This window comes from Syngnathoides biaculeatus, chromosome 7 (assembly GCF_019802595.1).
Source record: "Syngnathoides biaculeatus isolate LvHL_M chromosome 7, ASM1980259v1, whole genome shotgun sequence".
NCBI lineage: Eukaryota > Metazoa > Chordata > Actinopteri > Syngnathiformes > Syngnathidae > Syngnathoides > Syngnathoides biaculeatus.
Window position 1 is genome coordinate 1,992,382 of NC_084646.1, and position 67,490 is coordinate 2,059,871.

Here is a 67,490-nt window from a genome sequence, read left to right on the forward strand (position 1 = left end):
CGTTCCAAGCCATGGTAAGACTCTAAATCCGGGATACTGAAAGTGCAGATCGGGGGCCATTTGCGGCCTGCCATCAATTTTATTTTGTGTATCAGTCTAAATATGAAACATTTGAAACAGCCCCAATTGTTTTCCTCCATTGTGCACCGCTCTTGTCCTGTGTAAATTGTTGAAAACCAGCGTGGGCCACCATTGCCTTCTGCTGGAAGCCATCAAGAATTACAATTGGCCAAAATCCTGTGCCTCCTAATTGTTCCTATTTTGGGGATAAGCAGCTTTGAAAATAAATGGATGGTATTTTGTCAGAGTACATGTATAATTTAATGACATCCAATGTCGGCCCTAATTACATATTGCATGTACTGTACAATGTTTATTAATAATGGGTGTGTACTTGGGTTTTGGTTTAGATGACAAAATAGAAAGCTCCTAGTGTGACAGTACAAGAATAACTCCACAATCACATATATTGCAATAGTTAATACTTCTATAAAAATGAGAATCATCTTGAAGACTTTTTAAAGGCAGTGAGTATGTATACAAATCATGGACTGAATGTAAATAACGCTATTGAGCTCGCGCACCGACGTCACGTGACTGGCCATAGCAAAGCATTCTTGGAGACGGGATGAAAATATGCCTTAAAGCACGACGCCGAGTTTTGTCCGATACCGTTAAACATTTCGAAGTTGATAACAACAGAAGGTACAAAGACAAATGAGGGACACTTGGCCTAGAGGACCCATATTTAATGCCGAAGTCGATGTCATCGCCGATAAGAAAGTGGACTGTTCACCCACTTCGGCTTGTCTTGTACAACTGGATCTTTACATGGATCTGGTGAGTACGACGTCAAGATTTACATGGAAGAGTTTGAAACTGTACAAAAGTCTGGACGCATCCAAATCGTTGGTTGCTGGATCTGCTCTCAATCAAGAATAAATCCCACATAGCGATGGAGTCACTCAGATTTTTTCAATACAAATACCAATATTTAAATAAATGATCCCTGGTTTTACACAAACTCCCATTCATTAACTGTGATTGGTGGGGAAAAAAAAAAGACAGCGAGTCATTTCCAACATACACAGAAGCGTGTTGCAAATCACACGTTAAACCTCAGTAAACTCTGACACTTTTTTTTTTTTTTAAAATATGCATTGTTCTCAAATGAGTCCAATGCACATTTAGAAAAAGAAAATAAATCGGCGGGATAGGCTTCAGCCCCCGTACACGGAAGCGTGTTGCAGCCACACGTTAACTTACGTAAACCTCTGTGTGACTGACAGCTTATTTTATTCTTTTAAATACGCATTGGACTCAATTGAGAACAATGCATATTAAAAAAAAAAAAACAACTGTTGGGGAGAGGTTTACCAAAGATTCATGTGTCCCCGCAACACGCTTCCGTGTATCTTGGAGATTACTTCGTCTTTTTTTTTTTTTTTTAAACATATTGTCCTCAAATGAGCCAACTTGGCATTATAAATACTTCTTGGTAATTTGAGATTGAGAAGAATAACTCCTACCTGAAGTGAAGTCGTGTGTATTCGATTGGGCACCATCCATCACGTTTAATTGCCGAAATCCATCGATCTTTTCTGCTTTTTTCAGCTGGTATTCCATAGAATGATCTCTTTGAATATCTGTCTCAACTGTTGTGACAACAAACAGCACAACAAGTCTCGGGCATTGTGTCGAGGAAACTCTTTTGGCGCTGTGAAAACGGCCACATCACTTGCACGAGTTCTATACCCCTATAAAGTGCTCGGTGAGTGACTGACAATAAAGACGACACAATCACAAAATTGTTGACCTTACATCGGAAATTTTTTTCAGCACTGTTTCAAACAGCATTTTGGAAACAATACAAATACAGTTCACAACAAATAATACAAAAGGATACGACAACATTCCGTGATCGAGTCGAAAGCATAAGTCATACGACATTTCAAATATCATAAAGAACGCCGCGTACATAAATGATCCCAGCCACCAATTCCACCTGGCATTACTTGTAAACTCATTATTACTGACAAAAGTAAGTAAGTAGAGATAGGAATAGTTTCTGCACACTTTAATGAATTCGCAAATGTGGTAGAGAAGAGGAGCAGCGCTCACTCCGACCAATGATGTGTTCAGGGCACTGCCCTTTCCAGACCTCGAGACGTCCTCACCCTCGACCCAGATGGCGCCGGATGCACGAGGCAACGCTTTGCCTGGAACTCGTCAGCCCGGTGCAGGAATGACTTGGGAGGCGGGAGAGGGTCTTACAACTTCTCGCTTAAAAACATAAACACACCTTTTTGGAGCGCTCGTCACATTCGGTGAGGTGGGGAACATATGAAACATTTATTTTTAATTCAACTTTTTTGTTATCTAGCTATTTGTGAAAACATGCATATAAGGAGAGCCGTTCTAAGATTTCTCCAAAATGTGCTTATGAACATGACTGAGTCCCGCCGGCCCATGTGGAAACGTTAGCATGTCGCAACTAAAAGCTACAGTACGAGATTAGAAAGTTAGCTCAGTGTAACTCGCGTTTGCTTCTCAGACGATGAACATAAATCAACCGTGTAGTACCTCAAATTGACCTTAAAAAATTAGATTCAGTGACAGTTCTCCACTCAAAATACTTGGGAATTAAGATTGTGTGGAGCGCTTCAGAATATATTTTGTGCGTGTCCACGTGTGCGGCAGTGAGAGACGAATTATCTACCTGTCCAGGTGAGAGAGGACGTCACAAAGCTGGGTGAGCAAGGCGCGGTGCTTGTGCGGGTTCCCTTCGAGCGCGCCGCTGAGACGACTGAGATACGAATCCAGGTTTCCGAGGGACGCCGTCTCCCCTGTGCCTGTTTTAAGATGCAGAGGGGTGAAAACCTGTTTCAGCTCGTGGCAATCTTGAGATTTTGCGTGCTTCTTTTGCAGTGTTTTCCCCAGACTTTCACCACAGCCAATTACAATGGACCTTTCCGACCGGTCAATCACTCGCATGATAATAGCCAATCAGATCGCCGCATTATCTTACCCCCTAGCTTGACACGCCCCTCTCGACACATTGTCCCACAAGCAATGCTGGTTGTCAGTAGTGTGCGCTTGGAAAAGTTAATGTTACAAAGAAAATGGTTCTCAGATGCGTTTGGGGAACGTGCAATTCTGATGAAAGATATCCTGCTCGCTTACAAGGGGATCGCTTGATTCATTTTCCAAAGCCTAAAACACAGCTGACTAACCCTAACCCAAGTCAAATGAATACATCCACTCACTTATAAAGACTACAATGATATTACTCGTGATCTTTCCAAGTAAAAAGTACTCACCCTGCTTTCCATGTGCAGTACGATTCCAGTATTTTATCTTTTTGGATTTCAATATGAAAAAGTTTGTGAGGCGTCAAATTTTTTATGCATCGATTGCCAACGTTTCGCTATAACTCTGACATTGCGTCCCGCTCCGTCCAAAATCTTAATTCCGTGTAAATATCCTTGGGTGAAATAGTTGAGACCTCTCTGTAGAACTTTCTTGGACGAATCTGACACATTTGGCAAAAAACATACCCCAATATGAGCTGGAATACGCGATAATCGACTTCAAACATATTCCTTTCAATCGCCTTTTTAGAAGCTTGTGGGACATAGGTAAGGGGGCGGAGCTTAAGATCGCCATCGGAAAGGTCCATTGCTGTTTGTCTTATTTTGAAGTTATTCCCTTCAGCCTGCTTTTGAACAGCAGTTTTCAACGTATGGTACCCATAACACTAGTGGAATGGGAGCTCCCGCTAGTTCAAAAGAATTGCTGAAACTGTCCATACTGTTACAGTGGCGGATTTTTTTTTTTTTTTTACTATATTTGCTAATTAGAGGTTAATTGTGGCGGCATGGTGGCACGACTGTTTGTCTTGATGGTTACCAAATATTAACATTGGTTTTCTCAGGTGTTCAAATACTTATTTGCAACTGTATCACACAAATAAATTGTTAAAAAAAAAAAAAAATCATACATTGTGATTTCTGGATTTTTCTTTTTAGATTATCTCTCACAGTGGACATGCACCTACGATGAAAATTTCAGACTCCTCCATGATTTCTAAGCGGGAAAACTTGCAATATAGCAGGGTGTTCAAATACTTATTTTCTTCACTGTATATGAGGCGACCAAGTGTCTTTGGCTGCTGACCTGGTAGCGGCACAGCAGACAGACTGTTGACCAGCGTATGTTTAATGGCCAGCAAGTGCTGGTGGAGCGCCTGTGTGCGCTTCTCGTCCTGGCTCAGCTCCGCCTCCAGACGCTCTTTGGCATTGTACATGTCTTTGATGTGCCTCTGGAGCACCGCGTTCTGCTCCTCAAACTCGACGTTGGCCTTGCGGAGTCGGCGCAACTCCGCCTCTCGGGCTGCGGAGAGGTGAGATGCGGAGTATGCGGTCAACTTGAGTGACTTCCTGATCACAAACACACCATTGTTGGCAGATACTTGGAAGTAGATATGTCAATAATCTTTGGCAATAATCCACATGCTGCTTCGTGAAGTTTTAAGAGACTAAGCCAGTACAGTAAACCCCCTATTCGCTGTTCTGCATTCGAACATTGGGGGATGGGGTTGTTACCTTTATTCTGATCAAGGAACTCCTCTGTGAAGATCGGGATGTCAAACCTGCTTGGGAGCTCGGATGTCTGTAAGGAGGAAGAACAAAAACCGGCTCAGAGGCAACACACGTAATGCAGTTTACGCGGCATTCTTTTTTAATCGCAGCTGCTGCTGCTACTACACGTGGGTCAAACTAAACAATGAGGAACCTCCTGATCCCAAACCAACCTTGTTTACGCTTACTTGGAAAACGGGGTACCTGATGACCTTAGGTGAACTACATGCAGCTTCATTACGTCTCAAGACAAATATATCATCATCAAATTATCGTATTTTCCACACTATAAGGCGCACCTTCAATGAATGGCCTATTTCAAAAAAACTTTCCATATATAAGGTGCACCGCATTATAAAGCGCACAGAAGAGATGCTACAGTAGAGGCTGGGGTTACGTTATGCATCCATTAGATGGAGCTGCACCAAAGGCTTCATATTGATCCACATATAAGGCGCACCGTCGGCTTTTGAGAAAATGAAAGGCTTTTAGGTGCGCCTTAGTGCGGAAAATACAGTACATGTAACAGTCGAAGTGAATTTCCACAGTGAGCAGCAATTATTACATAAACGACCAACATTTGTGCGGAAGGTTGCAATGCGGTAGAACTGCAGGTTATCACAATATTTATAACCCTGTACAACTGTTTTGATCCGGTCGTGTGGCTAAATGAGGTAACAAATACGCAGCGTGAAGCTGCCTCAATGTGCTGCAATGCAGTTCAACTCCGCTGCATATTTAATCATAAAAATGACTCTCGGGGTGTGTGAGGGTGTGCCACGCACCTTTGGCAAGCCCGAACTGGCACTGATAATTACAGAGGGATTGTCCTCTGAAAGAGAGAATGTTTATGAGTACAAGAGCACGTTTCATAACCAATATAGCGCTTTGAAGTGCGCGCACGAGGGTGGGACAACGCCAAAGTCACCTTTCTTAATCCTCTTGTCTTGTATCTTGGTGCTGGTGATCTGATACGCCTCCGTCTGGTGATATTCCTTCAGTTCCTGGGCGTACTGCATCTTCTCCCTCTCAGCCTCATCCAGGTAACGCTGGAAATGCACAATCAAGATGACTCCCAAACATAACATTACTATTAAATATTTTTTGTTGTTGACAAACCTCTGCTCCACAGAGCCCAGTACCATAAAGAGGACTGGAGTGTGCATTACAAAAGCGCAGTGAGTTTCCGAACGGTCCCAAATACAGCAGAGCCTGCTAGAGAGCTATTTCCGAACGCACCCTTGTAATGTGCCTGAGCCAGTTTTGAACTCCGGAAAAAGTCCCGGTGCCAGTTTATGGTGCTGTCAATGGGTTTGAATGAAAACTACACTTCCCAACACCTTCAAGTTTGTCCTGTTGTTTTTCGCATTTCTTTGGCTCTCAGGAAACATCTTACAATTCATGGCCGCGGTCATCCTCTCCTTAATACAGTGCAGTCGTCCTGTCCCATGTGCACAAAAACACCCCAAAGCATGATGTTAACACCCCCATCCTTCACAGGAGGGATGGTGTTCTTGAGACGCAACTCATCATTTGTCTTCGTCCAAACACGGTTAGTGGAATTATGACCAAAAAGGTCAATTTTGGTCTCATCTGACCGCGAAACTTTCTCCCATGACTCCTCTGTATCATCCAAATGGTCATTGGCAAACTTAAGACGGGACTTGACATGCTGGTTTAAGCAGGGGAACCTTCCTTGGCATGCATGATTTCAAACCATGACGTCTTAGTGTATTACCAACAGCGACCTAGGAAATGGTGGTCCCAGCTCTTTTCAGGTCATTGACCAAGTCCTGTCGTGTATTCCTGGGTTGATTCCTCATCTTTATAATCTGATCATTGGGACCCCACGAGGTGACATCTTGCATGGGGCTCCACTCCGATTGAGATTGACCGTCATGTTTAGCTTCTTCCATTTTCTAATAATTGATCCAACAGTGGACCTTTCTTCACTAAGCTGCTTGGCAATTTCTCCGTAGCCCTTTTCATCCGTGTGGAGTTGTACAATTTTGTCTCTGGTGTCTTCGGACACCTCTTTTGTCTTGGCCATGTTACAAGTTTGAGTCTTACTGATTGTATGGCGTGGACAGACGTCTTTATGCCGCTAAAGGACCTCACACACATGCATCTGATTCAGGATAATACATGGAGTGGAGGTGGACTTTTAAAGACGGACTAACAGGTCTTTGGGGGTCAGAATTCTAGCTGATAGACAGGTGTTCAAATACTTATTGGCAGCTGTATCACACAAATCGTTTAAAAAAAAAAAATCATAGTGATTTCTGGATTTTTCTTTTTATATTATCTCTCTCACAGTTGATATACTTATTTTCTTCACTCTATATGCTGCTGACAGATAAAACAGCAAATGTGTATTTATAATTAATTCCCCAAAAATATATAGATATGATAATCCAAAAATAAACATTTTTAATAATGCTGTGATGATATAATTTCTGTATATTTAAAAATAGTAAACGTATACTTATGGACACCAGATAATGTGACCATGCAATCAATAAAACTATTTTAAAAAAATAAAATCAAAAATACCCTCCGTAGGGGCCTTTAAATTAATTGTGATTTACCTGCTTGTCATTTGGCGCTAATCGCGTCCATTCTGCTCCGAGCCTCTTGGTGATTTCCGGGAAAGGTAGGTCAGGATACCGGGCCCGCATCACTTCCCGCCGCTCATTCAAGAAGCGGACGTAGCCGGTTACTGGTGCCTTGGGACCGTTGGGTAGCACTTTCTTCCTTTTCTTACCCTTCGGCCATCCTCGCTTTTTCGGCTGCGGTGAAAGTAAACAATACGAGAGTAGTCGTAGTAAAGCATCTTCGCCTAACTCATTTGTAGGAATGTGACAGGACAGCTTTAGTAATAAAATCTATTGAAACCTCCAAAGTAAAAAAATAAAATACAAAATAAAAATTGTGTGCAAAGTAGAGTTATACAAAATAGTTAGCAGTTATTATATTCATTAAAATCCAGAATATACATAGTTTAGGTAAGTATCCACGTGTATACCGTTCCATATTAACTTCACGTTTAAATGACTTTCAAGTTACAATATTAAGCATACACAATTTGATTATATTCACAACTTACTGGATAGTTACCACATACCAACATGTAAAATGTTACTCATTTTTTTGAGTTGTTTGAAGATTTCAAATCCTTTTAATGGCTCTTCAATTCTCTTATTTAATATTTGCCCAAGTCTGTACCTCCTCTAATGCAAATGCAGCACAAGATAGGCTTAGTAACACCATACGTACCGATTTGATTTGTTTAGGTTTATGAACTAGAATTATTTTTCAAACAATACTTCTACTTACACCGAGGGGTTTGGTTGATGTCGTAGGAACGGAACAACGACGTAAATCGAGGACCGGCTGGAACATTTTATAATGGCGGCTCTTAGAGCGCAGAGCTGTTCATTTGCATTATTATAAATAGGGAAAGGGGACAAACACAAACACGAAATGATCATTGGGGGTTCCATCTGATTTAAAACAAAGCACCCACCTCGTCTTGAGGCTGTTCTGTAGATTGCGATGCTCGAGCGTGCTGCGGAGCATCATTCTGCTCCTGTTTGACGCCACCCATGATCTCCGCCCGTCCTGCTCAACCGTAAACGGACCCCGTTCGGTTACGCCGTGCTGTGGCAGGAAAACAGTAGACGAAACGTGAAGACGGGGGGGGGGGGGGAAGAAGAAGAAAGACACGAAAGCAACGACGTCGTGTCGCCCGCATGGGCGCCCCTTCTCCATTGCTAACGCGCTTGCTAGCATCCAGTGGGACAATAATACAAGGGGGGGGGAATACCGTCGGGAGCAAATACACAAATCAGACGTGATTCCAACATAAGAACCTAAATGAAATGCAGTTGTACAAACCTTTTTTTGGAGGGGGTTAATTGTTTCTCCGTTCACCAGGAGAAAAAAAACCACTCAGCAAAACAGGAAGACGAGCCAGGCTCAAAAATGATTCGTCTAAAAAGTGACTTACGATTGGCCAACTGCTTTTATTCTGATTGGTCAACACGGGTCACTCCCCATTGGTTGATACGATCGTAGGCGTTTCTTTTGCGTCATCGGTGATCGGTTTTTGAAGTTGCTTACCTATTTCAACATAATCAACCAAAAGGTACACATCACAAATTTGCTTGGACTCGTGAGCCTCGACAATTAGAGCTGTCCTGTTTACAAAAAAAAGTGCAGGTCGATAGAGCAATTAAAGGATGCAAGAAACCATTTTTAAAAAGGCAACCTTTCATTCATTCCTATACACACACACAAAATAAATGAACATAAACAATCTTCTTAATATAAATCCATTATCTTGGGAATGTACTGTCAACAAACTGACTGAGCTGGCCATTTATGTCACATGGCTTTGAATATACCGTCATGACTCAAGTTTGAAAAGAAGAAAAAAAAAAAAAAAGATCAGGTCAGGTTTTATTTCCTTTTATTTTGTTTACATTTTTTGTTAAATTTATCCATTTATAATGTCAATCCTTTTGGCAACCCTTAGTGCTCACTGTGTTCTGTACAGTCCGGTCCCACAGTGTACATGTGTGGGGTGGAATGAGGCAATAAGCAAATAGTGGTCCAGGCTTTTACAATTTGTCCAGGTAGTTATCCAAGGCTGGGACACCTTCCTTGAGACCCTTGCGTTTACGCGTTTCAGTGACCACAATCCCGGGCTTGGAAGTACTATCAAATGGGTTTCCGGGCAGGATCTGCCAATGGTCAAAGACGCACTGGGGGAAAGCCTGGCCGCCAGTGTTGGAACGCAGGTCAGCTGTAAAACCTGCAAACAGTGCCATGTTGCATTAAAATGGGCACGTGTGAGGGGTGAAGTAAAAATTATTGGGTGTGGTTTTGGATGATCTGCTGGAACACTTACCAAAGGACTCCATGACAGGGAGGTAGGCCTTGATGACACGCATGGGTGTACCCAGGACACTGGCCTCTTCAAACACATGACCACGCCTCTTGGTCAACACACCATAGATTCCACCTATGGCAACCTCAGGACACTACATTAACCATAACCAGAGTAAAAGAAACACGTGTCAGGTTTGGCTACGATATAAGATAGGTCAAATATTCCCTTGGGAAGAGTATACATCAAAGATGTACCTGAATTTCCACCAAATAGACGGGCTCCATCAATCTGGGCTCAGCTGTGAGCTCGCATGCATACAGAACTCTGCGAGTGGTGGGCATAATCTGGCCACCACCACGATGGATGGCGTCTGTATGCAGGGTGACGTCATGGATATCAAAGCGAACTGCACGCATGTTCTCTTCGCAGAGGACACCCTGAAGACAATAATAATAAAGTTATATATATATATTTTTTTGGTCTTAACTCAGCCAATATATTGCATTTAGTACCTCCTTAACAGCCCACTGGAAGCCAGCCACAACGCTATCCTTGATCTCATTGAGGTACTGCACACCCTTGGTCACATCAACCAGCATGTTGGGACCAGTTCCGTCAGGTCCAAAGCACCAGATCTTCTTGCAATCTGTGGCGTCCCAATCATACTTGTCTATAAGGTAGCGAGCACGGGTCTTCATCTCTTGACGAGCGGTGACTTCTCCTTTCTCGATGTCTTCGGACAAACCCTCCTCCAGGGGGCGGGCCTTCATGAACAGACGGTTGTGCTTGTTTGGAGACTTGGACAGACATGTGACAGAGGACTCCGCGCTGACTGTTTCTCTGTAGGACACTACAGGATCAGATTTCTAGAAAGACAAGACAGACATCGGATTAATAATAGGAACACGATAAGATGTAACTAAGGAATTTGTTTTGGAACTGGATCCCGTCTCGACAACAAAAAGTTATGTCGATGACAGAAAATCTGCTTCTTGGCTACCGGCGAGGTTAGGTCACCTTGAGTGGGATGCAAGCATGGTCTTCCTCGAGATCCTTCAGGCAGATCTCCAGATGCAGTTCTCCAGCTCCAGCAACGATGTGCTCTCCTGACTCCTCAATGATGCACTGCACCATGGGATCAGACTTGGACAGACGCTTCAAGCCTTCCACGAGCTTGGGGAGGTCGGCGGGGTTTTTGGCCTCCACAGCAATTCTGACCACGGGGCTGACGCTGAACTTCATCACTTTCATGTTGTGGGCATGCTCAAAGGTGGTGATGGTTCCAGTCTTGACCAGGAACTGATCCACACCAACCAGACCCACAATGTTACCACAGGGCACATCCTCAATGGGCTCAGTGTAGCGACCCATCATCAGAATGGTCCTGGAGCAGAAAGACATGTTTATGTTTGAACAGCACACCGTGAAGTGCGCAAAATGGTTCATGTCTAGTTTGAAAACCAACCTCTGGATAGGTTTACAATAGAGGTCCTCTTTCTTTCCAGGGGTATAGTTGGGTCCCATGATACGGACTTTCAGACCAGTCGAAACAGTTCCAGAGAAGACACGGCCAAAGGCGTAGAAGCGTCCCTTGTCACTGGTGGGTACCATCTTAGAGATGTACATCATTAAAGGACCCTTTGAGTCACAATTCTTGATACCTGAATGAGAAGATACAATTAGACAATTGGGGGGAAACCCAAACATCCATAATTGCGGCAATACGGTGGATTTAGCATCATACCAAGGGCGGCTTCATCTTCATCGGGTCCTTCATAGAGCAGCTCGCAACGGTACTTTTGGGCGGTAACGGGGGAAGGCAGGTGGATGGTGATCATCTGAAGGAGGGCTTCTCCAGCCGGCAGCCAGCGACGCATCACGGCCTTCAGCAGGGGCTTGCCTTCTTTATCCTTGTCCTCGCTATCCAACTTGATCTCCAGCTTATCGATTAGCTTGGCAGCTTCCTCCTTTCTGAACTTCATGATTGCGTCAAACACCTGGGGAGGGATCGGGAACACTTGTTAAAAGACGTCAATCGAGCTCATCTCAAAAACAGATTATGCGCCCTGCTCAGACACAATATCATCAACGACAAAATCAGGTCAAAGTGAAGAATGTTGAAATCATCACTTGCAGGTATTAGCGCATGCATGCAGTTTTGAACGACAACTGCACATTAAAATATGTTCACCTTGAAGATGGGATCAAGGATAAGATGGACAAAGCTGCGAGGGATCTTTGTGCCATCAGCTGTACTGGCAGACTTGGAAAATTTGCCAGTTGCTGGGTCAAAGTACCTATAATAAACAAAGTATACAATTCAATCCATAAAAAACAAAGCTTTTCATACTTCCATTGGATGTAATCCAAGACAAAAATGGATTAAGTTTGCTAACAAAAGTTCATTCATTCATTTTATGGGTGCAGAGACCCTTCATAGTAAAAGAAGCAAAATAATGTCACAAAAGACTAGCAACCTTAAGTGATCGCCCCAAAATAGATTTTGAGGAACAGTGATATTTTGCTTTAAAACTAGAACAGTATAAGAATTTCTCAAAATACCCCCCCCTTTTTAACTGCTAATTGGGGAACCCCTTTTCTTTGAAAGGCTTGCAAGTTTCAATCAAAAATATGCATCAAGAAGCTGTGTCAAAATTGTGGGATTATTTTAAGAAATTAAATTTCTCAAAACATTTCAAATATTGCAAATAGAACTTATTTTGGGGAGAAGAGCGGTGTTAGCTATAGAACAGGCAACATATTTTAGCAACTTTTGTGTGCGACTTGGTTTTTGAAGATGGCAGGCATTTGGGATCATATTTGCTCTTGAAAAGCCTTATTTGGGGACCACAAATAAAGAGCAATAAGCACCTCGTATTCATGTTCAGTACAATGGTACTAAACTATTTTTTTTTTTTTTTAAATGAACCACAAAACTCAAAATTGTGAAGGCCGGGAAAAAAAAAAAAAAAAAAAAAATCTATCTCTATCTAACAGGTAGCCCAGCGTATATTCCCGTCAAACATTGTCTGGCGTTCAACGTGGTTAGTCTGGAACGGGCAGAATCAGGACCAAAACATCCTGGTTGTCTGTGTGTACTGAGCTTGAGGACTGCATCTGCACATCGACAAGACCGCGTTTAGCTGCACTTGCTATCCAGTTGCAGGATTAGTTGACCGGTGAAGCACAAGACACTGTCCCAAGGTTATTCCCGAGGAGAAGAACAGGTGAGACATTAGTTTTCAAGCAGTTCTGTACTTGTCTTAAGGAGGGGGAAAAAGTGCCACCAGCTCAATCATGACAGTTGGTGCTGCATTCATCAAGCCTTATGGAAATGAACATTGATGCAGTCTGCCCCATATACCATGCAACCCAACTCAAACAACTAGAGAACCCATAGAAGGAGCTGAAGCTTCAGTAGTTCTATTAAAGAAGCAGCCAAGAACTTATTTATGCATCTTGCAACACTAACAGGATGATGAAGATCTCGTTAGATGTGTGCAAAATCAAATGTTTCTCCACAAAATACTAATTTATGTTCGGCGAAGGGATCAAAAACCCAACTTTTTGTCACTCTGTTGGGTATGAGATTGAGCAATTTTAGGGTTTGGGCGAGATGAGCAAAAAGTGCTAATTTTTTTTTAAAATCGCTATTGTTATAAAATGATCTAATCTGTAAGAAAGTACAGTTGCATTGATGGCTGGGAGTTTTTTTTGTGCCTTTAACAGTCATGCGAAAACCCAGGATGCATACACATCGGGTCCATGGTGTATTCTGTTAACGTTACAACATTGCTTCCTTAAAGTGGCGTGGTGTTTAGGTCCGCGTTGTCTTCTGTGATGAATCAAGTTCATCATACTTCTCACTTTAAGTCACTGCCCTTTTGTTTCTGTGACAAAAGTACTTCAATGCACTCTTGGGCCATTTTCAACACCTGAATTTTTACTGACCTGCGCAGGCCCGTGTCTATAAGTGGTGGTCCATGGGTCTACGTTAATGTCCGAGCCTGCTTTGTAGGAGCTTCTTAGGATTGTTGACAGACACCCCCCCCCCCGCCCACCTTAACAGTACATGAAAATTCAGCAGGCAGAGTAATTTTTTCAGTCGCCATAAAACTGGGACCACCAGCATGTTTGAAACAAATCTGCTCTTTACCTGTCACCCCACAGCTTCTTCATCATGTCCTCCACTTTCTTGCAGCGCTCAGCCGGAGTCATCTGGGTGTTGCCCTTGGCTGCAAACTTGGCTGCGTACATCTCAGCAAACTGCTTGAGTGTGAAAGCCCATCCGTGGAGGCCGGAACCAAAGCCGACTGTGCCAATGACTGGATCGATCTAAAAGTTAGAAAAACAAACATGAATTTGATTTCTAATCAAAAAGTGTCAGCGTAAAATACTGTTGACAAGCGCTGCACTGCTGCCACTATTTTGACATTGCTTTAGAAGCAAACTAACTTCAGGATCTTCTTATGGTTTGCAAATAATAAAAAACTTCTTCTCAGAAGTCTTAGCGTAGCTTCAAATGAGCTGTACAGATGCCAAGAAGCCCCCAACATAGAAACAGAAAAGCTGGAGAGGACTGCGACAAGGGAATTGGGAAAAGTTGAACCAACACAGGGAAAAGCTAGAGGGGGCTGGGCAGCCAGCAATTTAAGTAGCAAGATACTAAGTTTACGGGAAGGGAAATTAAATCCCGGTACATTGCTTCAAGACCCCTTCTCCCTGTACAAAACTCACACGTCACTGAAAGGGTTAAGTTTCTACCTATGATCGTGCTGTCTGCAGTAATGAAAGCCGGACACTGCATGAGAGTGAACCCCCGGTAACGCTTTAGAAGTTAAGAATAAATAAATAACCCAACCCATTCATGGGCAGGGTGGAAATTTTTCATCTTATTGAGATAAAAGTCTCCTAACAGGCCACAATCAAGGAAATAACACTTTGTTTGTGGTTAAGTTATATGATAACTTTAGTAATTTATAATCTCGTCCCAAAAATGGGACGCTGTCTGCGAGAGGGATCAGCAGTCGGCAACCCGCGGCTCCGGAGCCTCATGCGGCTCTTTCATCCTTATAATGCGGCTCTGATTGGCTTGGGAAAATAAATTACAAAAAAAATTTCTTTTGTATTTAATTGAAGTGAGTTTTATTTGTGTTAGTTTTTATATTATTTTAGTTCTAAATTTGAAGATTATGATCTTGAAATATTAAAATATTAATTAAATTATTTGATATTTTTTCGTCGCTCAAAATAGACGTCACACTGCGGAAGCGGGTATACCCGCTGAAACGCCGTCTATTTTGAGCGACTTTCAAGCCCGGCAAAGCCAATGGAGAAACATGCTGCGGTAAAGTAGTAGAAGTTTTTTTTTTTCTTCATTTTAGATGTGCGGCTCCCAGTGTTTTCTTTTCCGTGGAAACCGGGTTCAAATGGCTCTTTCGGTGTCAAAGGTTGCCGACCGCTGCCTTAGACCGTCCCAAAAATAGGACCTTGCTCATTAAAGGATATATTTTTCAAGGGAAAAGAATACAGAGGATGTAATGTATGAAAATCATGTCCCGAAAATGGGATGCTGCCTATGAATGGGTAAAAAAAAAAAAAAAAAAACCCTCACCATGATATTACCCATGGGTCCATTTTCTTCGCCATAAGTTGAAATGATGACGTTAACATTTTCGATGATGCACTGAAATGTTTTGTACAGGTCATCGGGCTCGAGCTGCAGCTCCAACAAGGCGCGGTCCATCTTGTTCATCATCAGGACAGGTTTGATGCGCTCGCAGATGGCCTGACGGAGCACCGTTTCGGTTTGGACGCACACGCCTGGTGGAGCGACACGGATACAACTTATGTTTCACACATAACCTCACGGTAAGGGTATATATATCCTTCAGATACACTGTTGTTGGACTTTACCTGAACCAAGCTTGCATATTAACATTCTTACCAGAAACACAGTCAACGACCACCAGGGCTCCATCGGTAACACGCAGAGCGGCAGTCACTTCAGAGGAGAAGTCGACGTGTCCAGGAGAGTCGATCAGGTTGATTAAGAAGCCGGAGCCGTCCTTGGACTGCTTGATGAAGGCCAAGTCGTTCTCGGACAACTCGTAGAACATTGAGATGGCGCTAGAAAAGCAGGTGTGCAAATTCAAACTGAGCAATCAAAAAACACCGAGGCAGAAAAGCATAAAGTTCATAGAATTTGGCCAAAGGCAACAGGGAAAAATATCCTGCCAGTCAAACAAAAAAAATAAACTCTTCCGTGAGGTCACGAGAGACTTCTTCAAAAACTACAGCTCAGGTATGTAAAGTTTTATTTCCATTTGTGTGTGTGTTTTTTTTTGAGTGGTTCTGATGCACAAAGAGGGGAAACTTGTGTAAAAACTAAGGGTCAGTAAATTAAACCGAAATAGTAAACTTGTCTGATTGCACAACACAATTCAACTATACAAATTGAATTTACCAAACTCAAATTTGAGTATTCAATTAATAGTTCCTCCACTGTCTGCCAACAATAATCATCCTGGTTGCTATTACATTTTGCTGTACCATGCAGTGGCACGCTCAAATTTAACTTAAAAAAATTACCTGTACATTTTAGGGTTTTGTGGTTAAAGAAAAGAAATGACTATACCAGTCAATCACATTTAAAGCGCGCGACCGCGCTCCCAAATTTGCACAGTTGAGCACGAAAAACCACCCCCGTAAAATTTATGAGTAGAAAAAAATTGATGACATTACATTCTGTTTATTTCATAAACGTCGACGTTGCTTGATTTAGGTGTGGCCAATAGCCAATTCGTTGAGCGCATACCGTCCTCCCATTTACTGCAGTCCAGCGATGCGTGCCCCCCAGCCCCCACAACAATACGTCCCGATTGCTGACAGGTACGTTTGTTCCAACGTATCGCTAGCTTGTTGCCACTAACGCAGATTATGTCGAACTAAACTTTCAGCATCTTCAAAACATTGTTGGTATATACCGCTCATGTTTATTCCTTACCAGGCCAGTGCATTTAACGTTTTCTTCAGATAAAATTCTGTCAGATCAAGAATTTTTATTGATGAAAGATTTTAAATACCGTTTATCATGTTCTACTGATATCCGTTGAAATTGGAAGTTATCATTTCTGAATTTGAAATTTTTGTTTTCTATTTTAGTTGTTTATTTTTAATGTACAGTTATGTTATATTAATCCAATAAGCTAAGGTCTTGAGATTCCATCCCTAATCACACCCGCAACTTTATCTGCAAGCATGACTGACCACACCCGTACATTTTTCAAATGTGAGTGACTGATATATATATATACACACACACACACACACACACACACACACACACACACACACACACATAAATCTTAACTAGAAATGAAATTCAACCTCTCAAAGAATAGAGTGTAAAAAAAAAAGACATTATCGAATCAAATTATCTTGTTTTGAAAATACCACAACCCACAGACTCAATATAAATTCAACAACTTCAATGCTTACGTAGACTTGATGGTAATGCAACGGTCCTGTTCGTCCTTTCGCGTGTCGGTAAAACGGGTCTCCCCGGCGCGGGCCGAGGCGATGATACCGGCCTTCGACACGAGAGAGTCGGTCAGGGTGGACTTGCCGTGATCGACGTGCGCAATCACGGACATGTTACGGATGTTAGCCTTCTTGTCCATGATGGCACGGATCTGGTCGATTGTAAAGTTCACCTGGAATAAACAAGGGACATTTAAGACAGCTGCAGAGAGACGAAATAACCATTTAATATTAGCAATGTATTAATTTTGCAAAAAATATTACTTTTTAGTGAAGTACAAAACAGTTTAAAGAAAAAAAAAAAGATGGTCACATGAGGTACAAGTACTGATTCAATGCCTGGACAAAACGTAAATGAACTGCTTGACACTTGTGGACTATAATAAATACCCTTTTAAAGTGTCTTAAGGGATTCAAATCAAAATTAAAAGTGCACGAAAATAGTTTCCTCTTAGGTACACAGTGCTAGCGCAACAAAACAATCACATAACATGTTCCAAGACGTTGAGGAGTGTGTTGTGAACAGAGCAATTATAACATACACAAAAACTTTACGAATGAACACTTAACTGCGAGGTGGTGGTGGAACAAAAATCTAAAAATGACAATATTAAACAATTCTCTTGAATAAGGCAATATAGATGGGAATTATCTTGCTTCTCAGTGTGAGTTCCCATAATGTTCCCTAATTCACCTTCCTCATGTCAGTTATCGATTTACAAAAACCCAACACCTCAATTTTTGTTTTGGGTTTACAGTTTTAAAAAATTTACGGTCATGTCGAGCCAATTTTGACAGTAAAAAGAGCAACTCTGTAATCAAATATTAGTAAGGAAAGTAATACCACAATGTACTTGCTCAAATACATACACCAAAAAAAATAATCTGCAAGTACAACAAATTCAGTCCAAGGTAAAGAGAGCTCAATGGATAGGTTTCCAATGACGTCTCCACCATGCTTCGACCAATCATAAATTCACAATAGAAAAACACTTCACCTATCACCTGTGTTCTCTGACCTCCATGACACACAAGATGGCGTAATTGGAAACTCATCCATTGCATTTCAACCCCAACCCCATAAAAAGTAATCAAGACCAGACTACTTATCCAATTCCTTAAAAAAACAAAAAACAAAAAAAAAAAAAAACAACGGGCTGAAGTGTGAGGTGCCATTCTCCCTTTTAAAGCCATTGTAGATTCAGCCACCTCACCAGCAGGGGAGAGAGAGAAAAAAAATGGTCTGACGCATCATTTTCTATTCAGGGCGTTGTGAAGCCGCCATCACAAATTGTGTTATGTATGCACACTTTAAGCAAGGTTCGCTGACCTCAACTGCAATTTATACTGAAACAAAAAAAAAAAAAAAAAGGAGAGAGGCCGATTCAAACATGTGACGCTCCACTAAAACTGTCGGTGATTTAGCCACGTGTACAGACGAATGACACATTGCTACGCGTTAGCATTAGCATGTCGGCGAAACGACGCAGCTTGCGGGAGGATAACAAAAGGCCGGCAGGTTCTCGAACCGGCCCACGACAGCGAGCGCTGCGTACGGCGTGAAATGTCCGTCGGTCGGGCCGGATAGACCCAAACGGAGCGCTCTCGATTGCATACGGCCGCTTAGACCGCGTATATCAATTTGGCAAAGCATCGAAATATAGCCGGTAAGCGAGCAAACCGTCATTCGAATTTCAGGCCTCGACGTGACGCGTAGGCAATAGTCGTGTAGCACTGCGAAGATGATACACAATACAAATGTACGCCTTGGCGAGACTGCGCGGCCTTCGAAAAAGAAAATTCGGACAAAATGGTGCCATTTTGTTTCCACCGGTGTATTATTGCAATTATCGCTGGGACGCGTTTATGAACCTCCCGCAGAGGTAATATTAATGCTAACAACACCGAGACGACGTACGTATTCCGCCATATCTCAAACCGATTGATTTATCTTACCATTTTGACGGATGGTTTTGGATTCGCTCGGTGGAGGGGGGAAAAAGCCGACAGCAAATATACACTGCCCACCACACGAGGGCCTAGGCAGGGAAGAGACCGCTGACGTCAGAGGAACTCAATATATAATACGTGCGTCAGATTATGACGTCATCACGCGGAGGCGCAGCCGCACCGAGTCTTATCTACTGATCTAAAAAAAAAAAAAGAAAAAACACTGGATGGCTCATTGGCCAACAAAACTGAAGTCACCATCCGCCATCTTGATACTCCCAAAACAACCATGCCGAGCCATGCGTTAATCGCCAGTTTCGCGCCTATGAGAAAAAATTCCACAGCTAAATTAATAAATTGTTTTTTTTTATTATTTTCTGAATGATCTTAATTCACTTGAACAAAGTGTCATTTCCCGCTGTTGTTGTTCACTGTTCACTCTCTGCTTCACTTTTATAAACTGACGGTTTTTCGCGAAAAAAGCAATGTCAATATTTTCCCAAACGTCATCAGTGGAAAAGCAAGAAAACCCATTTTCTGTAAAATGTTTGATGGATTTCATAACACAGAACTCTCCAAATTGAATTTGATTTTCAAATGCGAGGAAACAAGTTTAATTTTTCTGTTTGAAATAGGACGTCGCAGAGACAACAAACGAACGATGCGTTTAGCATGTATTTTCTCTTTGTGAGTCCTTATTTCCAAAAACATATCTAACTGATTGACTTAAAATTTAATGTTTTTATGTTAAAAAAAAGCTCATTTATTTTGTGTTATCTTTTCTATGTTATGATGATAGTGCTTCACAGCGTATTTTGGGAAAAGTTAACGTCACGGAAATCGGGCCCAAGGCAATATGCAGCACTAAGCCTTTTTGATCTTACCAAGTCGAATTAAAAATCCTTCATGTTACCAGAACTGAAAAAAATGTCAAGCTCACACGACCAGTTTTAATTGTACAGGCCAAACTTTGAGGAAAAACCCCGCCGTAATCCAACCTGTAAACACGTTTTGGGAGTATCAAGATGGCGGCCAACTGGCTTCACCCAATCGACATACCGCTCGATGTGTATGCGCTATCCAGTGTTTTTTTTTTTTTAAAATCAGTGATTTCATCTCCACTCCGCCCAGTTCATGTCAGGCTTGTGATGGATCATTTCCTCCAGTAGATGGCGCTCGAGCTGTTAATGTAACAAATGTATTGTCTTGTGACCGGTACTGTATCATATGCAATGTCAGTGTAGTATGTTATTATTATTAGGACTTTCCCCAGAAGGCTGTGGTGACTGTGAACCCATATCAATGTTTCATTGTCTCATCATATTATTACAAAAAAAAAAAAATGATGGATAAGTTTTGCCACCAGAAGTCAGGGATCATAGCTTGTTCAACTAACTGTTCAAGTTACTAAAGGTGTTTGGTAACAAAAAAGAAATCCTTGCAAGACAGTATCTTAACAAGAGTCACCGAAGGAGTAGTGGTACACACGGCTGCCTTTGGTACAGTGACCGTGTCGGTATCTGCCCTGCGACTGACTGGTGACCAGTTCAAGGTGTAGCCCATTTGCCCAAAGCTAACTGGGATAGGCTCCGCTGTCCCGTGACCCTTGTGAGGATAGGCGGCTTGGTTAATGGATGGATGGACAGTATCTTAAAGCCCAAGTGTTATCCCTGTACAACATTCTAAAATAGATATTGTACTGAAAAATACATATAAAATTATTTACTTCAATGTCTATATGAAAAAATAAATATGAGCGGAGACCGGAGCGCGCCTCATCCATGTGCAAAGTTGCAGAAGTCTCACTCGACATCCATGTGGTCGCCATATTGGCTGCATCTTCTGTCCTTGACATTACTCTGGGACATTCGTTACTGAAAACATGCTGTGCCACCCACTATGGAAGACAAACACGCCCCTTCTGACACTGAAGCTCTTTTCAAAGAAGAGAACATCTCACAACCGAGTGAAGTGACCGGGGCAATATTACCCTATCGTTTCGAGCCATATTTATATGATACGCAGATCAGCCAAACAACCTCCCTGCCCGATCCACCTCCACGCGGCGGAGATGAGCCACTACGGCCCGGCGCCATGTTGAGCCACACTGGCGGCGCCGCGTCCACCAATCACAGCTTCGGGCGGGGTGGCACATCGACACATTTAGCACCCCTGACTTACTGATTATGTCCCCCACCAACTATTATTATTTTTTTTTTTGTAGCTGTATCCACACCTACCTGTCATTTGGAACCCACGAAGCTCTCGTCCACTGCACCCGTGTAATCCATTTTTCATGACGAACTGGGTCTTTTGGAAAAGTATGAAGATTGAATCCATCCTCCCAAGTGTTCGAGCAATATCCAGCAATACAACGAGCCGGCATTTTTGCTAACACAAAGGACCAACGCAGGTAAAACTAGTATAAACAGACCACTTGAGTGCGCTACTGCCCTTTGCGTCACTTCCTGCTCCTTTTCGAAAACAAATCCCTCGAGAGGGTTTTCAATGCGGGAGTTACAAAAAGCCATATACATCAAAATCATCTTTTGTGGTGAAAAAACGGTTGGGTCGATACCGGCTGCTGTTTTTTCATTAATAGCATCCTAAAAATCATGCATTCCATGACAGTGGACCTTTAGCGTTATTAGTTATGACATTTGTAAATTTGGTACAGAATCATAAAAGTTGTTGGTTATGATTTACTTTCGTGGGCACTGTGAAATGATGTGGTGGCCGGGATCTGGCCCCCGCCCCAAGAGTTTGACACCTGTGCCTTTATGGCTCCCTTTCACTGCAGTACAATTGGTATAAAAATGATTCACCACTGTCATATAAGTTTGAAGGATGAATAAAGGCAGGAATAGAATAGTAGAATAAATAATAAATACACACGCGCGCACACATACGCATGTACAAAGTTGCACAGGACAAAAGCAAAAAAAAAAAAAAGTAGTAATTTTCAGTATATATCAAATCTTCTTTTGCACATTCAGTGGTTCAAGGCCAAAGCAAAACTTTTCCATTCAATGGAGGAAACTAAAGTGAATAATAGCTATAAGGATACAAAAGGTACTCACTACGGTAGATCAATAATAAGTAATAACATTCTATTTATTTATTGTCTTTATTGGTCTCATTTTGGTTGCGAGAGGAATAATTTTAGTAGTTTTTCGATCCGGTAGGTTATTCAATGCTGAACCTGTCCCCGTGCATAAATGAAACGAGAAAAACGATGCAGTGAAACACATCTTCAAAGAAAGAGAAAGAAAAAGGCTTCTTCTATGTGCATTGCCTTCAAATATGTGAAAGGAACAGCGTTTAGTCTTGGGTAAGCAGGAAGGAATTGATGAAAAATGTCCCATCTGATGTGTCTGCACCAGATGTGCTTGTCCACAGCCTTGAGCATGCGGAATCATTGTCAACCATAAATGTCAGGCAACTCAGCCTGAGTGATTAACAATGAATTGGAACGACGAGCCATCGCGGGTGGACAAATTATGGATGAGGACATATTCACAAATATTCTACACGCCGAAAAGAAAAAAGAAAGTATTATTCGTGAAGAATAAACTGCATTTTTTTTCCTTAAAAAGAACTTCAGCTGTTATACGAATACAGTTGTAATGAGTAATATAATGAGAATAATATCACAACAACAGAAAAAGTTGAAATATTAAAATAATCAATCCGAACATTATGACACTAAAGTTCTAATACTATGTAAACAAAGTCCTACAAATGATGATTTTTTTGTAATTTTACAGAAATGAACTTTTATTTTATTGTCACATTTAAAAGGTTACAGATATGAAAAGTACTCATTGCGCTTTCATTTGTGACTCGATGTGATTTTTTATAGATTTTTGATTATTTTATTTATATTCTATTTTTATATTTTTTTTATAGAGTAATAGGAGGATAAGATAATTGTAGTTTTTAGCTTTTTTGAGTCTTTGCATCATGTACTATACCGTAATTTCCACCCTACAAAGCACACCTGGTTATAAGCCTGAGCCAGTACATATGTAAAGGAAATACCATTTGGTACACGCATACGCCGCAGTTGTGTAAAAGCCGCAAATGCTCGCATTGAAACCCTCATTGAAACACCAGATATTTACAAAGACGGTACACAGAGAGTTTAACGCTAGCGCCACCGCGCTAACGCTAGCACCGCACTAATGCTAGCGCCACACTAATGCTAACACTAGCACTGCACTAATGCTAGCTCCGCGCTAAGACTGTGGCCCGCGCTGACAGGGCCGGACCGGTAAAAATAACTTCTTCGGCACACGTTTTTCACCGGTCTCACTTTTAACTTTGTTGCTCGAGTGCCCCCCGCTCAAAAAAAAAAATGCACAAATTAGCCGCATCACTGCATAAACCGCAGAGTTGAAAGTGTGTGAAAAAAGTAGCGGTTTATAGGCCAGAAATTACGGTAATCTACATATGGAAAGTATTTACTATGCCATTTAAATTAACCCATTCGTGGGCAGCGTCCCATTTTTGGAACATCATGATTTTCACGCATTATATCCTTCAGGATATCAAAATATTCAAGTGATTTTTTAATCTGAAGCCATAATTTGGTATCAGGAGACGATAACTCATTGGTCAAAATTAGCAGTTGGATCTTTGGGACGAGATTATAAATTAGCAAAGTTATCATATAACTTACTTTTCTTCTTAAACGAAAAAGAAGTGTTATTTCCTTGATTGTGGCCTGTTTGGACACTTTTATCTCAATAAGGCAAAAAAATTGCCACCCTGCCCGTGAATGAGTTAATTGAGGTCTGACCTGATGTGGTTTGTTGCAAATAAATTTGAGTCAACAACAAAAAGTTTTAGACACTGCATCATCATATGATGGAATATCGGCAAAATATATTCCACTTTACTTTGAGGTATGACTAAATGTGTGTGTGTGTGTTTTTTTTTTACATGTATATTTGATTCTAGACACTGCCCATATTCTCGAGGACAGCTAAAAATGTTTTTTTTTTGGTATATGAAATGTTTGACCTTGCTGTGACCCTCGTGTAATACGTCTGACAATCTTCATCTTAAGAATGTACGTCGTGTATATCAACATTATGCGAGAAAGTGAAACGCAAATAAAAAAAAAGAAATATATGTCAATCCTGCCTACCTGTAGCAAGATAGCAAAGACTTATACTGCATTACTGCACCTGCACGACACTCACACATCCTTGAGCAAAATATCCACAGAAATAATACGCTCCGCTCTGAAGAACGCAGCTCTTTTCCTTGCTCGACAATCCTTCCGGAAATTCGGCTTTAAAGATCCACCTTGTCAGCGCTGAAAGCGGCTTTCCGCGTTTTGCTATTCTGTTTACTGACAGCTAGTCTGCAACATCCATCACATTGTGCTGACCTAGTTTTTTTATTTTGTATTTTTGGGAAAGGTCACACTTGCTTATTTTCACTCAACTCCCGCACTCACATCCTGCTCTTTGTTGATGCTCACAAGTGGGACTTCTTCAGTTTGTCTCTGCATTTGCGATTTATTTCATATTTACAGGTCTTTTTTTTGCTATTTGTCTGTGGAGAATTTTCAGGAAAAAAAGAGGCATGGGTCAAATTTAGTAAAGATTGATGTGATTTGATTTGAAGGTGAACATTTTGTCTTTTTATTTTCTAACACTTAGCTAAAGGGACAGCTCTGTTGGTTGACTTGAAATTTGTTTTTAACATTTTTTTCCGCTCACACACGCTAACACTAAGTGAAAAGATTTGAAAATATCAGAATTGTATTTATTTTTTGCTATTTTCCGTGAAACTTAACTATAATTAATTTCTCTGTCCGATGGTGCTACATGAAACATCTATCCATTTTCTCTGCCGCTTATCCTCACAAGGGTCGCGGGAGAGCTGGAGCCTATCCCAGCTGTCAACAGGCAGGAGGCGGGGTAGACCCTGAACTGGTTGCCCGCCAATCGCAGGGCACATCGAGACAAACAACCGCACTCACAATGACACCTATGGGCAATTTAGAGTTTCCAATTAATGTTGCACGGTTTTGGGACGTGGGAGGAAACCGGAGTGCCCGGAGAAAACCCACGCACGCACGGGGAGAACATGCAAACTCCACACAGGTGGGTCTAGGATTGAACCCGGGACCTCAGAACTGTGAGGCCAACACTTTTCAGCTGATCCACCGTGCCGAAGCTACATGAAACAGATAATTAAAATGAATATGAAGACAAATTTTAAATAGACTCAGAAGAGACACTGATTGAACATTTTGCTAAGCAAGACTGGTCTGAAACCAACTTGGGTGGTGTTGCTTTCACTTTTGGGGCTTACCTGAACCAAAAAAATGAGGGAGGGGTGTGGGTGGGATGAGCATAATGGGTGTTATTAACACCCATATGTATTTATGGGTGTTAAGATCCAGGTTGTTGCTGTTGCGCCGGGACACCAGCCGGTCCACCTCCCTCCTGTAGGCAGACTCATCAAAGTTGCCGATAAAAACGATGCAGGTGGTGTCGCCTACCGCAAGACATTATATGCCGTCATAAACCTTTATTGACTTTATAGGCATTGTTTAAAACAACATTTTAAAGGGGAAATCCAGTGTTTTGCATGAACACTGTATCCAATAGATCATGTAACATATAACCTATTTTCACAATGTGATTTTAAATCCTCTCTCATTTAATGGTGTTTTAAGAAGACTTTTATCGACAATTATGAATTTTCAGGGGCGTTGCCATTTTTGCGAGTCACATGATCTACGTGGGCATATGTGACGTGTACCGTGCCGTTCCAAATGCTGGATTACATGGGACACCATTATGCCCAGAGTTGATTTCTCGGATTTATCCTCATCTGATGAAGAAATAGCAGTATCGGTTGATCGGGAAGACGGAGGAATACTTCCATACAGATTTGAACCTGCGGCTGTAATTAATGTTGAATATCCGGGTGGTTCTTTGGGTGGAATGAGGCCTATGCCCAACATATGTGCGTAAACATAGGCCCCCGGAGCTGCTGGCCGGCAGCCGCAGATGGTTCTTTAGACGGAAATGACGCGGAGTCTAACGAGCGAGCTCCGGTGCCGGCCGTGAGCAGAGGTTCCAGGCGGGAGAGGCCGTTAGCCCTGGACGCCGAAGCTAGGCTGAAGGCCTCCGCTATCACTGAAGGCGGGCCACGAGCTCCGGCGGCAGGCCACGAGCCAAGCTTCAATGTCCGGGGAGGCCTTTAACCGAGCTTCGGTGGCGGCGGAGGCCTTTAGCCTAGCTATGGCATCTGGGGCTAACAAAGCGGGCGACGGCGGGCCACGAGCCGAGCTTCCAGGCGGCGGAGACCAATAGCCCCGGACGCCGAAGCTAAGCTAAAGGCCTGCGCCACTTGTTTTCAAGGCCAGGAAGGCCGCCGGCCTTGTCGGCCAGGGTGGCTCATTTTCGGTGCGGAAGTGGCTGATCATGGCGCCGAGCTGGGCTGTTTTATGCCGTTGTCGCATGCGGCAGAATGTTCTATTGCTGGCAGTGTTGTTCATAGCTGCCGCTGTTCACGAGCCCGACGCGGCAGCCGTCCGATGCCCACATCGACACATTTAGCACACCTGTCATACGTACGCGGATCTTTTGTTACATTATGAGAGACCGATTACGTGGTCCGCCCCAAACTATTTTTTTTTAGTAGCTGTATACACACCTACCTGTCATTTGGAACCCGCGAAGCTCTCGTCCTTGCACCCGTGCAATCCATTTTCCATGACAAAACAGGTCTCTTGAAAATTTATGAAGGGTAAATCCATCCTCCCAAGTGTTCGAGCAATATCCAGCAATGCAACAAGCCAGCATTTTGGCTAACACGAAGGAACAATGAGCTAGCTTCCTGCAGGTAAAACTAATAGAAACAAACGAGTCCGCTGGAGGGCGCTCCTGCCACGTACGTCACTTCCTGCTTCTTCTCAAAACAAATCTGTCAAGAGGATTTTCGCGGCGGGAGTTACAAAAAGCCATATATGTCAAAATCATGTTTTGTGGTGAAAAAACGGATGGGTCCATACCGGTTGCCGTTTTTTCATTAATAACATACTACAAATCATCCGTTTCATGACACTTGACCTTTAAGCGGTGCTGTGAACATGAGTTTGGCGTGTTGCTTGAATCTCCACCACGCAGCTGCTAAATTGAGTGAGTTGGAACACCAAACTCCTCCTCGTTGTCTTCATTCGTTAGTTTTTTGTTCGTAGTTATGCTTCCGTCACTCTGACACCATGTTATGATATTACTGTCGCGTTATTGAATGTAGACATGAGTCCAACTGTACTTTTTAACGTGGGTGACATTTATTTTGCTTCCCAACCTCTCTAGCTCACTTCCTTATTGTCCTGTCTTGTCGGGTTACGACGTCGACACAATCCTCTCAGTTTCAGATGTAGCCTCTTTCTTTCTTTATTCCTCACGCCAGCACAAGTGCCTCAATCACTTCTGGTTCCAGTCTTCGTTTGTCAAAGGACTTTCAAGATAAAAGATCAAACGATAACCGTTGAGCCAAAACATTTCAGTAAACATTCATCACTTCCTAGCCTCGATATGTAGACTCGATCTTGCCATCCAAAACAAACAAACAAACAAACAAACAAACAAACAAACAAACAAACAAACAAACAAACAGGTGGTCGGCGTGACGTCAGTGAAAACTATCTATTACAGGGCACATTTGACGAACAACCATTTCCAATTATATTTACACCTATTGACAATTTTGTCCTCAGTTAACCTAAAAGTCATGTTTTTGGACTGTGGTAGGAAGCTGGAGGTTCTTCTGTGTTACTCAAAGCAGAACAGTTTGGGATTTTTTTTTTTTTTTCACAGATGGCACTTGAGAAAGAACAAACCGCTACATATACACTAAAATAAAGAAAAGAAAAACAAATGTTTTAGGGAACACCTGCATGTTAGAAATGTTACAAGTGCACATAAGTAATGGAGAATGTCAGCAATTTACCTTTTCCTATATTAATGGAGGTCCTCGCAATAACCCAAGGCTGCCTTTGCCTGGGGATTCGTAAGATTTATCCATCTAATTCTGTGTTGTCACTGCCTTAGAAATAAAGGAACAAAAGACAACCAATGGAATGCCCCCAAAATCATGTAATCCTCCAGATTATTCCGCCAAATGTTTGGTGTAAAATGGGCCCGAAAAGTTCACACATTTTGTTGCGAGTGCCGCCTCAGCTGGGTTACAGGCACTGACAGCCCAAAAATGTGATAATAACCCACCTTCTCTGGGCTGCTTATCTTCACCAGGGTCGTGGGTGAGCTGGATCCTGCAGCCAAATTTGGGCATCCGGCCAGTTGCATGGCACAATTAATCATTCACACTCACATTAACACCTACATTTATTTAATCTTCAATTAACCTAACAGACATTTAGGGAATGTGCTAGGAAGCTAATGTACCGGGAGAAAACCGAAATGCACAGATTCGAACCCCCAACCTTAGGACTGTGAGGTGGATATCCCAAATGTCCTCTGCGCCAACTGTGATAACACCCGTAGAACCAGAAATTGAGCAAAGCAACAGCAACAAAGAAAATATTGTTACAAGTCCGTCACAACATGGCTCAAGTGAAAATAATATCTAAAATCCACCAGTGTTTGGTGTCAGTGTGGAGCTACTTGCGGTAGAAATCCCTTCAAATGCGGTCACAGTACATGATGAGTACACACAGTTGTGCTCCAAGTAATAGCAACGTGTAAATCTCAAAAAACATGCAAAAGCCTTGGAAACAACCCACTCTGCACCAAATCAAAGCGTGAAGTATCAAGTGTGCTATTCCGTTCCAGAAGCTGAATAAAAAGACCAACAGTTTCCTAAAATCATCCCAGCGTCTTCATTATTCTTGACAAATTCCAACATTAAAATAAAAATAACAGTTTCAACATTTGGCTTTTTTTGTGAATCAATAAGCTCATATTTTGTTGATATTTATGAGAACTGCTTCACATCCGTACTAAATGGAGTCCAGAAACTTCTGCCACCTGTGACCGACATGACCATTGAAGTTAATTTTTGGTTTGCGAAGTTTAACATGCAGCAGCATATACAGTGAAGAAAATAAGTATTTGAACACCCTTTTTAATGTTTTCATGTTTTTTCTTGTTTTTGCTTTTAATCATGTAAAGCACAATAGATTGAGGATGAAAGGCGCTATATAAATAAATTTGCTTTGCTTCATGCATGTGTGTAATATGGAGTTCAGATTATTCATCAAGGTAACTTCACCAATCTAGAGTTCCTCTGCTAAAACACAAACACTCCAGCCAGACTTATAAATCATGTACAGTGAATAAAAAGCAAAAGTATTTGCACACCCTGCTGTATTGCAAGTTCTTGCACTTAGAAATCATGGAGGGCTCTGAAATTTTCGTCGTCGGTGCATGTCCACTGTGAGAGAGATCATCTAAAAAGAAAAATCCAGAAATCACGATGTGTGATTTTTTTTTCATGATTTATTTGTGTGATACAGCTGCAAATAAGTATTTGAACACCTGTCTATCAGCTAGAATTCTGACCCTCAAAGACCTGTTAGTCCGCCTTTAAAAGTCCACCTCCAGTCCATGTATTATCCTGAATCAGATGCACGTGTGTGAGGTCATTAGCTGCATAAAGACGTCTGTCCACCCCATACAATCAGCAAGACTCAAACTCATAACATGGCCAAGACCAAAGAGCTGTCCAAAGACACCAGAGACAACATTGTACAACTCCACACGGCTGGAAAGGGCTACGGAGAAATTGCCGAGCAGCTAGGTGAAAAAAGGTCCACTGTTGAAGCAATCATTAGAAAATGAAAAGAAGCTAAACATGAACACATTTTAGATGATCTCTCTCACAGTGGACATGCACCTACGATGAAAATTTCAGACCCCTCCATGATTTCCAAGTGGGAGAACTTGCAATATAGCAGGGTGTTCAAATACTTATTTTCTTCACTGCATTTGTGCACTTGTAGAACAGTTGAAATGTGTAATTATTTGTACTATTTGATTTTCGTTTTATTTGGTCATTTTGTTTTATTTTATCTTCATCCAATTAATTTCTTCTTACTTTACACCTCCCTGTCATGCAGTGTTAAATTAGTGCTCGGTAGAGTTCTTTGAGATTAGTCAAAGCCACCGGACAATAAAATGCAGTACATTATAACCACCCTGCACCACTCATGCCGACTAGGTTTTAATCAATCAATCATACTACATTTATATAGTGCTTTTCATACATAAAATGCAAATCAAAGTGCTGTATCTATTTTTTTTTCCTGAGCGACAGGCTAAAAGTCTCCTCTGCCGAGAAAATGAAGCTGTTCTACTCTCCATTGTTTTATCTGCTCCTTTGTACTTAGTGGTGCGCACAGTCCATTTGTAGCATCGGTTATCAGAATATAGAATTGGAGACAACGTTGATAGAATCATCACAAAAGAGGTTAATTTGATCGCTCAGTGCCTTTGCAAATAGCAGCCCGGTACATGTCTCTGAATATCCTGTATCCAGTATGCTACAAGACATTTTCTTGACTGACTCCATGGTTTCCTCATTGAAAATTAAATATGATGGAACAAAATGGCTGGCTTTTACACAAATAGTGTACAAAGATGAATGTAGGGCAGATAGTGTGCATGTTTTTTTTTCCCTATTGAAACACACAAAGAGTTTCTTTAAGCATACGGTCCTCTCCTCATTCATTCCGGTACATGCTAGTCTATTCCAGTGTACTAGCTCACCAAAGCTGCTCGTCCTTCATTGTTTCTTCTCACTAATGTTTGTGAGATGGAAGATGGCTGCACTGTAGCTCACACAAGTTGTTGAGGTAATGCAAGTTTTCCATGACGCGGATTCCTTATGCCATAACATTTGCGCCATCTCCCGGCATAGTCCTAAGAGTGAGGAAGAGATAGCAGGAGACTAAAAGAGCTGGAGGGAGGCACAGGAGGGTAATGAACCACCAGGTACAACAAGATCTCCTCCACCATAATGTTTAGCTTGTTTCTGAGTGTGGAAGAGATAGGAGGACAAAGGACAGTACACCAGAATAGTTGGAGAAAGCTGTTGGAAGACAACAACCTAGCAACAGAACTGCAATCTGCTCCCTTGTGCGAGGGTAAATGATAAGAGCGTGTCCCTAAGCTACAGTTCCTCCAGGATGGCACAGTTATATATTGTAATGTTAAACTGTTTCCCAGCAAGTGCGAGGAAGTGGTAGCTGTGAAACAGATTAGTACAACAGGAGAGCCAGAGGATGCTGTCGGAGGACCATGGTCTGCTCCTTTGTGGAAGGTAAAATGAGATGAGAACTGCTTGAAAATGTTGGTCAAGAAAAGCCTTGAAGAGACACCAGGTGACAGGTCAGTATTTCAGGAAAGCCAGTGGGGGCAGTTGGAGGACAGCCACCCAGCGACAGGACTTTGTTTTGTGGAAGGCGGAACACGAGGAGCACTGCCTGAACATGTTGTAGACAGGGTACAGTTATTGCTATGTTTGCCCAGCCTCCCAACAAGATACCAGGAGATAAGACAATGCCCCTGGAGCAGGCTAACAACCCAGTCACAGCACCGATATCTGCTCCATGTTCAAGGTGGAACGGAGGAAATACCGCCCAAAGACGTTGCTCTGGAAGCAATAGTACAATACTGTACCAAGAATCCGAAAGAGATAGCAGGAGACAAGCAAGGACACTGGGAAAGCCATAGGTTGCCGTAAAAGAGTAGCGCTTTTGTGCAAAGAGGAAATGGAAGAGCGCTCCTCAAAGGTGTTACTAAGGTAGTACAGCTCGTCCAGGATGGAACAGCCATACACAAAATGTTGGTTCTGTCACCTAGTATAGCGCCAGGAGTGTGGAAGAGGTAGCAGGTGTTCGGCCAGTTCCCAAGGATAGTTGGAAAGATTTGCAGGAGGTAAACAACCCAGAAACAAGATTCCTGTCTGTTCCTCTTGGGAAAGAGGAGATGGGAGGAGCACTCCCCAGACAAGTTACTCAAATAGTACATTTCCTACTGGATTGCACATCTGTACACCAGAATGTTTGCCCTGTCTTACAGCAAGTGTGGAAGAGAGAACCCACAAGATTCAGGAGAACCAGAAAGGGTCCCAAAAGGAATGGGAGGGACATGGGCAAAAGACGTCGCTTAAAAAGTATAGTTCCTCCACGATGGTGCATCTATCAACTACAATTTCGGCCTTCCCTCCCGGCCTCTGTACTGGGATAACTGGAGGGGTCCGTCGAGAGCAAGACTGTCATCTGCTCCTTTCAAGGAGGAGGATTGTAAGGAGTACTGCTTTTTTGAAATAGAACAGCTCCACCTGGGTAGAACATCCATGTGTCAGAATGTTGGCTCTGTCTCCCACCACAATGCCAAGACCCTCGAAAAGATAACAGGAGGAGAGGCTAGCACAGCAGGAGCTGCTCCTTTGTGCCAGGAGATTCCGAATCCAGTCATTTGTAGGTTGATCACTGTTTTCATTTGCAATTCTTCAACTATTTTGTTCTCAATGATAAACCATTTCAAGTTTTTGAATTCATTAATAATCAAGACTTATGCCCACATGCTCATTTGATTCTTTTGAGAAGCAAGTTTGTATTTTGCAGAATCTGCTCGGGTTTTAGTTTCACACAGGGATAAGTTGAGGCTTGTATTTTAAAATGAGAGTTGCGATTGATAATTAGCAAAAAGGACAATCTACCTCCAGCTGGTTCTTGACAGACATTCGTTAAGATGTGCCACTAGCTGCGAAATATCATCTCTGACACACAATGTGGCAATCAATAATGGTAATAAGGAAGAGCTGAAAATATGAAGAGACCTGATTTCAGAGCCCTAATTGGATTCCCAGTTTTACACAAAGACAATATACAGAGATGAAGCAACATCAGAGATGTTCTGTACCTTGTTCATGAAAAATAATCCAACAAGTAACACATTATTCAACACATTAATGCTTAAAATGTACTCAGCAATAATGTAGTGATGAGTGCGTGTACGTAACCCCCCCCCCCCCCAGCCGAGCTGTGTGAGTGAGAGAGAGCGAGACCACTATCAGTAGTTTCTTTGGAATTCCATAGGGATCATATTTTGTAACGTCTTGCTTCATGTTCTTAGCCTTCGTCATGCATGCTAGAATGAGACATAATTAAGACTGCCATAATACATGACTGGGAAATTAAAAGGGGTCCTCTAATCCAAGCTATCAAAATGGTCTGTTAAACTTTAAATGTGCATATCGTCTTCACGGTATTAGCTGAAGTTGTCTTAAATCTGTGAAGCATCCCCCCGCTCCCTCCCAAAAATGTACAAAATGTTGCATCTACTTCTTTATGGGGGCTGAAATATTTATTTTTTTCCCCCACTCTAGGGAGAGAGTGAATTCATGAAAATGTGATGTGTATCATCAACCAATTCCTGACCCCTTTAATAACAAAGAAAACTATACAACTTTACAAATATTTAGGAACGGCAAGCTTCATATTCAATTTCATTACATGAACAAAAACTACCGTAATTACCGGCCTACAGAGCGCACCTGGTTTGAAGCCTCAGCTAGTACATTTGTAAAGGAAATACCATTTGGTACATACTGTATATACAATTCCCAGAAGACCTGCGTAAAAGCCGCAATTGCCCATATTGAAACCCACATTGAAACATGAGATATTTACAAGGAAAGACGGTAACGCTAGTGCCTCCGTGCTAATGCTAATGATAGCACCGCGCTAACAAAAAAAAAAAAAACATATTGGTAAAAATCACTGAGACACGACAGTAACACGCTAGCGCAGCGCTAACAGGGCTGGACCGGTAAAAGTCACTTCTATTGGACATATATTCCACCGGTCTCACTCTTACCTTTGCCCCCATGCAGCCATTTAAAAAAAAAGCCCCAATTAGCCACATAACAGCATAAACCGCGTGGTTGAAAGCATGTGAAAAAAGTCACGACTTATAGGTCAAAAATTGCGGAACATATTGAACCACGAAGCATAAATGTCGTCATCTACAGTACATGTATCCTTTTTATGGATCTCTTTCCCATCCAAAGTATAACAAGAAAAAGTAAGGAAAACTGCTGTGAATTCAAGGATAACAATACTTAATAATGTTAAAATGTATGTTTTTCAGGCATGCTAAATGACTGGTTAGCACATCTGCATCACAATTCTGACGAGGACGGTTCAAATGGGTTTTCTCCAGGTCCTCCGGTTTCCTCCCACATCCCCAAAACATGCATGGTGGCTTAATTGAAGGCACTAAATTGTCCACAGGTGAATTGGTTGTTTGTGTACATGTGCCGTGCGATTGGCTGGTAACCCGTTCAGGGCGTACTCCGCCTCTCGCCCGGACATTGGCTCCAGCACGGCTGCAACTGTGGTCCCGTGAAGTGGTATGAAAACGCAGTGGCTGTTTTTTAAGAACTGCAATGTTGTGACCTGTCTGCTGTGATTTGTGTTTGAATATGAAATTGTAATTTTGACTGATGCTAGATAAATCTTTGCAGCCTAGATATTTTGAGCCAGCTTGACCGGCATTGTGAAGGGCAACAATTTGTGTGCAAATCAGAACAGTTTCCTCATCTGCGTGGCTTTGTGGGGCAGAATGTTCCAACTGTGTTTTTGAATTGTTAGCAAGATTACTGTTTGATGTGTGTAAAGTATTTTTTATTTATTTTGGGGCACAAACGCCCTCATGCTCGCTGGCAATTTAACACTATTTTCAAGGCAGGTTTGTACAAACAGTGATTTGCTGTTTGAATGGGTACTTGACAGTTTTGGATGAATGGTATCCCCAGTCTGAATGGAACTTTGGACCATTTTTCAACATCTATGGCTTACATTAACATGACAGAGACGAGAAAAATGTGAATGTTTTATTCAAAGCATCCTAGAATGTCTCTTTACACACAATTGTTTTGACATGGAATTTAAAGAGTTAAATCCTGACCCACTTTAAGGTGCAAACTAAAACAGCTGCACGAAAAACGTGCCACGGATCATTTTTAATTGTGGAGTCTTGACGGTTGCTGTTCCTGTACAGTCTAACGTGGACGCTCCACAATGTTGTGTGCATTCATGTTCACATTCCATGACCTATTTGCTGCACCGGACATTTTGCTAAAATTTGAAACTTTCAAACATTTTCAAGGTTTTTAAAAATCTTTATTTACAATAACCTTAGATTGGACAGCGTGTTTTAGGCCACAAAAAAAATACTCAGAGGAAACAATGTTGTACAGTACTGTGATACAAGTGCATATGAACATGACTGGAAAACTAGAAAAAAAAACCGAGAGATTAAATCTAATCAAAATACAAAAATAAATTTCACCCTGCGATTGGCTGGCAACTAATTCAGGGTGTAGCCTCCATCCTGCCCGATGACAGATGAGATAGGCCCCACCCAGCATTCCCGAGGCCGTTGTGAGGTTAAGCGGCTCAGAAAATGGATGGTATGTCAGTTGGGTGCTTTTAGTCTCTGGACTCTTCCAGTATTGTTTATTTTCCCCACTCTGGTGGTCATCTGCACCCCCCTATTTAAGACTTTCTAATCTCTCCTCTCCAGATTGTTCGCAATGCAACCATGCAAGACTCTCTCGCGCTTTTCTGTGGATTGATCTTCCGTTGTTCTCCCAGGATTCCCCTCAATCGTTCTGCATCTGTAGGTTTCCCTGCTCATGCGGGTGTTTAGTGTTTTGCTGCAAGCACAACTAAGTGTGGGTCTCCGTCATGCTATTTATGGATTACAGACTATTAGATGATCTGGCCCCCAAACCCTTCCCAATCTTCAAAAACTCTCTCGGGACTTTGAAGTCGAGTGCATTGCTGCTCACTAGTTGGTTGCTGGTGCCAATTATTCCCGCGGTGGTGTGTGTGGTGAGCTAATTTTGACGATTTGTGATCAAATGTTAAATTTAGGCTGTCATTGCCAAAGGTAACACTCGTTTTAGGGAATGTTCACAGTGGGTAAGTTCTTTTTCACCTGTATGACAGTTACAAACCTTACTTTAAAATTAACTGTACAGTGATCCCAGCACACAATGTGTTCTATTTGTCACGAACCTCGGGTACGGGGGCGGACCCAAATGCAGGACTTCGATGCAGAGGCATAATGTTCAACGTGGTTTATTCCAGAAACTGGGTCATATAAGGTGTAGCCAATCCGACAAGGCAGCGGCACAGAAACGCGAGGCTAGGCGGGATTCAAAAGAGATGCAGCAAGGTCTGATGACTATGGGGCAAACTAACAAACTCAACAGGACAGGATCAAACAAAAAGGCCACAGAATCGCTGTGAATAGGGTTACTCTAACTTATGCGTAGAAGCCTAGAGTCCCACAGGAAGTGAATGCAAGTCACTAATGCAAGTCTCGTTAAAAACATCCGGTGCGGCACTGCCCTACTTGCCCTGAATGGAAAATTAGCTACTAAGTTCATGATTCTGCAACAATGCTCAATAGATCTTGAGTTGAATCGCAAAGAATCAAAGTTCAGATATGTAACTCGAACTAGATCAGTACTCTGGACTCAATATAATTGAGAAGCCATGCGAGTCTCTTAAAAACATCTGGTGGGGCACTGCCCCACTTGCCCCGAATGGAAAATTAGCAACTAAGGACATGATTCTGCAACAATGCCCAATAGATCTTGAGTTGAATCTCACAGAATCAAAATTCAAATATGTCACTCGAAATAGATCAGTACTCTGGACTCAATTTAATTGAGAAGGCATGCAAGTCTCGTGAAAAACAACCGGTGGGGCACTGCCCCACATGCCCCGAATGGCAAATTAACTACTAAGGTCATGATTCCGCAACAATGCCCAATAGATCTTGAGTTGACTCTCACAGAATCAAAATTAAAATATGTAACTAGAACCAGATCAGTACTGTGGACTCAATTTAATCGAGACGGCAAGCGAGTCTAGTTAAAAACATCCGGTAGGGCACTGCCCCACTTTTCCCAAATGGAAAATTATCTGCTAAGGTCATGATTCCACAGCAATTCCCAATAGCTCTTGAGTTGAATGTAACTCAATCAAATTGAAAATATATAACTGTAATTAGATCAGTACTGTGTCGTCATTTTAATGGAGATGGCATGCGAGTGTCGTAAAAACATCCGGTGGGGCACTGACCCACTTGCCCCTAATGGAAAATTAGTAAATAAGATCATGATTCCACAGCAATGCCCAATAGATCTTGAGTTGAATCTCAAAGAATCAAAATTAATATATGTAACTCGAACTAGATCAGTCCTCTGGACTCAATTTCAACGAGAAGCTGGAAGGAATTGGTTGTTGGGAGATGAAAGCAAACACACGGCTTTACCTGTGCTATGTCCCCCCATGCGTGACTCACAAACATAACCTCAAACGTCACCTTTTGCAACTGAATGCAGTCAATCTCTCAAAGCAAAATCTCTGCGACAAAGAAGCCTATCCAATCCGATATTCTGATTTATCCTCGTCTTACGTCTGAAGGATTTGTGTGCCTCTGTGGAGACGGCTCCTTCTCTGATTACTTTTGTTGTATTTGAATAGCTGATACGTGTGATGTTGAGTTTCTCATCTCGGTTGTGTGATCAAAACATGAAAAATGCAGAGCGCTCCAGAGAGAGAAAGCGCTGCGACGGTGTCGAATCAAGTTCCACTCCTTCATTGGAATGTCGTCAGGCCTCAAAATAAGGTACACCCGTGCGATTTAATAATTCAACCGACAATATGGATCTTTGGCCAAAGAAAGTTTGGAATTCCAACCATTATTGTGAGCGAGTAAGCAGTTCAAGAATTATTTAGTATGTTTGCTTTTTATTTCACTTTCTATGATTGCTCAACAGAAGGGCGTAGATGGGATGATCACTGTAGCGAAGGGGTGCTCAATGTGTCGATCGGGAGGCCGTCTTGGTCGATCAGGGGACGACGTGGCCAAAAAAAAAAAAAAAAAAAAAAGTCAGCCAATGTTCCCTCTAAACTGGGCACGCATGCAATTATACACCGCTGATGCAGTGTCTTCGCAGATATTCTGCATTGTGTGCCAAAAAAAAAAAAAAAAAAAAAAAGGAAATTTTTATGTATAACATCCAGCTATTCAGTTTGTGGCATTTTGCATTGTGATTGAATGAGTGAGGGATGACTGGTTGTTACATCCAATGGCACAATTCACATACGTACTGTAAAAAATGAAAAGAAGAAGCCACTGGTTTCTTTCAGGCAGCACACGGAACTTTCTCGAACAATAACCGCTGCTCCGCCACACTTTCTTTTTCCTAGTTTAACTTACAACCCCCATCCCTGCTCTTAAAGACGTACACTCATAATTACAAATATTACAGTACTTCCGCTCTATAAGCCACGACTTTTTTCCACACGCTTTCAACCCTGCGGTTCATACGATGATGGGGCTAATTTGTGCATTTTTTAATAATGGCTGCAAGGGGGCACTGCAGCAGAAAAGGTAAGCGTGAGACCGGTGGAATATATGTGGCGAGGAAGTTACTTTTATCGGTCCGGCCCTGTTAGCGCTGCGCTAGCGTGTTACTGCCGTGTCTCAGTCATTTTTACTGGTATGTTGTTGGGTTTTTTTTAACCGGCCCTGTTAGCGCGGCCTTAGCGTTACCGCAGCGCTAGCTAGCGTTAAACTCTCTGTGTACCATTGTTCTTTGTAAATATCTCGTGTTTCAATGTGGGCACTTGCGGTTTTTACAGAGCTGCGGCGTATGTATGTACCAAATGGTATTTCCTTTACAAATGTACTGGGTGAGGCTTGTAAACAGGTGCGCTCTGTGGGCCGGGAATTACGGTACTCTGATTGTTGATAAGAAAACGGACTCCTGTAAACAATTCTCCCAATCTGCCTCAGATGTAATATTGCCACTGACATTTGGACCATTTTAAATTGTTCGCAAAGCTTTCAACTTTTGTCTTCCCGCCTCTCTGCGATCATAATGAAAAATGTTGTTCTCGGCGCCATCATTTTCCCAGGCAATGTTCTGTTGTTAAGAGAGGAGGGAGAAGATAAGGACTCACAAGATATCCGCTCTCAAGGGTTATCCTAACCAGAGGGTTCAATTTTCATCTAACTATGGAGCGCGCCAGTCCATCCTTGACATGATCATTGTGAATAACTACTAACACATTTATAAATAGTGAATAACATCTACAGCGAGGGTAGACACACACACGGACTTTTCAGTTTCCTTATGTCCAACCCGTTGGGGAAATTAAATCTTGGTTGACATGCGAAAATATGAGTTGACGTTGCTCTTGCGTGTCATATGCCCACCATGTTTGGTCAATCTGTAATGAGTTTACGTGATAGCAATTTGCTTTCAATCAAAATTGTCTCTAAAGTGAGTAAAATGAACAGTTGGGAGGAACGTGTTTTCCTATTTGGACCTGTCCTCTAGCAGGCTCTTTCTGAAAAATGTTGATAATCTGTGGGATCTCTCAGCATCACAACATCACTTGATTAAGTGTCCCTTCTAAAAGGTGAAATACGGAAGGACATTGGCATCTTTAGTTTAAAGCGCCTTTGATTGACTTCGTTATGCATCCCAGCAAGACATTGAATGGGGAAAAAAAATTAAAAATGAAGGTCACGGTCTGCCAAGGGGGTGACGGAAATTGCCCACCAGCATTAACAGATGACAGCTTGGGATCTATTCAAGTGAATAAAACGTTACATTGTTTTCTTTCTCACCTTTTTCCAGTGTCAGGAAACGTCAGTCCGGCTTGTTAAAAAAAACAAGAGCATCCATCCATTTTCTGAGCCGCTTATCCTCACAAGGGACCTGGGGAGTGCTGGCCAATCGCAGGACACATGGAGACAAACAGTCGCACTCACAATCACAACTAGGGGCAATTTAGAGTTTCCAATTGATAGCTGATTTGGGATGTGGGAGGAAACTGGAGTGCCTCGAGAAAACCCACACAGGCTCGGGGAGAACAGGCAAACTCCACAGATCTGGGGGCGGGATTTGTACAAACAGGTTGCACACAATCTTGGACTCTACGTGATTCCTGGCAAACTTAGCATTTACGATTGTGTGCGTCGCCGCCGGTTATCACCAGGTCATCTATTATTTAATAAGTTTACCCGCTGACATTGTCTGTTCCCACGGCGGCCAAGAGCGGTAACAATATTTCACTCACGCGTGGATCGCTGCAATTAGGCATCGTCCTCTTCCGCACAATGAGGTCTCCTGTTGGGCATTTAAAGGAAATGAGAGGAGCCATTTTGATTGGTGATGAATTACGTTGGCTGTGTTCTCTTCCACGGTGGTGCAAACAGCCGTCTTTTAAATACGTCTGCATGCGCTCTTCTGCGAAATTACGAAAACCTGTTCCAACCTGCCCTAAAATGTCATGTCCCTGCTGTCCAGTCCTGGCTGGGTGTGGCCAGCTGATTGGGAGGCGCACACCTGCGCCTCATACGATCTGATGAACCCCGGTATATATAGGTCCCTGGGGACGACTGGTCCTTCGCCAGATCGTTGCAACTCATGCCCCGTTCCTGCACTCCCGTATCTCTGATCGTGAACCCGTGTGTATCGACCTCCGCCTGTTCTCCGACTGACCCCGTAAGCCTGACTCCTTGGACACTCCTGCCTTCCTTGATCGATCTCCCGTGTACCGACTCCTGCCTGCCCGCGGACCTGCTCTCTACGCCCGACGTCCTGACTACCGCTGCTGCACCGGACTGTCTGCCTGATCCCCGACCTTGGAACAATAAACGTTTTTCCCCGAATTACTTCTGCATCTCCTGAGTTCTGCATTTGGGTCCTACCTCCGTATTGATAGGTCGTGACATAAAATAATTGAAGATTTAGTCTGTTACAAATGAAACCAAATCAATAGAAAGAAGACTGTTAAGAAATCATCTCAGACAAAATTAAACCGAAATTACTGTTGTCTTCCGAGGAGGCAGAGCTGTTCTGTTTAACATTAATATATATGGCGGCATGGTGGATCAACTGGTAAAGCATCTGCCTCAGTGTTCTGAGGTCCCGGGTTCTATCCCGAACCAGCCTGTGTGGAGTTTGCATGTTCTCCCCATGCCTGCGTGGGTTTCCTCCGGGCACTCCGGTTTCCTCCCACATCCCAAAAACATGCAACATTAATTGGACACTCTAAATTGCCCCTAGGTATGATTGTGAGTGCGGCTGTTGGTCTCCGTGAGCCCTACGATTGGCTGGCAACCAGTTCAGGGTGTACCCCGCCTCCTGCCCATTGACACCACTCCCCGCACTCAAATCTCAGTCCCCCCCTGCATGTTCTACCCGAGCTGAATCTGAATCTGGTTTCCTCCCACATCCCCCAAAAATCATGCATAGTAGGTTGATTGAAGACTCTAAATTGTCTGTAAGTCTGAATGCATTTGTTTACATGCATCCTGCGATTGGCTGGCGACCAGTTCAGGGTGTAGCTGGGATAGGCTCCATCGTGCCCACTCCCCTTGTGAGAATAAGCTGTACAAAAAAAATGGATGGATGGATTGATGGAATAAACACTGGGAAAGACAAGACGTACTGTAACTTCATGTTAACTTATTTCTTCCAGAAGAGGTAAGGTCGACAAATGAAACTACAAGGTCTGCCGGCATTAACTGGCAAGGCAGCCGATGTCACTCTTGCTCTCACGATTCTATCATGATTATTATTATTATTATTCCATCATGTCACAGCCTGGTCAGTTAAATTTTCATTCAAATAAGGAACATAATGTGAAACGGGATGGAGCATTTCTTAGCAAGCGCGATCTTCGAAGATAGTATTTTCCTTTGAAACAGCAAAAGGACAGATAGTGATGGACCTGAACAAAGGAAATGGAAGCACTCATCTCTGCGGTACAAAAATCCTGCCGGACATTCAATCGGAATCCATGTCCGAATGATTTCGACCTTGGTTCATGTCGCATCTCCCTGGATGACACGGGTCACGGTGCACTAGCTTGATCTTTCTGCCTCTAAAACTGATGATAAAATATAGGACTCGGGGCGCAGTCACACAACAGATAACAGCAAAACTTGGGCGCCAGCAGACAAAAGTAGATTTGAGAGTTCATGTTCTATCGTGAGTGTGAGATTGTGTGTGTTGTGTTGACTCCTTTTTTGCGTGTAATTGATGAGCTCTCCAGTCGCAGGAGAAGTCCTCCTCCTGAAATCTGACTCATTTCAAGGCAGAATTGCAAGAAGGTGAATGCAATCTTCGAGAGGTCCATCTTAACTATATTCTTTTCCTTTTTTTTTTTCCAGGCGAGTTTGAACAATGTGAATCATTACGCTCTTAATACACCACTGACATTTGTTGCCAGTAGTATTTTCCCTGTTGCAGTGATATTCACATTTGCGTGATGTTGCTAGACATTTGTCATATTGCTGAAGGCATTTCGGATGCCCGGTCGCCAGAGGTGGAGCTGCACTGTATTTGTTTATAGAGGAAATGAGTGATTAGCCTTCGAGATCAGTCCAAGCTAGCAACAGTACCTGTCTTTTACCTGAAACGTTATGTGGAAATTCAGTGGGCCTGTGCACTGAACTAAATACAGCGAAGAAAATAAGTATTTGAACACCCTCCTATATTGCAAGATCTCCCACTTAGAAATCATGGAGGGCTCTGAAATTTTCATCGTAGGTGCACGTCCACTGTGAGAGAGAATCTAAAAAGAAAAATCCAGAAATCACAATGCAGGATTTTTTGAACGATTTCTGTATGAATCTATGAAAATAGTGTTAAATTGGCGGCGCGCATGAGGTCGTTTGTGCCCCAAAAATAAATAAAAAATACTTTCCACACATCAAACAGCAATCTCGCTAACAATTGAAAAACACAGTTGGAACATTCTGCCCCACAGAGCCACGCAGATGAGGAAACTGTTCAGATTTGCACACAAATTGCTGCCCTTCACAAGGCCGGTCAAGCTGGCTCAAAATAACTATGCTACAAAGATTTATCTAGCATCAGCAAAATTACAATTTCATATTCAAACACAAATCACAGCAGAGCAGGTCGTTTTCTGTAGTTGTTCACCAGGTTTGCACACACTGCAGGAGGGATTTTGACCCACTCCTCCACACAGATCTCTAGATCAGACAGGTTTCTGGGCTGTTGCTGAGAAACACGGAGTTTCAACTCCCTCCAAAGATTTTCGATTGGGTTTAGGTCTGGAGACTGGCTCGGCCACGCCAGAACCTTGATATGCTTCTTACGGAGCCACTCCTTGGTTTTCCTGGCTGTGTGCGTCGGGTCATTGTCATGTTGAAAGACCCAGCCACGACCCATCTTCAATGCTCTGACTGAGGCAAAGAGGTTGGTCCCCAAAATCTCACAATACATGGCTGCGGTCATCCTCTCCTTAATACAGTGCAGTCGTCCTGTCCCATGTGAAGAAAAACACCCCCAAAGCATGATGCTACCACCCCCATGCTTCACAGTAGGGATGGCGTTCTTGGGATGGAACTCATCATTTGTCTTCCTCCAAACACGGTTAGCGGAATTATGACCAAAAAGTTCCATTTTGGTCTTATCTGAAAACAACACTCTCTGCCATGACTCCTCTGTATCATCCAAATGGTCATTGGCAAACTTAAGACGGGCCTTGACATGTGCTGGTTTAAGCAGGGGAACCTTCCGTGCCATGCATGATTTCAAACCATGACGTCTTGATGTATTACCAACAGTCACCTTGGAAACGGTGGTCCCAGCACTTTACAGGTCTTTGTCCAAGTCCTGTCGTGTAGTCCTGGGCTGATTGCACACCTTTCTAAGGATCATTGAGACCCCACGAGGTGATATTTTGCATGGGGCTCCCCTCCGATTAAGATCGACCGTCATGTTTAGCTTCTTCCGTTTTCTCATGATTGCTCCAACAGTGGACCTTTTTCCAGCAAGTTGCGTGGCAATTTCTCCCTAGTTCTTTCCAGCCGCGTGGAGTTGTACAATTTTGGACAGCTCTTTGGTCTTGGCCATGTTACAAGTTTGAGTCTTACTGACTGCACGGGGGGTACTTGGGGGTCAGAATTCTAGCTGATAGACAGGTTTTCAAATACTTATTTGCAGCTGTATCACACAAATCGTTAAAAAAAAAAAATCATACTTTGTGATTTCTGGATTTTTCTTTTGAGATTATCTCTCTCACAGTGGAGATGCACCTACGATGAAATTTCAGACCCCTCCATGATTTTGAAGTGGGAGAACTTGCACTATAGCAGGGTGTTCAAATACTTATTTTCTTCACTGTACATGTTACATCCCTATTATTTTGGAAGCACTTCAAGCTTTCCTGTTCCATTCAAGATCTTTTATTGTAATTTTCTGGCTTTTCAGGTGTTCATTCATTCCATATCCTCCGTGCAATGATTGCGGTAGAACATTAGTACCTAGTGAAAAACTCTTCTGTTACTGTTCATTTTAGGACCAGAGGGAGAATAGAAAGAGTTTGGAGAACATCTGGAAACACACCCCAGAAACTGAAAGGGTTCAGTAGTATTTGTGTGTGTGTGTCTGCATTTGAGTTAAGCTAAAGATACATTGTGTGTGTGTGCCCTGTTTTTGGTTGTTTGAATGAGACTTGAGCCTTGAAAATGACTAATCAGAAACACATTAACATTCTCTTGCTTTGTAAATGAAAATGTGATGAACTGCAGGAAGATATGAACACAAAAATGCAGCAAGCACTCGAAACCTTCCCTCCCGAGAGCATTTGGATGTAAGATCTGAGAATACTCAAAGTGGCACGCTCCTTCTTGCGACGATAATTGATAATTGACCCTGGGATGGAGGGGTCGTTCTAAGTGTATTCATAAAGTATTGCAAAGTTTATAAGGAGGTGGATACCATCTGGGTGAGCTCCACAGTAATAAGCTCCCTGCGTTTTGTGCATCATCAACCCCCCTGAACTCAAACAGCGTGACGCCTCACATGTGAAGGGGTATGGATACTGTAGCATGGGTTTGCGCGTCAATTTCGCTGCATGCGCTCTTTGATTGAGATGACGACGGACACGCTCACCTGCGGCTCGATTAATTCCATCTAAAGATGGAAAAGTCAACGCAGCATCTGACTAGCTATTGGTGTCCCACTAATTGCTCACAATTAAATGTTCCTGTCGTATGTGTGCTGTCAGCCATATCATGAGGTCTTCAGAGAAAAGAAAGGTCAGCGGCTTGGACGTCATGCTACCTCCTATGGGGGCTTCCTGTCCTGGGGGAGCTGAGTTAAGTATTGATTACATGGCCTGATGGGAATGATTGCTCTTTTAAGGGCATCTTCATGTTTGTGTCGAGTTACTTCTCCAGCAATTCTAGCCTCGCTTTTTATTTTATTCTAGGGTCAAGTGTCATCCCTATAAACATTCTAAAATAGATATTGTAATGAAAAATTCATGTAACATTATTCACTACACGAAAAATAAATATGAGCGGAGAGCGTGTCATCCATGCGCAAAGTTGCGGAAGTGTCATTCGATGACATCCAAGTGATCGGCATATTGGCTGCATCTCCTGTCTGTGACGTCACCCCGGACATTCGCCAATGAAAACACGCGGTGGACCCTACGATGGGAGACGAACACCCCCCTTCTGACATGGAAGCTCTTTTCGAAGAAGAGAACATCACATAACCGAGTGAAGTTACCGGGGCAATATTAACCTATTGTTTCGAGCCACATTCAGATGATATGCCATCACGGCCAGATCGCCTCCCCGTCCGATCCACTTCCGCGGCGGAGATGAGACATCGCGGCGCCCGGCCAGGGCTTGCCGCCGACTTGCCCTTGTTGACAAGGCTGGAAGGCCACCGGCCTTGTCGGCCGTTGTGGCTCATTTTCGCCGCTGAGGTGGCTTATCACTGCGCCGGGCCGCTTTCCGGCGTTGTCGTCGCTCGTGGCTGAGTGCGCCATAAACAATTGTTTATCGCTGCCGCCATCAGTGTCACGACCCATCGAGACGGAGGAGGACCAAAATGCAGGACTCCGAAGACGTAGAGGCATTTTGGGAAAAGTGTTTATTCGTTCCATCAGGTAGACAGTCAAGTGCAGCAGCGGTAGTCAGGATGTCGGGCGTAGAGAGCAGGTCCGCGGGCAGGCAGGAGTCGGTACACGTGAGATCGATCAAAGAAGGCAGGAGTGTCAAAGGAGTAAGGCTTACGGGGTCGGTCGGAGAACAGCCCTGTCGGCAATGGTGCACTCAGCTGCGCACAATGACAACACCATGAAGTGGCCCGGCTCGGCACCGTGATAAGCCACCTCGGCGCCGAAGACGAGCCACCCCAGCTGAAGCTGTCACCGGTGGACACGGCGCCGAAGCCGTGACCGGCGGATGCGGCATCAACACATTTAGCACCCCTGTCTTACGTACGCGGATCTTTTATTACATTACGAGTGACGGATTACGTGATCCGCCCCCAAACTATTATTTTTTTTTAGTAGCTGTATACACACCTTCCTGTCATTTGGAACCCACGAAGCTCTCATCCTTTCCACCTGTGTAATCCATTTTTCACGACGAACCGGGTCTCTTGCAAACTTATGACGGCTAAATCCACCCTCCGGAGTGTTCAATCAAAGTCCAGCAATGCAACGATCCGGCATTTTCCCACAGGTAAAACTAATAGAAACAAACGAGTCCACTTGAGGGCGGCCCTGCCATGTACGTCACTTCCTGTTTCTTTTCGAAAACAAATCCCTCGAGAGGATTTTCATGGTGGGACTTACAAAAAGTCATATCCGTCAAAATCATGTTTTGTGGTGATGAAAAAACAGATGGGTCCATACCGGCTGCTGTTTTTTTTTTATTAATAACATACTAAAAATCATGCATTTCAAGACAGTGGCCCTTTAAGTCTAGCATATGACTCATTAACCAAGGTTATTTTGAATGTTGTCTTCCAAGTAGCTGTAACAACAACTGTTTGTTTGTGATCACCAGACAGCTCAGTGACAATTTGTGATGTTCTCTACCGTTTATTACCCCCGGTGATGATTTCAGATAGTGGTTATCTTGTTCAGGGTCGCGGGGAGCTGGAGAGTAGTCCAAGTGGCAAAGCAAAGCAGAGCAAATTAATTTATATAGCGCATTTCTTACACAAGATAACTCAATGTGCTTTACATGATTCAAAGGATTTCAATACAAAGAAATAAAACGTCACGTAGCTGCAAAAGATGACATGCACCTTCCAGCCGTGTCTGAGGAATGAGATTTTATACAGACGCGTTGGGATGTATTTCTGGTGAGAATGAAGAAACTCCCTACTGATAGGCTTGAGCTCCATTTGAGCCTGAACAGGTTTTCTATATTTTTCAAACACACCAATAACACTGATACACAGACCTTCTACTTGTTGGCTGAAGTCAGGGATAGCTAGACTTCAGGACTAGCTAAATTTATTTCAATGTCCAAAGGAATTAATTGATCATAAAATTAGTAACTAAACCACTGGTTTTTGCTAACAGACTGGACAAAACTACTTGAAAATGTCCAATTTGCTTAGAATGTACCTTACTGTGGATAACTATGTTCTCGTGTTCTTTTACGGGGGTCCTTCTCTCACAAAGTGTTGCAGAAAGGAGATACAGGGACTACGACTAAGATCTGTTCCTACAGTAGCGGCATAACAAATTTCGATTTAAATTGGATTCCACCATTAAAATCAAAATTTACATCCAAATACTTTGGACAAAAGACAAATACATTGAAATAAACAAAATGATGTACTTAGCATTACTGCTGAGGGGTGGATGGAGAAGAAGAAGGTGGAGGCTGTGCTTGGCTATTGCGAAGGACCCTGGTCCTCCATCCTCTCCATCTCGACAAGGATCAAAGAACCTGGTTTTGTGATCATTGTATCCGACAAAGGAACGGAACCCTTCATCACGTGCGCTAAAATACGGGCTTTGTCTTGAATAATTGTCACCACGGTCAACCGACTGACTCCTTGGTGGTGTTGCTGTCTCTCCTTCCTTTTTATGATCTTGAGCTGTGTTTCCATGGTAATGGATTTTCTTTTGGCTGCAGAAGCATTGCTATAAGACACAGCTTTCTTCTTTGGGGCGATAATCTGTAAAATGTAGGGCAAAAATTCCAAAGATACTCGCGGCGCATAAACATGGACAAGCATTAGCCAGACAAAATGACGGACGGGGGACGGGCGTTGTGAAGTCGAAACTGTCATGGTCCTGCCAGTCCTTGTCCTAGCTGTACCGATCCCCGACACGGCACAGAGCGGCAGCAATCAGTGAGGAGCACACCTGCGCCTCGTTCCCCGTAATTACGACGGATACAAATGGGACTGCTTGTACGGTGTGGCCTTTGCCAGATCGTTGCCTCGTGCCTTGTTCAAGCACTCCCTTGATTCTGTTCTGGATCTTCCGTGTACCGACCCCTGCCTGCCCACTGACCTGCCTCTCACGCCTGACGACCTTGATACTGCTGCTTTCGTGGACTGCCTGCTTGATCTCAGACACTGGACTGAATACAAACGTTTCCCGAACTGTCTCTACATCTCCCGAGTCGTACATTTGGGTCCAACCCCGTGTTCTGGTCATGACAGAAACGTCTTAGATCGATACCGTCTCAACCCGAGGACTCCGTGAATACAAACATGATGAGGCTGTGTGGTTGTGGCAAATATTTCCGTTTTATTACTAATGCAAAGAATTGCCTCTTATGCCATAGGTTGGAATGGGGGGGAGGTCTGTCTGTGACTACTTGGCTTCAGCTAGTGATACTTGATGGCTAACTAGGGATTTTGCAGTTCTGTAAGATTTGCATCTACCCTCAATTGAGTAATTTCAACCCCCCCCCCCAAACTCGAGTTGGTGACCAAAACCTCGCTACTCATTGGCATGCACGAGGCGTGGACTGTAAACAAGCAGGCGTTAGCCACGGCTGCACTGTTAGTCACGTGACTTGTCCATAACGGAGTGTGACAATTTTTTTGTAACCTACATACAATTAGATGTTTTACAACAAGTGATAATCTAAACAGCTGCTTGTTTTGTTTTCGGGATCTGTCCAATTCCTTCTTTCTAAATTTTGTTAGTAACTGGAGGTGGATATTCCACAATGGTTTCAGAAAGTTCCTTTAGTCCAAATTAACAGGCAATAGCGTGGCAGTGCAAGACTGACACCTGATGATTCACACCTTTTGTCTCTGAGTAATGTCAGAGGTGATGCTGGAGGTCACAACATAAAAGTTGCCCTGGGTGGTCCAACGCTACTATAGTCCACTAAAATTTGCTGACGCATCATCATGGCAACCACAGAGCGGGCTTTCACCATCACCGCAAGTGTACCGTCACAACAGTTCAAGTTGAAAGGAACTACTATGTATTGTGAAATGAGAGCAACAAGGATGCTGGTCCATTAACAAGCAGACAAGCGCTCTCCGGTTTTATAAAAGATCAATGACACAAGGGCAGTAATGAGGATCCCCGACAGCAAACGTGAAAATAGTACTTGTGCTTGTGGCTGTATAAATGTAAACAAAAATAATGAGAATAAGTTAAGTATAGCCCAGTTGTAATAGCACGAGTGTTTTTTTTCTTCTTTTCATTGCATTGCCCAAGGGGACTTAATTACTCAAAGAAATTCGTCTGTTTCGCACACCTAATTCATGGTAATTCTTAGTAGCTCCCAAGCTATTTTGCTCGAGGGAAATTTGCTGAACATGTTGTGAATTTTTCTTTTGGAAATGCACAGGTGTTACTACAGTGAACCAAACCATGGAACGGAAACAACAAAAACAAATTTTGTGCCGTGTACGCAGCTGGACGCTAACTCTTTAATCAATTCATGATTTTTAACATTGTGATTTGATTTCGGTGAGAATCAGGAAGTGTCTATGCTTGGTACTCTAATGCTTGGTGATCCAATTATAATATTAACAACATTAAAAATCATTTAACAGATTGTGCATAATAATTTACTAACTGCGACTACCGGTGTGTGTGTATGTGTGTGTGTGTGTGTGTGTGTGTGTATGACTAGGCTGATGGAGAGCAGTACAGTTCACTGAAGAAAGCAACTGAAAACTTTTGTTCAACTGTGTCATAATGAAAATATGTCTGCGAGTATTGTTATATTGTCAGTCTACATCACAGGTGTCAAACTCAAGGCCTGGAAGCCACGTGATTTTGTGGCCCGTGATGCCAAATCTCGAGTGTCAATTTCAATCATTCTTGTAAAAATTTGTAGAAAAATTTTCAAATTGTCATGCATTATAAATGATAAAGTTGAGATATTACAAGCATTTTTGTGTTACCAAAAATGAATAGTTGAAAAACACATTACCCTTGATTTCTGATTGCAAAAATAGATCATAAATTGATGATGTAAATACAGACGATTAAATATTTTTATTGTTTCACAGTCATAAGGGCCCTCTGATGGAAACCGGAACCACAATGTGGCCCGCGAGAAAAATGATTTTGACACCCCCGGTCGATAGGTTTTTGATGCCCATCTCGTGTTCATATATCTGTTGCGCAAAAGGGTGACAACACCATGACTATCAATGTTATTTGTCCCTCCAAAACTTGTAGAAATGATAAAAATAATTGTAAAAAAATGTCCCTGAACTGCCATTGTTGGCTATAGAAGCCAAATATCCATTTTAACCCTGAGGGCTGTGCAGTGGACTTCATATTGCCTTAGTTAGCTGGTCCTTACTTCAAACTCTGAGCAAAAATGTTCGGATCTTATATCACAACTTCCCCACACATCCAGTCCCCATCTCATTAGTGTCACTTCTTACTGCTTTTCGGCCATCTCATCTCCTAGCTTCGTGATTATTATTATTCTGTTGTACAAGCCTCACCCACACAGTCAATTGGACTGGACTTTCCGCTTACTCGTACAAGATTTCCACCCATCCATTTTCTTAGCCGCTTATCCTCATGAGAGTCGCGGGAGTGCTGCAGCCTACCCCAGCTGTCAACGGGTACACCCTGAACTGGTTGCCAGCCAATCGCAGGGCACATGGAGACAAACAGACGCACTCACAATCACACCTAGGGGCAATTTAGAGGGTCCAATTCATATTTTCACGTTTTTGGGATGTGGGAGGAAACCGGCGTGCCCGGAGAAAACCCACGCAGGCACAGGGAGAACATGCAAACTCCACACAGGCAGGTCCGGGATTGAACCCGGGACCTAAGACTTGTGAGGCCAGCGCTTTCGGGCTCACCCATCGTGCCGCCATGTATATGATTTTCGAAAGCAAAATAAAATTGAAAAACCATACGTATAGTCCTCACTTTGTCAGATTGTAGACGTCAAGTGAAAATGAATTTTGAATTTGAGTTTTCATGTAAACAACTAAAGGTGGAAAAAATTTCGATTAGAAAAAAAAAAAAATTCCAAAAGTCCTCCCACTAAAACAATAAATTAACTTAATAATAGTAATTTAATAATATAATACAATACAATAACAACTGCTGAGATAATTGGGAATACATCACATAAAAACATTTGAAATTATGCACGACAGAACAAAAGTTTGACGAGTATGGTTTTCATAGAATGGTTTTATAAACATACAGGAAATGTTCTCTTCTTTTGATTATTATTAAATATAATTCTGATTAAAGGTCTGAGCCCTAATGTTAGGAGGGTTTTTGGATGGAAAATTTTAGCTACATTTAGAAGGAAATTTGAGGCTCAAGAGGCCAACAATGAGATGTCCAAAGTCCTGGTTGCTATTCAGTATGTAACTGACAACTCTGGTAAAAGCAAAAGTCAGTAATGATTAAAAATGGGCAAAAAAGGTGATATTTAAAGCCTGTTTTCGTTACACTGAACTATACAGTAATTGTGGCACAGTGCAGCAACTGGTTAAGAGCGTTGGCCTCACAGTTGTGAGGACCGGTGTGACGGTCTGAGCGCTCCCCCATGCTGAAAAGTCTCCTTGTGATTAATGCGCATGCGTTACTAACAGGGGAACTCTGGGTATGTGGCAGATGCTTACTGGTCTCATAGTTCCCCTTCTTCTACATAGAGGGAGCTAACATATGTTATAACTTAACCTAACCCTAACCTTAAAATAAAAGTTGATAAAAGATATACACATATATGTACGTCAGCACAGTGGATCAGCTGGTAAAGCGTTGGCCTCACAGTACTGAGGACCCGGGTTCAATCCCGGACCCGGCTCTGTGTGGAGTTTGCATGTTCTCCCCGTGAAAGCGTGGGTATCCTCCGGGCACTCCGGTTTCCTCCCACACCCTGAAAACGTACAACATTAATTGGACACTCTAAATTGCCCCTCGGTGTGATTGTGAGTGCGGCTATTTGTCTCCATGTGCCCTGCGTTTGGCTGGCAACCAGTTCAGGGTGTACCCTGCCACCTGCCCGGTGACAGCTGGGATAGGCTCCAGCACTCCCCATGACCCTCGTGTGGATAAGCGGCAAAGAAAATGGATGGATGGATATATGTACATTCGCTGTGTTCATCTTTCGGAGACGTCCAAAGCGAACATGAACGCTCGGTGACAAATCGTCAAATTGCACGTTGAAACATGGAAGGGGATGTTTCAGACTGACCGGAGGTTTACAAAATACACGCACATGCACATTAATCACAAGGAGACTTTTCAGCACCGGGAGCGCTCAGACCGTCACACCGGCACACAATCTTGAGCGATCTCATTATGCAAATCCAAATAATCTAATGGAATTCCTCCATCCGTCTTTTTTTCCCCACTGCACGCAGCCTCATTAGATTCCCGGAAGAGCCGGTGGCGATTCCAATTGACCATCGGCGAGAGGCGGGGTATACGCTGGACTGGTCGCCAGCCAATCGCAGGCCACATTTTGACCCAAAAAAAGCGCTCGCCATCATATTCACGCCTCTGGACATTTTTGGACCATTCAATTAACCTCACATGCATGTTTTTGAAATGTGTGAGAAAGCCAAAGTCCCACAGGTGATTTCACAGCGTTTCCACTGTGCATTTGCAATATTATTTTTTTTTAGCAGTGAAGCAGCATGAGGCCAAGTAATGTGAGTAGGATCACAAGACCCATATTGGATTTTTGCTGCAAAGAAGTGCAAACTTTTAATTGTCAAGCTGAAACTCTAGTACATTTTTTATAAGCACTGTGCCCGGAGAGAGATTTGCTTCCTTTCTTTTGTGTTTTTTTTTTTTTTTTTTTTTTTTTCCTCCCTAGTTTTGTTTGAGTGAACAAGGCACAGTAGTCAGTCGCCTCCTCAAGGACGGCCAAAACGATACAGCTGAGCCCACAATGAAAATGCCTGGCAGCGTTGACACGAGATTCCGCTCGCTTTTATTTGGCCTTTTCAATTGAATGATCGCAAATAAATTGCTTTCTTTTCCGTTTAACCACCACATTTTTTTTTAATGTCCACACAATATACTCGTGCAAATGTAAGCAATAAGGAGGAGGCAATAATTACTTGATGTTGGCGTATTGCAACTTTCTCCTCACAACCTGCGGGCAAGCCTAATGTTTTTTGTTTTAGTATAATGAGCGGGTATATTTTTGCTGGAAAAGAAACAATTGAGTAATGAAAAATTGAAGTTTTAGAGGAAATATTTACACATACCCTAAAAAACAAAAATCTAAACAAGGCGTGCTTGTAATCCATCAAGTGACATTTTGTAAAGGAAATTAATATGTAATCAATTGGAAGTAGGTGGCATGGTGGCGCAGCTATAAAGCGTTTGCCTCACAGTTCTGAGGTCCAGGGTTCAAGTCCTGGCTCTGGCTGTGGAGAGTTTGCATGTGTTTTCTCCGGGCACTCCGGTTTCCTCCCACATCCCAAAAACATACAACATTAATTGGATACTCTAAATTACCTATAGGTGTGCTTGGCTGGCAACCAATTCACGGTGTACCCCGCCTCCTGCCCGTTGACACCTGGGATAGGCTCCAGCACACCCTCCAACCGTTGTGAGGATAAGCGGCTAAGAAGATGGATGGATGACTTGAAGTGCACATATTATACTAAGCAGTTGGACTGCCTCATGTGTCACAGTAAGTTGGTTATCATCACACTTTTTCTGTTTGTAATCACACGGCAAATAATAGTATTGATACCAAGTCACTATTGGCGTGAGGAGATCATGATGGTGGTTTCAATTTTGCTCACATCACCTGATTGGCAGCACGAAAGCAAAATAAAATCAAGCAAGACAAATGACTCAGCTCCACTCACCCACTATCGCGCAGACAACGTAACATGGCACTCCTGTTCCTCTCTGCGTTTGTACTTGAACCTTGTGAGGATAAGCCGCTCAGAAAATTGATAGCTTTACAAGCTTCGTACTATTTGTTGCGCATTGATCGTTTCCAACACATTTTTTTTCAAGTAAAAAATTCCCACAAAGTAATGAATTAAAGGGAGACATTTCATTTCATTTTTATATAGTAATTTCTGAGGAGTACTTGAGAAAAATAATGTTTTAATTAGTTTTATCCTTTTGTGTACTTTGTTTATGTAGGGGGGGAAAAAATCCAGACATGATGTTGTAAAAAAAAAAAAAAAATGATATATTTTGTGACCTTTTATTATTTTTAAAAAAATATATAAACCCCCCCATGCATATATATATATATATATATATATATTTTTTTTTTTTTCTGAAATAATAGAAAAGTAACAAAATATATATCTCCCCCCCCCCCAGTACATTCTCATGTCTGGATTTTTTCACCTACATGAACAAAGTGCACAAAAGGATAAAATCAATCAAAACAAATTCTTTTTCTCAAGTACTCCTCAGAAATTACTATAAAAAAATCAAATGAAAAGTCTCCATTTAATTAATTACTTTGCAGGATTTTTTACTTCAAAAAATAAGGTGTTGGAAATGATCAATCCGCAACAAATAGTATGAAGCTTTTAAAGCCATCCATCCATTATATATATATATATAAAACAACATTTTAATGAATGAATTAATAACATTTATTTTATTATGGAACTCAGTGAACATTGACTTGTTACAGCCATAACACTGATTGTTCAAGATATTGGGAAAAAAAAAATAGCACCTGCCATGACTGTTGCGTCCACGAGCAGCATAGGCAAAGGTTCTTTTTGCGTCCAGTGTCAACGTGTAACAAAAGAAAAACTGGAACTATCTGATCATTGCCTTCATGTGAGCCAATAAGTTACAGTTCTTACCACGCTTCATACAAAAGTGTCACGAAGGGAGGACGAGGAGTGGATCGGTGAAGCTAATCGCTAAACTATCACTACAAGCAGTTGCAAAACAGTGAAATAAGTGATTTGGTGAAAGAAAAAAAAAAACATGTGTCACATGTTGTGCGTCTAGCGAAGAGTCACCGACTGTGAACAACAACAAAAAAATGAAATCGGCAATTGATGAAAAATCTAAACTGACGCACGTCCGCAGAAGACACGATGACGGAACCGGAAGTTAATTTGTAGACGTCCTTGCACACGTCACTTAAGAACGTGGGCTGGCTAAAAGTATGTTGTATGATGAATAAGTTAAGATGGGGAAATTTGCATTGTTTCAGCAGCAAATGTGGATATAGGAAATGTAAATATTCAGTATAAATAGCATGGAAGAGAAGAATTACGTTTAGTCTTTGCATTGCAAAAAATAGAAAAACAAAACTATTGTCTACACATAAACTATCCATTTGCGTCCATCAGCAATCTGATCCAAAAAATAGTGTGTTGCGTTCAAATTTTAATATTAGAGATCTGAGTAATCTGATAAACTTGCTCTTTTTCTGTGTTGGGGTTGAAAACAGAATTAGGAAAGGTAAATTAATCCACAAACGGTGATATTTTTGTTGATGGAATGTCGCAATCTCATACTGGTGCAGTACTTTGATTCAGGCTTCAACTGCGTTCAGGATTACAGAGTTGATGTAATAAAAACATTCAAATAACAAATATCGACGCCACAATTAATGAACCAAATCACGGAAATATTCTTGCGGAAATTTAGAAAATACAAATTTTCGACAAATTGTTCTGGAATTGAATTTTTAATCGGTTGGCGGCGTTGCGTACCACACTTATTTATTTCATGAGCCGTTATTTATTCACATAAGGCAACAGATTCACATTTGCAATGTTGAAAACAAAACAAAAATACAGTAAAAGCAAGTACAATTCCATAGACGCTAAACTCTGGAGCGTTACACTTTTGAGGTGACAACGTTATTTATTTCATGAACCTTTTAGTTATTCACATAAGGCAACTGAAAACAGATTCTCGTTTGCGACGCTGACCAACAAAACAAAACAAAATAAAAGCACCGACAGATTCATAGACCACAAACTGGAAACTGTACTTAACGTTACTTCTGTTGAAAGTAAACATCTGCAGTAGTTCCTTGGTTTACTACACCCATGGCATGTTTGAATACTAAATCGTTTTTGAGGCTGGCAACAAGCTAGTTTCAGAAGCGGTGTAAAAGTACACGATCAGGCGGCATGCTCATTTAGCACTGTAGTTACAGTTTTTCTCATTTGATTGATGAATATTCATAGCCAAGAAGTGTTTTTCATACAAATATTTACAACAACAATGACTATCCTACTCGGTGAGCGATAGATTACATCAAGTTCAGCTTTACAGTATTTACAAATTCGAGTTACGTTTATGTGGAACTGCAAAACGACGAGCTAGGTAGTATTTTTATAACAATGTTTAAGAACTTTTAATGACTCTCACGGAGACTTGTCACAAGGTCTTTGTTCAGAACATAAACCCGACATAAAGGTGAATGAAGCCCATTAATGTTACCATTCTGATCAGTTTCAAGCTGAATGTCAGCCTCTGATTGCCCTTTTTCTTTACGTCCAGCAAATCTTTCACCATCTTTTGATTATAGTATACATTACATATCTTGCTTCATGTTGTGAAATCGAGCAACGCACTCCAGGAAACAGAGAACAAAGATTACAATTGCAGGAACAAGGACAAAAGGCTCTTGGTCGCGTTTGAAAACGTATCAATCTTGTCGCACGAGCTCCTCAACCACCTCTACAGTCCTCAGCCGGGGGGCTTAAGCCGTAAAATGCTCGATACCTTCCCCTGTCCCCGCGCGCAATGTGACAGTTGTTAAGTGAGGATTACACGGTGTAAACCCAGTGCTCATCCCAGATGAGTGGCCCAGTTGCCGCGACTCTCAAAAATCTCATTTATGATTGACATTGATGCATATTCACGATTACGTTTCGAGGGGAGGGCGTCACGAGAACTGTGTGGTGTCGCAGAGGGACAAAGAGAGCAAGAAAAAGAACGAGTGAACGGCAGAAAGTTTGGGAGGAAAGGGGGAAAGTGGGCCACGTCCCGCTGTAGAGAGCGTGCTGATTATTCCTCTCAAAAGCGCAATAAAAAGAAAAGGTGTTGTCATTTGCCGTCTTGAGGATTAGGGTGAGGCAACCCATTGCAAATGCACAACGACAGCTGCTTCGTCAACTTGGAAAAGCCATCGAAGCCTTCTATCCATCCATCTGTCCTCTACTCACACATCCATTTGGACCAGCACCATGACGGGTGGCGCCTCTGCCACTTTGCCTTTGCGCCGAAACAGATGAGTCAGACCCCTGAAGGACGGTGTGGTGCGGAGGACAATCTCCTTGAGACCGGCCCGGAACTCGCGGCGGATCAAGCAGTAGAGCACCGGATTGAGGCAACTGTTAGTGTGCGCCAGGCACACGGTCAGCGGGAAGGCGTAGGCTTGCGCGTTGTAAAACGCCTTGCTGAAGGGGACCATGTCAAACTTGATGAGAACCCCCCACAGTGTCAGCGCCTGATTGGGAAGCCAGCAGAGAAAGAAGGACAGAACCACAATCACGATGGATTTGGTGACCTTGGAACGGCGGTTTTGGCGGCCTTGCTCCACCTCCGGCCCGGCGGCACCGGAAATACGTCGGCTGAGGATGAGGCGCAGAAGAAGCAGGTAGCACACGCTAATGATGATCAGAGGGATGAGGAAGCCCAGCAGGACCTTCTGCAGATGGTACAAGCCCAGAAGAAGCTGCGGGTCCCAGTTGGCAGTGTCTGGGAAGCGCACCAGGCAAAGCTCCTCGTCCGACATCTGGGCGGTGGTGGAGTAGATGGCGTGAGGCAGCGTGACCAGCAGGGACACGGCCCAGATGCCCAGGCTGGTCCACTTGGCCCGGGTGGCCGCCGCCCTCCTGCTGTGCATCTTGAGCGCGGACGAGATCGAATAGTAACGTGCGACGCTCATAGCCGTGAGGAAGAAAACGCTGGCGTACATATTCATGGTGGTCACGGAGCTGATGATTTTGCACATGACTCGGCCGAACGGCCAACGGAAGTCTAGGGCCGTGTCCACCGCCCAGAAGGGTAAAGTCAGGACAAACTGCAGGTCGGTGATCGCCAGCCCCATAACGAAGCAGTTGATGGACGATTGCTTCTGCCTGTAACGCGAGTGCAGCAGACAGAGCGCCAGCACGTTCCCAACCAGCCCCAGCGCACAGACAACAGAGTAGACGCACGCGATCATCACACGCACCACGAGGCTGGCGCCGTCTCCCTGGAATTCCGAGCTCGATTCTCTCGTGAGCAGCTGCAGCCAGCAGTGTAGCGACAGGTTCCCGCTGCAACTTGCGCTGCAGTTCCCGCTGTTGTCCTCCAGCGACATTTGCTGCTCACATGCCTCCGGAGCAAGAGTTTGAACTCCGGTCTCGTTCATCTTCTGATCCGCCAGATCACATACTGTATATCCCGCCAGGGCAAAGTTGAAGAGCAGGAGATCACGAAACTGGACGCTAACCGGTTGGGGAGGCGGCACGGTGCTTCATATCCCTCGTTTGTCTGTGTCAGGATGCTATAAAAACTGCCTCCTGCTGCGCTGATCTTCCTCTCCTCCTCCTCTCTACAGTACTACTCGGCGCTCTATGCGCCTTCACTTATCGCCTCGCCAGTGAGTGCGTAACGGCTCAGCTGTGCTGACGCCGCCCGTTTCCACAAAGCCCGGGCGTCGGAGAGAAGTCACGCTCCCATTCCTACTCCAAGTCCCCCGGCGTTGTCACTCCAGGGGTGGTCAAGATTTGGGGTGACGCGGTGCCCTTCTTTGTGCGGGGGGTGCCTTTGAAAGGAGGCTCATGTGGTGACAGTGACTCTCTCGGAATTAAACGACATTTCATTGACGAATCACCAACTAATGCATTACCACGTTGACATCTATTTTGATGAATCATATAGAGATAATATGAAATTGTACAAGTCGTGGGAATTTCAGCCTCTCGACAGATTCGTTAAAAGGAGACTGATTGTCTTTGTGGCTCATGAAAACAAGACATTTTTCAAACATCTGCTTTTACTCTTACTAAACTGTGATTAATATTTTGCCTGCTTTCTAACATTAATGACCAAATGATTTTGAGCTACTTTCACATAGATACAGCATATCCATATATAAAAAAACAAAACAATTGTGTTAGATAATGAAAACCTCAATAATAGTCACTAAAATAACTTCAAACTGACACTTGAACACAGTTAAAAGGTTTACTGTTGAGGATATATTTCAGAGCCACCCCAGGGTGAACATAACAACAGACCATTAAAAAAAAAAAATTATAATGTAGTTCTTAAAGGTCAAGTGTCATGAAATGGATGATTTTTAGTATGTTATTAATGAAAAAAAAAAAAAAAAACAGCAGCCGGTATGGACCCATCTGTTTTTTTCCCCACCACAAAACATGATTTTGACGTATATGGCTTTTTGCAACTCCCGCCATGAAAATCCTCTCGAGAGATTTGTTGTCGAGAAGAAGCAGGAAGTGACGTACATGGCAGGACTGCCCTCAAGTGGACTCGTTTGTTTCTCTTAGTTTTTCCTCCGGGAAGGTAGCTCGTTGTTCCTTTGTGTTAGCCAAAATGCCGGCTCGTTGCATTGCTGGATATTGCTCGAAACATCGAGTGGATGGATTTACCCTTCATAAGTTTCCACGAGACCTGGTTCGTCGTTTAAAATGAATTGCACGCGTGCAAAGGACGAGAGCTTCGTGGGTCCCAAACAACAGGTAGGTGTGCATACAGCTACTAAAAAAAAAATAATAGTTTGGGGCGGACCACGTAATCCGTCTCGTACAACGTAACAAAAGATCCGCATACGTATGACATGGGTGCTAAATGTGTCGATGTGCACGTCGGACTGCTGCCGCGTCGTCAATATGGCGACCGCTTGAATGAGACTTCCGCAACTTTGCGCATGGATGACGCGCTCTCCGCTCATATTTATTTTTTCATATAGACATTTAAGTCAATAATGTTATATGTATTTTTCATGACAATGTCTATTTTAGAATGTTTATAGGGATGACACTTGACCTTTAAGTGGTGCCGTGATAATTCTGTCCTGTTCAGTATCTTTTATTTAGTTTTTATTTTTACTATCGTAACCATCAATCCATCCATTTTCTCCACAACTTATCCTCGCTTGGGTCCCGGGCGTGCCGGATACTATCCCAGCTATCTTTGGGTGAGAGGTAGGGTACACCCTGAACTGGTCACCAGCTTAGAGCAGTGTTATAGTAACCATTGCGGGTGTTTCTTTCTTTATCAAGGTCTAAAAAATTAGCCCCACATGTGTCGACACCCCAGGCAAGAATTGACTGACTTTCCCTTGGGGCTTGCGCATCACTATTCTGTTCCTATCCTCTTCCTTGGAAATGGGAATAATTGTGATTTAGCATATCAATCTCGAAGACGGACAACACATCGCAACGAGAGCAGTCGTCCGTCGAAACCCAGCAACAACAATTTATGGTTGCTTTCATATTATTCCTAGAGTCCCAGAAATTTGGCGCATCGGTTGAGTTGGGATTTAATCACATGTGCCTTCCGGGCAAGACTCACCAACGCGACGATGTGCCACAAATGTGTGCGCTTGCACAGAACGTTACTGGGTTTTCGCCATTAGCATATTTAGATGGAGCGCAACACCAGACAGAGAGTGACAATTCCTTTCGATACAAAGGAGTGTGGACAAAGCGTCTCGTGTGTTCCATCTGATTTTACAGAGAAAGCTGGAAAAACTCTCGGGTCTGTGCAGCATTACCTTGGATACAGAACACAGTGTTGGATAGACTTTATTTGAACCCCCGTTGTCATAAATATAGGTCACCAGTTACTCACATTTGAAAAATGTACAGGTGTGGTCAGTCATGCCCGCAGATATAACGTTACGGGTGTGGTCCACCAGTCATGCCCGCAGATGTAATGTAGCAGGTGTGTGTTAGGTGTTACCTAATACCATAATCATAAATTATTGACGCTGCACAGACTGAGACAGACATTTTTAAAGAGGTCAATAGACATTCAATTTCAAAACTAAGTATTCTTATAATTAAATCATTTCAATTCATCATGATGTATTGTTATAATCTAGCATAATTTACGGCGCTATCTATTGTTAATCCGTTGATGAAAGCTAGCAGTCGTTTTATTTTTTTTGTTCTTTTATGGCTGGTGTTTTTTTGCTCTTGTTGGTGGCTTGAAAGGACTTAACTCAAAATATTATGCGGACAAAGAACTTTGTTTTTGGGTAGTATGGGACCAATGTTAGCTTTCCACACTAGATGTTTAGTCCTGTTACTGGTTTTGTTACTATCGTTACTATATCTTCCTAAAGCATGGAGAGAGGGGAAAGTTTTCAACTTCAAGATGACGCGGTACCACAGGAGAAAATGACCGTTCGCATTTAGATATATGGACAGACTAATCTAAACGTTAAAATTTTGATCAAGTCAAAGTAAATCATAATCTCATACCTATTATAGTTAGATACTGAAATATTACCCGTGTTATATCCCAGTAATGTTTTCAGTGTAACTGAATTTCCTTTGACATGCCTCATTATGTTGATGACTTTCGACGTAAATGTGCTCGCAGTACGTGAAGCAGCTCTGAACATGCGCTTTTGGCATAATTTCCGAACACGCTTAGAACGGTTAACTTGCATTTCCCGTTTCCGGGTGAATACTGATCGTTGAGGCTCAGGCTTGTTTTGTTAACGTTTATGAAATAAAACACGTAAATTAATGTCAACACCTCACAAAATAAGCAATGTCTTTCAATATTGATTTTTTCGACCTGTAACAAATTTTACGCACCTGATTTTTCGTGCTCGACTGTGCAGATTTGCGAGTGCAATGGCGCACGAGCGTGATCGCGCTCGGCAAATGTGAGTGACTGGGTCACCAGATGCAATGATTTTAGACGCACCTCAGATATGTATTTCATAAATAATCCATGCTTTTGCTGTGATAAGATAGACAGGATATTTCTTTTATCGTGTTTATTTGTTATTTGGTACGATGAGAGTAAGTATACGTCACCAATTTCGATCGAACTTGCATAGGGTTCACACTTTCACAATGTTCCATTTAAATATGGTACTGTTAATTGATTTTTTTTTAAATGATTGGTTTTACACTGATGTGGACGTTGATTCTAATTTTGTTTCTAATATATTATTTCCTATATCTAATCTAACAGGATGAGAGAGACAAAATAATGGGAGTACTTTTCAGGGAATTGCATTGCTATTGGCACAATAATAATTACATTTAAATTGCATCGTCTCTGACAGCGTCACTCAAAACTAAGCAACTCGGCATTATATATAAAGATGACGCATTTATTTTTTTAAATTTAATATATCCCAGGAATGACTCAAAGCTTTCCAGCATTGTTGTTTTGCTGCCAGCTTTCACGACAAGATGTTTTTGGAAAATCACATTTTTCACGCCGTTTTCTACTTTGCGAGAAATGCGCTGGATGTACACCTGTCAACTGAGCTTAACGTGATACAAGGCGGAAGTCATGTATGGTTAACGTTCTTAATTTAAAAGATCAAAAAACACACACACACACACACACACACACACACACATCCTTCATTGTAAGTTTATTCATATTTATTTATGTTTAATCCATTGTGACTATTTGTTGTCACCTTAGCGACATGTAAAAATCAGTGGCACGTTTCACGTTATGAGTGGAAAATGCCACAGAAGCCGCACACGCAGGCAACATTTCAGCGGATGCACAGAAATCACTTCTCGACGCACTGTAAAGCACTTATGAACGTGATGAACGATGCCACAAAATCTCCACGTCTCTATAATTTTACGCCTGCTTGCTGGAATACCAAAGCTTCTCTTTACACAGTACTTTGTCCTCGTTTGGGATCACACCATGCGGAAAATACTTCTGACGAGGATTTCGGTGGAAATTACGCTCTAAAGTTCACATCATCTGGGGTTTTACAAACTAGCAGAACAAACATGCCTCGCTCAAACTATTTCCAGCTCTTGCAATGTGATGTTAAATCCTCTCTCATTTAATAGTGTTTTGAGAAGATTTTTTTTAATCGACAATTACGAATTTTCAGGGGCACTGCCATTTTCGCAAGTCACATGACTCACGTGCGCGGATGTGATGTGTAAGGTGGTGCACCAAAGGCTCGATTACATTGTGCCCAGCGCCGATTTCTTGCATTTGTCCTCATCTGATGAAGAATTAGTAGTATCGGTTGATCAGGAAGACTGAGGAATACTTCCATACAGATTTGAACCTGTGGGTGTAAATACTGTTGAATATTCGGATGGTTCTTCGGGCGTAATGACGCTGGAGTCTGACTACTCGGCAGCCTACGCGCGGGACGTAAGTGCGTAAAGAAATGCCCCTGGAGCTGTGGGCCAGCAGCCGCGGATGGTTCTTCAGACAGGAATGACGCGGAGTCTGACGAGCGAGCTCTGGTGTCATAGGCCGTTAGTCAAAGCTCGGCAACAAAGGCCGCAAGCTGACGCTTGGCCAAGTGCCTTCGCCGCCGAAGCTCGGCTCACGGCCCGCCGCCGGAGGTCACTCGTCAGCCTCTGCATCATTCCCGTCTGAAGAACCATCCGCGGCCTTTGTTTATGCACTTGGCCTCAGAGTGGTCAGATTCCGGAGTCATTCCACCATCCGAATATTCAACAGTATTTACAGCCACAGATTCAAATCTGTATGGAAGTATTCCTCAGTCTTCCCGATACTGCTATTTCTTTATCAGATGAGGATAAAGCCGAGAAATCAGTACCGGGTACATTGTAATCGAGCCTTTGGTGCCACACGTAAGTCATGTGACTCACGAAAATGGCAGCGCCCCTGAAAAGTCGTAATTGTTGATAAAAATCTTCTCAAAACACTTAAATGAGAGCGGATTTAACATCACATTGTCAAAATAGAGTACATATTACATGACCTATTAGATACATGGTTCATGCAAAGCACTGGATTTCCCCTTTAGGACCCACCGACCTTTTGACACTCAAGTACGCAAGGGTGGCTCTTTCACTCATAAGGGAAGAAACATGGCAAGACATCACGAGATCTTACAAGAAAAGACATTGAGTCTTGTAAAAGGGCAAAATAACGTCAACTCCCCCCTAAAAGGGAAAATTGTTCACTTCCCAAACGCTTGTAAAGTGCCAAAGGTGCTTGCTGCTGTTGTGCTTTTAAGCACATCATCTCTCTGTCAAGTGGACCATTTGACGCACTCGCTGCCAAGTGTGGAATTGCGAGGTAGAGTTCTACGTTCTGATCTCATCAAGTGTCACTTTTGAAGAGGAGATTGCCGGAAAGAATGTACGCAGGAGATGGGAGAGAGGCCACCTAACATTTGGTGCGAGCTTCAGACAGTCACGGAGGGGAATACTAATGTTACAAAAGGACTCATCATGCAGTTAATACTGCAATATGAATGAAGTAACTTTTCCAGTATACATACACACATTTGAGTGTTTCAGTACTTACCCAGCCCAGTACACACCAGAGTACTTTGAGTTTAAACTATTACATTTTTCAGCAAGCCGTTCAGATTTACACCTAATTGGGACAAAACATTTAATTATCTAATACAGTGGTACCTCGACTTATTGACTTTTTTTTGCTTTGTGTCGCGAGCCAAGAAGTGAGCTTCAGACATCCTACTATGCGAGTGGAGGGGGAAAAAAAAAAAAAAAAAAAAAAAAAAAAAAAAAAAAAAGGTACAATTATGGTACTATTGTGCCTTCGTATGTGGGCAAGGAGATCGGATTCACTCTTTTTTTTTGGACCCATTTGTGAATTCAGACCACAGGTGTCAAACTCAAGGCCGGAGGGCCAGATTCGGCCTGCCACATGATTTTATGTGGCCCGCGAAGGCAAATCATCAGTGTCAAGATCTGTGATTCTTGTGGAAATATGTCCCAACATTTCAAATTGTCATAAATCAAATAATGTTGAGATATTACCAGAATTTTTGTGTTACCAAACATGAGCAATGGTTGAAAAACCCATTACGCTTGATGTTTGATTCCAAAACTCGTTCATGAATTTCATGTGTAAATATAATGAGGCGCTTCAGGTTTTACCATCATGGCCCTCTGAGGGAAATTGTAACTACAGATCTGGCTCGCAACAAAAATGAGTTTGACACACAAGAGAACCCTCCTTCTCCACAAAGGCTGTCCATTCTTGTTGAAAAGTTCAGTGGCACTCATACCTGTCAACTTTTCGGAGCGCCAACCTGTATAAACTACTAAAAAATATCCTTATAGAGAGCAAAAAAAAAAAAAAAATCCTTATAAACATACCAAAGCAAATTATGTCAAAATAACGGAGGAGAAAAAACACAGTTTATCAATGATTTTTATAGTCGATCTCCATAATGATAATATCTGAAGTTAATGTCTAATTCTACTAAGTAGAACGATGAAAAAGATGGCTATTTATCAGCCAGGCTACAATACCACAAATATTTGTAAGAGAGATTCACCAAAGAGAATCAGTGATGGGAAAAGAAAAATGTTTTGAAAGATTACATATCTACTGCATGCCGATGATCAATTCCTTATTTTTAGTAAATAAGGAAGGAACTGATCTGTATGTTAAGGCTAACAATAAGCTATAGATGAACTCACTGACATTAGCGATTGTTTCTATGAAGCCATTCTCAATCTTAGTAAATGGAACGTCTATCTTGACATACATATGACACCATTGTGGTGAAAACACAGCATTCAATGATATTATTGTCACCGGTTATAAAAACCACCATGAGCTAGAATGCTAGCAAGAGAGCTACAATAATCCCGTGTATTTGTAATGAGCCCCAGGCAGCTAACTAGCGACCATACACGCTACATTACCTACGAGCTAAGTCAAATTAATTTTAGCCACAAACGATCAAGATAAAAAAAATGACTCACTTTTTATTGCAGTCAAGTAATATCCCCGTATAGCTCAGCGTCACCAATAGCGTATCGTTAACGATTTGATCGATTGTGACAGGTAGCCGAGAGGCGGCCGGCAGCTCCTCGGCCGCAGCCTCCATGGTGGTGAGGTGTTCGGCTCGGCGGTGCTCGATCCGGGCCAAGGATTTACCGGAAATGAAAACATTTTGCTAATCTAAAAATCAAGATCTGCCGCTGCGACGAAAATCTTTAATGCAGGCTACTATTGGAATTCCCCAGAATAGAGTAGAATAGCACCACTCTGCAAACGGAAATTTTCAGAATCCATATGATTTGTGATATACGGGCGTATACGTAAGATTCACCACAAAATCCGTATGAACTACGGCTAAACCGTACGAGTTGACAGGTATGGGTGCTCATCTTTTTTTCCCTTTGAGTGACCTTTGTCAAAAGTGTTTCCATAATTAGCTGTTCCGACCCGATCTGCGTTCGACCCTTCTGCGCTCGCGCACATCGGCTGACACAGCAAGCTACGGCAACCCCGCTAGGACAAACTGTCTATGCGTTATTTGCACGACAGAAATCACATGTACATTATGTCGATATGAGGGCTCTGTGAGCCATATGCAACCATCAAAAGAGCCAGATCTGGCTCGCGAGCCGTAGGTTCCCGACCCCTGAAACTCATCTTAAATGAGACTCAACTTTACCTGTTCGAAAAGGCCGTTTGGTCTGTAACTGCTCATTAATGCTGAATGGCAACTCAATTAAAAATGAAAGAAATACTCTGTACACGCGGCCCAGGGCGCCGAGTGCCTCCTGCTCGCTCCCAGGGAGAGCTGGAATGCGCGCTGCCAAGTTTTTGGATGCTCTCCACAGTTGCCTTGATCTTCAACATGAAACTATGAATTCATTCAGACTGCCGTCTATTAAGCCAAGCCTTGCCGGCTTTGTTCTCTTTTTAAAATAAAGATGATATATGACTCGTCAGATCATTTATTCAAGTTTAGTTTGGTCTAGTCCAAACCCTTTTTACTTGACTAAAGTCTACAATATTTATTTTGACCTTCATGATCTAAAAAAAAAAAAAACAACCCACCGCCTTTATAAAAATGACGTTAATAACGATCATAATTTGGCTCTGTATTTATTAATATGGTTCTGGAATTTTAAAAGTGCAAATATCCAAAAGTCATCATTCAAAATAATAAAAAAAAAGGTATGAATTGAAAAAG

At 42.6% G+C, this 67,490-nt stretch overlaps 3 protein-coding genes and 1 non-coding gene across 4 annotated transcripts; all 4 read right to left on the bottom strand.

Moving 5' to 3' along the window:
* Positions 1 to 1,808: 1,808 nt before the first annotated feature.
* hmg20b (high mobility group 20B) lies at positions 1,809 to 8,954 on the bottom strand. Its single transcript, XM_061824820.1, has 9 exons — positions 8,538 to 8,954; positions 8,167 to 8,300; positions 7,229 to 7,429; positions 5,569 to 5,689; positions 5,426 to 5,472; positions 4,605 to 4,671; positions 4,177 to 4,392; positions 2,720 to 2,852; positions 1,809 to 2,283 (listed from the first exon to the last, which is right to left on the bottom strand). Exons 2-9 carry the CDS (start codon positions 8,245 to 8,247, stop codon positions 2,271 to 2,273), a joined length of 879 nt encoding a protein of 292 aa, XP_061680804.1. The 5' UTR covers positions 8,248 to 8,300; positions 8,538 to 8,954; the 3' UTR covers positions 1,809 to 2,270.
* A 140-nt stretch (positions 8,955 to 9,094) lies between these two features.
* On the bottom strand, positions 9,095 to 19,190 carry LOC133503316 (elongation factor 2-like). Its single transcript, XM_061824819.1, has 13 exons — positions 19,033 to 19,190; positions 17,035 to 17,249; positions 15,482 to 15,663; positions 15,149 to 15,357; positions 13,691 to 13,869; positions 11,726 to 11,831; positions 11,279 to 11,531; positions 11,000 to 11,195; positions 10,552 to 10,918; positions 10,047 to 10,400; positions 9,789 to 9,971; positions 9,553 to 9,685; positions 9,095 to 9,456 (listed from the first exon to the last, which is right to left on the bottom strand). Exons 1-13 carry the CDS (start codon positions 19,033 to 19,035, stop codon positions 9,263 to 9,265), a joined length of 2,574 nt encoding a protein of 857 aa, XP_061680803.1. The 5' UTR covers positions 19,036 to 19,190; the 3' UTR covers positions 9,095 to 9,262.
* LOC133504165 (small nucleolar RNA SNORD37) lies at positions 11,603 to 11,668 on the bottom strand. The gene has a single exon (XR_009795921.1). It is a non-coding gene; the product is annotated as a small nucleolar RNA SNORD37 (small nucleolar RNA).
* A 37,996-nt stretch (positions 19,191 to 57,186) lies between the features above and the next one.
* Positions 57,187 to 58,881, bottom strand: rxfp3.2b (relaxin family peptide receptor 3.2b). Its single transcript, XM_061825433.1, has one exon. The coding sequence runs from the start codon at positions 58,716 to 58,718 to the stop codon at positions 57,522 to 57,524; it is 1,197 nt and encodes a 398-aa protein (XP_061681417.1). The 5' UTR covers positions 58,719 to 58,881; the 3' UTR covers positions 57,187 to 57,521.
* Between the last annotated feature and the right edge of the window lie 8,609 nt (positions 58,882 to 67,490).

Excerpts from the sequence above, each read along its gene's own strand:
- LOC133503316 (XM_061824819.1), bottom strand. Across the intron at positions 11,832-13,690 it reads AAGAAGCTGTGGGGTGACAG|GTACTTTGACCCAGCAACTG; the intron begins GTAAAGAGCAGA and ends TGTTTATTATAG. Across the intron at positions 11,196-11,278 it reads TGAAGATGAAGCCGCCCTTG|GTATCAAGAATTGTGACTCA; the intron begins GTATGATGCTAA and ends CTTCTCATTCAG.
- hmg20b (XM_061824820.1), bottom strand. The coding sequence starts at position 8,247 with ATGGGTGGCGTCAAACAGGAGCAGAATGATGCTCCGCAGCACGCTCGA. Across the intron at positions 7,430-8,166 it reads CAGAACAGCCTCAAGACGAG|CCGAAAAAGCGAGGATGGCC; the intron begins GTGGGTGCTTTG and ends CTTTCACCGCAG. Across the intron at positions 2,853-4,176 it reads GTCTGCTGTGCCGCTACCAG|GCACAGGGGAGACGGCGTCC; the intron begins GTCAGCAGCCAA and ends ATCTTAAAACAG.
- rxfp3.2b (XM_061825433.1), bottom strand. The coding sequence starts at position 58,718 with ATGAACGAGACCGGAGTTCAAACTCTTGCTCCGGAGGCATGTGAGCAG.